Source organism: Nicotiana tomentosiformis, chromosome 8 (genome assembly GCF_000390325.3).
Source record: "Nicotiana tomentosiformis chromosome 8, ASM39032v3, whole genome shotgun sequence".
Classification (NCBI taxonomy): Eukaryota; Viridiplantae; Streptophyta; class Magnoliopsida; order Solanales; family Solanaceae; genus Nicotiana; species Nicotiana tomentosiformis.
The window spans coordinates 111,767,539-111,839,627 of NC_090819.1; the positions used below are offsets into that span (position 1 = coordinate 111,767,539).

The 72,089-nt window shown below is 37.5% G+C and overlaps 4 protein-coding genes across 6 annotated transcripts; 3 read left to right on the top strand and 1 right to left on the bottom strand.

The window, feature by feature from the left end:
* Positions 1 to 26,772: 26,772 nt before the first annotated feature.
* On the top strand, positions 26,773 to 37,416 carry LOC138897996 (uncharacterized). The gene is made up of 2 exons (XM_070184028.1): positions 26,773 to 27,055; positions 37,058 to 37,416. The coding sequence occupies exons 1-2, from the start codon at positions 26,773 to 26,775 to the stop codon at positions 37,414 to 37,416; spliced, it is 642 nt and encodes a 213-aa protein (XP_070040129.1).
* Positions 37,417 to 51,079: 13,663 nt separating this feature from the next.
* Positions 51,080 to 54,585, top strand: LOC104097612 (uncharacterized). The gene is made up of 2 exons (XM_009604203.4): positions 51,080 to 51,824; positions 53,532 to 54,585. The coding sequence occupies exons 1-2, from the start codon at positions 51,226 to 51,228 to the stop codon at positions 54,187 to 54,189; spliced, it is 1,257 nt and encodes a 418-aa protein (XP_009602498.1). The 5' UTR covers positions 51,080 to 51,225; the 3' UTR covers positions 54,190 to 54,585.
* A 1,045-nt stretch (positions 54,586 to 55,630) lies between these two features.
* Positions 55,631 to 61,739, top strand: LOC104097610 (acid phosphatase 1-like). 3 transcript variants are annotated; one of them, XM_033656489.2, is made up of 5 exons: positions 55,631 to 56,132; positions 60,210 to 60,419; positions 60,549 to 60,686; positions 61,056 to 61,134; positions 61,218 to 61,739. In XM_033656489.2, exons 1-4 carry the CDS (start codon positions 55,717 to 55,719, stop codon positions 61,117 to 61,119), a joined length of 828 nt encoding a protein of 275 aa, XP_033512380.1. In that variant the 5' UTR covers positions 55,631 to 55,716; the 3' UTR covers positions 61,120 to 61,134; positions 61,218 to 61,739. The 3 variants fall into 3 exon arrangements, with proteins under 3 accessions (XP_033512380.1, XP_009602493.1, XP_009602496.1); XM_009604198.4 differs by lacking the exon at positions 61,218 to 61,739 and having other exon boundaries at positions 61,056 to 61,147; XM_009604201.4 differs by lacking the exon at positions 61,218 to 61,739 and having other exon boundaries at positions 55,632 to 56,132; positions 61,064 to 61,082.
* Positions 61,740 to 62,056: 317 nt separating this feature from the next.
* LOC104097611 (leucine-rich repeat extensin-like protein 6) lies at positions 62,057 to 63,670 on the bottom strand. Its single transcript, XM_009604202.4, has one exon. It carries the CDS (start codon positions 63,479 to 63,481, stop codon positions 62,255 to 62,257), a length of 1,227 nt encoding a protein of 408 aa, XP_009602497.1. The 5' UTR covers positions 63,482 to 63,670; the 3' UTR covers positions 62,057 to 62,254.
* Between the last annotated feature and the right edge of the window lie 8,419 nt (positions 63,671 to 72,089).

Here is a 72,089-nt window from a genome sequence, read left to right on the forward strand (position 1 = left end):
TTCTGAACGATGAATAAACTTTGTCATTTGAATGTTAAACAAGTAATTCAAATGTTATTACCATAATAAACAAGAGACGTCCTCTTTAAGAGTACCGTAAATATAAGAGGGCCATTTCTTATTAAAACCCTCACATTAAAGGGTTGGTTCCGGAAGAATTTATGCCCGGAATCAAAAATGCCTTCGGGGGAAAATACACCTGAAGCCACATATGAAAATACGCAAAAGGTAAACTTGTGAAAATACTTATTAAAACCCTCACATTAAAGGGTTGGTTCCGAAAGAATCTATGCCCGGAATCAAAAATGTCTTCGGGGGAAAATACACCCGAAGCCACGTATGAAAAGGACGCAAAAGTAAACTTGCGCAAATACTTATAGAAACCTTCACATAAAAGGGATAATGCTCGGAACCAAAGTGTGTTGAGGAAAACACATTCGAGATTACACATAGTAAAGCATGAATAGGAAAATGTGCGTTGAACCCTTGAGCAAATGCAAAGATTAAAAACTTGCATGGATATTTAAACGAAAGTAAGACTCAAACGATACTTGAGTAAAAATATGTCTTTATTTACAAGAACATTCCAAAACGGTAAAAGTTCAAAATGGGAAAAGGAAAAGAAAAGCTAAACTACAGCACCTCCGGAACCAGGAAGAAGCGCAGTGTCCGCATTCCCGGGAGAAGTAGGTGAGTCCACCGATGGCTCGATGTTTTCCCCAGTTTGGTCTTCAACATCGTCACCTTTCGATCCCTTTTCAGTTTCCAAAAACTCTGAACCGGAACCAGAATAACCAGGAGCATAAGACTGCACCGAGAGTCCATTTTTAGCAACTAACTCAAGCTTTCGGAACTTAGCAATTTCGGCAACAAAGTCGATGATACCAGCTTTGGCCTCCTCCAAGATTTTTCTACTCATGTTGTATATGGTGTAAGTTTTTTCAACAACGAGGGAAGCCGCTCGGTGCTTAAGTTCTTCTTTAAGTCGGGTAACCTCGGCAGAAAGGCTTTCCCAGGCGGACCTAGCAGATTTGAGGCTGACATCAAGGTCGTAGACAGTTGAACTAAAGATCCTATTATGCTCGATATTTTTCTTGTACTTCTCTTCTAGCTGGGCGTGTTTCATCCCCCACAGCAGCAAGCTCTTCGATTTTGTAGTTCAAGGATGCTTCTAAGTTAATTACTTTTTCGGCAGTAGCAGCCTCGCGCTCGGTTGCATCAAGAACGACGTCATAGACTTCAGCCCATTTGGCCTTAGCCTCATCAAATCTAACCCTCAGTGGGCCAATTTCTTGGCTATGGATTACCACTTCTTACTCGCTTTGCTGCAAGCGAGCCTCCAAAACAACAGCCTCAATAGCTTTGCTTTCCAGTTCAAAGAGGCGAAGAACAATTTAGTCTCGTTCACCCAATAGCTGATTCCGTTCGGAAGTAAGTTCTTCCTTTTCATGAATCAAACCTTTGAAGGCCCTCAAAAGAAAGAAAGTTGTCCTAGAAAACAATAAGAAGTAAAACTTAGAATACATTCATATAAAAGTAGAAGAAGTAATAAAGGAAAAAAAGAACGTACCGTTGCGACGTTGCGCATGGCATTGTTCAACAAGCACTCTCCCGAGAGTGCTTGAATCTTTTTCCAGTCTTTTTCTGAAGCTAAAGGCTTCAGATAATTAGCAAGCTCCACCGGTCGGGATAGCAAGTTGCATCCGGTAGAGACCAAAAAATTAGCGTTCCTCCTCATTTGTGGATCCTCAGAAGGGGCAGCATAATTTTGCCCCAAATTTCCATGAATTGGGGACTGTGGAAAAGGAACACGTTCTTCATGGTCAGACATGGCCGATGGGGGTGATGTAGCAACCGTTGGTGGAAGAGTGAATAAAGATGGAAGTGATGTAGCAGTTGCTGGTATTGGTGAAGGTGGAGATGAAGCTGATGGAGTTGAAGAGTGAGAAGCAGCTGCATCAAATGCAGTGCTGGTTGTTGGATGCTCACCAAACAAAGATGGCAAGGACCCGGTACTCAACTCCGCAGCACCGGTTACAGCAATTTGGGTTCGAAAATGGGAGTTGGCATTTTCTACCAAATCAGATTCTCCCCAAAGTGCCGAGACATCGTCTTCAGTTGGTGTAACTATCTCAACAGGTCGAGCATCTTGTTGAGATGATGAAGATCGTCGCCTTATATGTAAAGAATCTCCCTCATCACTAGCTTATTCATCATCATCATTTATCACGGTGTCTATGAACGGCCCGGAAGGAGGACTAGTTGGCATCGCCACCGGAGATGACTCGGGGGCATCAGTCTTTGCCCTCTTATTCTTTTCCCCAGCCGCGGAGGAACGTCTTCTTATTGGTTGCTTATCCTCCGGCCGGGGACTCCATAAAGAAGTGTTTGCGCCCAAAACAGGCCCGGAAATACCTGTTCGAGTAAGTGCTTCCTGAAGCACCCTCGCTGCATCAGCAGGATCAACCAAAACGTCCTCCTCAGGGACAGCAACAGAGCCCGCAGGTAGACCTAATTTCATGAACAAGTCAGAAGGATTCAACCAAGTTCTCCATATACAAAAAATAATGGAAGCAAGGTAAATTAAAATTATCATGATTTTTGCCCTTCCACCTGTATTTAAAGGCCAGTTCTTTCCACAAACGAGTTTCTGGCATCGTGACGTCCAAGATCTTCTGAATCCATCGGTCTAAACCTTCCACTACCGGTGGGATCCATCGAGTTGCTTAAACATGCGAAGGGTGAAGAGTTGATACGGCCATAAAGGAATATCTAGTAAAAAGAAATACTAAACAAAGAGCTTACGAGTGCAGTTCCAAGCGGCCAGAAACGATGAAGCCATTGTCGGAATGATGTCGTTGGTGGCGACTGCAACGAACCGTTCCATCAACCCACGGACGTTGTCATTATCCATTATGGACAACAAAGCATGGTGGCCACGCTTGCAGAGGTTTATCATTCCCCAGCGGAAGATTTTGGGAGAATAAAGACTCATCATATGAGCTAAGGTTAGCTCTTCTCCAGTCTCCTAGAACAAGCGTCGAAGACAGGTGGCCGTCTTCCACATTGAAGGACTTACCTATGCTAAACACACTTGGTAGCGAAGGCAAAACTCCACAATCATGGAATTAATCTCTCCGCTCAAAGAAAGCGCACCCAAAGTAAAGAGATACGTGTAAAAGTATGTAAAACATTCCTTGGGTAGGATCACTCACTCCGATAGATGAGGAGCAATGATATCCAACTCATTACAACGGCCGTCTTTTTTCACAGCAGGAATACTAGAAGGACGAATAGAATAAGGGTACCTGCTAACAGTCCATGTACGAGGGTTAACAGTAGGAAATTTATCTTCAAGGTCCTTTGTGATACTAAGTTTTCTTGGATGATGGAACCCACCGTTGGAGGAGCAAAGTTCTCGGCTTTGTTCTTGTTCTTTGAAGAACTGACACGCTTGGAGGAATAAGCCATTGAAAAGGAAGAAGGAAAAGGTTTTGTATTTGAAGAGAATTGGAGAAAAGATGGAAAACAAAGATGCAAATCGGAAGCTCGTGAAATTATGAACGCAAAGGAAAAGAATGTTGCGTATAAGTAAAGTTTTGGCGGCTAAATTCATGGACATGATTACCTCGATAATCGGCAAAAGATGTGCTGAATCATGGGATGACACGTGTTTGGGGCATTAAATGCGGAGAGACATGCATTTAATCAACTGTCAGGAACCTTCAGAGGGAGTTATAGTAATTCCCGCCAAAAAGGTATTTCTACCAATTTTTCGGTAATACAAATTTATGTCACCGAAAAGCAAGGAGACTATCTCTGTAGGGTGAAATATGATATGACATGTGGCCTTCTAAAGGGAGGACACATGGAACCCAAGACGGGGATGGCCGAAGACCGAACGCATCCATTTTGCTTGCCTTCGGAAAGGATAACATTCATAAAGGTGTGTTAAATGCTCTGCGCCCGGTAGCATTTAATAAGGAATATTCTGCAGCATTAAGAGCGACGGTCCATTAAAGAGAATTTGGCATTTATACTCACCATTACGTCTTCATCAATGACCCTCATAATTGACATTAAAGGAGGGAACGATCCTAGGACCTTCTTCCCTAGACATAGCTATAAATAGTGAGCTCAGTGATTATTATAAATTAGGCGAATTTTCTAGGTAAACATATACTACATTCTATATAAAGTTTAATACAATCTTACTTTCTTGCTTTTTGATCTCATCATTGTGTGCCCGAAAACCTTGTTCCTGAAACTGTCATCTATGTTGTTTCGTTTATATTTCAAGGCTAGAAACCACGTATACACTCAGGATCAAATTAGTTCACTTATCTAGAAATCACGTATAAGTTCAACTGTACCGTTTTACGAGTAAACAGAATTCTCATAGTAGGGGGTATTAGTTCCATCCGAAACAAAAATAAGGGGGTAAAAAATTATCCGCAAAGTTAGAATGCGAAACTCGATTTTCGAGACAAGTTTAGGGGGTAACTTATGTATTTTTTCAAATGCCAACGTAGTGTGGACAATGGCGGCTCAATCCATATTGTTGCCTAAAGCCAAAGGGTATTATCACTTTTAACCCGCGCTAGAAACTATTTACATCTGGTAGCCGAAAAAGTATATAAAATTTGTATAATTTTTGTATATAGCATACATAATGTATGTATGTATATATATATATATTTTTTTTTCTTCTATTATTTTTACAGCAGCTATACAATGTCATTTTTCTAAAGCCAAGCTTTACTAAAAGGCCTTAAGCCATTAAATCTAATAACAATATATATATATATATATATATATATATATATATATATATATATATATATATATATATATATATATATATATATAAAGGATTACATTCAAGTTCGAGAAAACCAATATGGAATTTCACTATTATACTACAAACTCTTCTAGCGTTTGAATTCATTAAGATTACAATAATAAGTATTCTAATTCCATACATAATCTAAAAGATTTATGAATAAATCAAACATGATAAGAGAAATAGTTGATTCACAAAGATTGAATTGAAATTGAAACGCCAACTCATCATAAACAGAAAAATGAACAGATATACGTGAAGGAGAAAAACGAAACGGGGTGATTGGGAAAGTTGATGCACTAATTAATATAAGATTAAAACTTATTGTAATTCCCTCACTCATTTGAACAATTTTCACCAGATCCAAAAAAAGTACCCTAATTAATAAATTTATATAATATATATATACTACTACTATATATATATATATAATACTAATATTTGCAAATTTTGGGGCCTAAATCCACCTTCACCAACCTTACCTCCAGCCGGTGTGGAATTGCCAAACATCTAGCTTCTTTTGAAGAATTAAGAATAGTTCTAGAGCTGACAAATTCGACAGTTGAACGAAAATAATTATTAATATTGTTATAGCATGTCTCTCGCTATTACTAAGGGTATACGTGGATGGTGTTACTTCGTTTTTTATTAAATCCAAACCAAATCAACGATATCGATTTGGATTGGTTCGGATTTTTGATTTTTTTGATTTTTTTATTATATGAATATTATTTTAATTTTACTTTATTAAAGTTATGGATAAAATATTGATAAGTAAATAAATGTTTAGTAAAAATTAAAAAAAGTGAAAAACATATGATCGCTAAAATATTCTATGGTAGAATTTTCTTAATAACGCATGATAGTTATTTTCTTAGTCGTCTAATAATAATTTTTCGTTGATATATGCTTTTAAGCTTAACCGAATTTAATAATTAAACATGAAAATTAATATAATACCTAAATAATGATATATTCTATTTAATTTTAAATTATCGAAATACCATTTCAAATTCGAAAAAGATATAATAATTTAATAAATCTTGACATATGAATATGTAAGAACAAGGACATTGACACATTTCAGTAACACTTGATAAGAAAGTGACGATACAACCTATTATTTAAAGTAAATAAAAATGAATGCACTTCATAGTTCTATCAAATATTATATCCTACTATAAGAGGATCCCAAAAATCTCTAGATATATATATTTTTTTAAAATTTATATAAAAATTTTCTATTTATATGTCGGTTTGGTTTAAATTTTTTTACTCAATACCAAACCAAACCTAAACGAGTTTTTTAATAGGTTGACAATGCAAACTGTAGTTTGTGTGATGAGGCAGTTTTGGAACCAAAAGATCACCTATTTGTGGACTGTGGCTGGATCAAAGCAGTGAAGCAAGATATCAACCAGTGGCTAGGTATGACAGTGCAGCAAGGCAAAACTGTACATAGGACAAAATCAGAAATTTGCATATGTAACACGTAAGAGTGTATTTTTTAAATATTACTCCTTTGTTTTTGGGTAGACATCAAAACAAAATCATTTCTTAGTAAGCAGTTATCGACATGAGATGAGAATATCATCTATGATGGCCATACATTGCACCAACATATAGCATGCTGAGTCAAAGGCGGAATCTGAATTTTTAGTTTATGGTATCTAAATAACGATTTTTTTCTTATAGAGATCTGAATAAATTATTTATAAATAATAAATAAATTTTGTAATACAAATAATATTTGAGCCAAAATTAACGGGTTTTATCGAACATGTAACTATAACGGTGCCTCCACCAGAGGTGGATCAACCCAATTCGGGGCCTAAAGCCAAAGTGCAATGTGAGGTTTTAGGTTTTTTTTTAGAAAAAAAAAACCCTTGTGTTATTATTTTTATTTAAAGTCGAAATGCACCTAAGATCAAATATTTCGAGCCTGCTTCCGTAAAAAATTCAGACTACACGCAAACTTCCATTGTGTCCCAAATCACATTCCGTGAATCGAAAAGGGAAGCCTACTCATCTATCAGCTCCTCTCGCAGGTCGGTGCGGTTTTACGGTAAAGTAAAAAATTCTACCGAAGCAGGGAAGCTCTAGAGTTTTGCTAACCAGTGTGTCTAGGATGTAGGCTCGGTGGTAACTAAATATAGAGAGAAGAAAATCCTTAGGTTGACCAAGCCTTCGGACCTGGAGAATGTGTGACGCTGGGTCGAGTCAGTCAGTAGCGATAGAATAGTCCGATTCTGAACTTGCTTGACTCGTCCGAAAAAAGCGGAAAAGTGCTAGAAAGCTATCCAGGTAACAACAAACGTGCGTTGATTCTGGGCTTCCCTTTCATTACTTTTCTTTTAGACCCGGCTCAGGGCGAGCTTTATTTATGTCTATTTTCCTTGCTTTATGAGTAGCAAAGTTATTAATAATTTTCTATAATCTATTTCTTCTAACAATTCTTTTTCAATTGATAAAATAGCGAATCCATTGAATATCTCTTGAGATATTGTCGAAATATAAAAAATAAGGAATTTTAAATAAAAAATAATAATAAAAGATTAGGACAGTAGAGCCTGATTGGCTAATTCAATTGATAAGTTGATACCAAAATAATTTTTCCCTGCTTCTGTGCTTAAAAATTGAAGAAAAACAAAAAAAATATCACAAATTTTTACATTCAGTATATGTAGAAAAAATTGAAAAAACTTATATCCTTACCACCTTCGGATTTTGTTCCACAAAGAAGAATGACAGGAGTTTTGTGTGTGCTTTTGACAGAAGAGAGTAATATTTTTTATTGTGAGAGAGTAGTTATAGTACTAAGAATATAAATACGAAAAAAAGTCAATCCCAAAAAAGTTCACCTTTACCTATACAACGTCTCGTACTCTCGAGGTGAAAAAGGATTTATTTCCCTTAAATATGCCAGTGGTTAACTTCGGTAATAGAGTAAGGTTCTTTTTCCTTTTTCATAAAAATATTATACTTTTATATTAAAACTCAATAATCTATATACTAAAATATTATTAAAATATTAATCAATTTTTATACCCATAACTATTTATATTAATTTTGACAGGAACTTATAATGGAAGAACACAATTGAAAATAGACACGTTAGGATGAAGAGTTGTAGTAAAATAGAGACCTAATAGTGGAGGAAGTAAAGTTATGAAAGAATAAGAAAAAGTAAATCCTAAAACTAAATATTCTAAATTTTCCTCTAGCTAAACGTGGAACAAATACGTTAGAATTGAAGGAAGTTAGTTCAATTGTAGATAGTCAGATATTTTCAAAGTATTAAAATTAAAATAATTAGTTTAAAAATTTGAAGAAAACTTTTTAGTTTTCGTTTGAATTCCAAGACGTGAAAAACAAAGGTTCGACTAATTTTATTTTCATAAAATATTTTGAATTTGTTAACCGAAACTAATAACGCATTGTTATTCAGAAGAATTTTTGTATATTTTATATTGTATATTATTACAAACCCAACGTACTTAAACAGTTTTGTCTTTGATTTTATAGTTTTAGAAATCTGATTTTGACCAACCTTTTCAAGTTTCGGACATTAATACTTTTTTTTTATTAATAAGATAGCTATATTAATAATTATAAGCTAGTATAACTATAGATCAAAGGAACGACTATAGGATCACATTTATAATGTACGATCAAGACTAAATCATATTGGACTGAAAGAAATTGAAATTTATTGGGATTAGGCTTAGTTCATTATATTACTCTAAAAATGATACTACTAGAATATATATATATATATATATATATATGTGTGTGTGTGTGTGTGTGTGTGTGTGTGTGTGTGTGTGTGTGTATGTATGATACTTGACTTAAGATATTCGTGCAACGCACGAGCATAGAGACTAGTATTATATTAAAAGGACGAAAGCCCTTAGCGAAATATCGTTCACATTTTTTGCACTTTAAAAATAGATTTTACATTGGATAAAATTGTAATTTACTTATTTTCCTAACATTTATGACTTAAAAATCAACTCCAATTTTGGTTATTAGGTTTTTTCTTATTTGAACTATATAAAAAAATCCTAATATATAAGACACTAAAATCAATTAGAATTTAACTCTTATAAACAATTTCTTAGTTAAACTAGTTTTATTATTTTTGTCCTTTGCCATAGGGTTTTTTTGCCTCACGAAGGTCCTACTTTATGAGTTTCGATGGATTCTTGGTCAACAGCATCATGTAAACTATTACATGGTTAGCTTCTAGATGTTGGTGAGTTAGAAAATTAATGTTATTGCGAATAGTGCTAAAGCCTTTAATTTGCTCATGTGAAGCGTGTATTCTAAGACGGATAATAGTATTGGTTTATAATTGAAGGCCTTACATTCTATTATTTTTTAAAGATTCTAAGGTACGTTCAACTATTTTTATTTCAATTGTAGTACGCATTAAATTGTTTTATTTTCTATATATCATGCATATTAATATAAACACAAGATTTTTATTTAGTTGAGTGACATTTGTATAGTTTGTATTTTTTTTTTTAATTCAATATTTGAGATTAGGTTATTTGATATATTTATTCAAAATGAATTATATCTTTATGAAATTTAGTGCGACAGGTGTCAAATTAGTAAAATTCGTCTAATGAGTGAAGTTATTAATAGATTTAATTTGACTGCAGTCACTTATATTATAATTGAATTGAACTTTGGAGGGATAAAGCGGGTTGCACAGAGCATACTGTCAAGGAGATATTTAGCAAGTTAAAGATGAAGCCCAAAACAACAATATGAATTAATGTATGTAGTTCTATTGTTATTCTATGTATTAAATTATTTCTAGTTAAGTATCTCCTCTTTCTCTCACATTACATCTTGTATTTATTTTGTCAAGCATAGAATTATTTTGACTCTATTGCCTACTGGTAGTACATACCTACCAAGGACCGAAAATAAAAAAGTAGTCTTTGTAAGTTAATATTATTCGAGAGCATTTTCATAGTTAAGCTTGAAAGCAATTATCACATTGAGTACAAAGAATTTATCAGAGTTAAATTTCCCAACAAGATTGGGATTTTATGCGTGAAGAGCATAGTAGAATGACTTCCTTTTAGCTACAAATTGATGTTTTGTGTTGGTTATGAGCTTATTATTCAAATGTCCAATCTTGCTTAAGAAAATAAAACCTTCACAATAGTAGTTAGGGCTATAGGTCCTAATATGACCTATCCGCATGTCCCTCGCTAAATTTTAGATGTCTTTATAAGTGTTATATTTTTTAATTGTTAAAAGTTTAACAATTTTAACCAATACAGAATTAACTCCTGGAATTTGTTTATTACATAAATACAAACTAGAACTCTATATTGAAATTCTGACCAAATTTTCACTACTATTCCCAATTATAAAGAAACAAGACTCTAATTTTGTTTAAAAAAACACATCAGTTCTTTCAAAATAGTTTCGAATATGTTTATGATTTGCAATATAATCACAGAGTCAATCTCAAAAGTTGAACATAATTTTTTGCTGAAATATAATTTCTCACATGAACAATTAGATACTGTACTTATTAGAAAAATATTAATATTGACAACAAAATATTTAATCATGACAAAGCTGTCAAAAAGACAGAAGGAAATCGGCACCAAAAATATTATTTATAAAGAGGTGTTAGACGAGATACAACACAACATACTTGTATCTCATATAATAAAATTTACATTTACACTATATAAGTAACATATTTGGTGCGGTACACACGTGCAACGCACGTACACTAAAACTAGTTATTTAAAATAAGAAAATTTTACCTCTTATAGCAAAACTTTACACCTTATTTATTATAAATAAACATCCTTTTAAAATAATATTTTCTATAACTACCTTTTAGGTTTTATAGCAAAATATGTATTTATGGTCACTTCCTACTATTTAGCCATTAAATAAGCTGGGTAATATTTTTATCTCTCCTACTTTTTGTATACAACTTAACCACGATCTCTCTCCACCCCTCTCTCTCTCTCAATGCCAGTCTCTTCTCCATGAATACAATCACGATTCTCCACTAATTCATCTCCATTGTCTCGCGAAAGTTTTAATTTTTTTTGCTCCAAAAAGTTGTGGTAAGTGTTAAAGTTGATAGATTTTCGCTGGTATCGGAATTGAATGGAAAAGACAAGACAAAATGAAACAGAAAAGGATAAAGGAGAAACAAAGATCTAGAGAAATACAAGTGCAGATCTCAAAATTTTCAAAGTAGAAATGAGAGATTCACTACCTGGACGACCCAGAGGGCGCCGGTACCGGCGGCGACGCATCACATGGCGGCGACCTGGATATCGGTGGATTGGAGACGGAGTTTGGGGCTGAGGAACTTGAAGAGTCCGTTATCTTTATTTTTATTGTATTCAATGCATCTCGCTGTATTCCATGTATTTCATTCTATTCACGAATTTAATTTTTTCTACTTTTTCAATATATTCATTGTATTTAACTGTATTCAAGTTAATTATATAATTTCAAAGCTTCACTTTGTTTCACTGTTTTGTCCAGCAGTATATATTCAACAGTATGTATTCAATGTATTGTAGAATATATTCATATATTTTTTTAATTAATATAATTTATGTATTCAGATGTATATATGTATTCAAATGTATTTGCAGTATGTATTCATGTGTTTTTGCACTATAGATAACCTGCTATACTTCATGTATTCAATTTATTGTACGTATTTAACTGTATTTAATGTAATTATATAATTTCAATATATAAATCTATTTTAAAAAGATACCACTAAAAAATATTTTAATAAAGATACCACTAAAAAAAGAAAGGATGGATTGAATCTCTGAAGATTGCTCTGTTTTTGGGGTATTTTTCGACTGAGAATCTTTTCTATAACTGAAAATACAAATTTTGCGTGTTATAATTGAGTTTGTTGAGTTATATTAGGAGTCTATCGCGTTAATTGATTCACTTACCATTTTTAAACAGCTGAAAACCTTTTTTCGCATATTTTTATTACTGTATTCACGAATACAACTCGCGAATACATATGAATACAGCCTATGTTTAGTTGGACTTTCTTGTTTTTCGCCGAATTTTGCTACTGTATTCATGAATACAATAGCTTGAATATATAGAATACACTCTATTACAAGTAAAAACATAACTATAGGAAGTAATTAAGTAAATGGTAGCTATAGCAAGTTAATAGCCACTAAAAAATAGTCATTTCTGAAAATTTCTCAAAATAATTACATTAACCTAAATTACTAAAAAATGGGGCCTCCAAACTTACGGTGCCTAAAGCCCATGCTTCACCTGCTTGGGCCTTTGGGCCTCCGCCCAACAAAGTGTTGGAGGTTAGGAGGAAAGTAAATTTTCATATGCTAGCGCTTATTTTGTCATTCGCATGACCCAAAAAAGCAGCTAACCCGTCGGTCTATATCGAATGTAAAGCAAAAAATTTAGATTTTTGATGTAAAGATAAGCAAACGGCAAAATTGGATAGGAGTGCGTGCAACACCAGGTGTAGGACCGTAGTAAGGTGACGGTTATCTAAAATCATATAAAGAGACTTTATCATCCATAATGAATCGATGTGGGATTCACTTTAATACCGTGATAACAAATAAACATTGAGCCTAACTCATCCTACAAAAACTAGCTCATAAGGTGAGAATTGTCCAAGATCATATAAAGAGACCTCTCAATCCCTAATGAACCGATGGGAGACTCAACATTGGAGAACCTACAAATTGACACAATCAATATCCAGACCTTGTATATTGACACTAAAGTAATATAAACTTTAAGACTTGAAATTGGACACAAAATTGAGAAGCGGAACAAGAAAGGGAAAATTGGATGGACTATGGAGTATGGAAGAGGCCCAATTTGAAAAAATCCAAATATATGACCGACCCAAATAATCAAATTAAAATTATAAAGAATTTTTGGTTTGCAATCTTTCAAAGTCAAAAAAAAAAAGGGGAACTGGAATTTTCATTAATCGGACTAAAACAGCAAACGACGCCACCAAAAGTTTAACACCAAGCATACTTAAGTCTGCTTTGTTTTAGAGAAGAAGCACTTCAAACTTTGATTTTTCTTGAAGAGTTGGAAAAATACAAGTTCAGTTCACAGGACGTAATAAATTAACAAAGTTTAGTGTTGGAGATCAACAAATGGAAGAAAAAGATGGAATTTCTACTTATTTAGTGTCACGACCCAAATTCCCTCCGTATAACGTCGTGACGACACCTAATCTCTACGACTAGGTAAGCCTAACAAATTACGAAAAATAACAAAATGAGTAAAACTTGGCAACTAACAGCAGTGGGTAACTGAATAACTAGTAACAATGCTGCTCGGCATGTACAATAACCAATACTCTATAAATACACAGTCTTCCCAAAAACCGGAACATCATAAGCCACAAGCTATAGAAAGAAACTAGTATCTCTATACACCAGAGTCTAATAAAAGAAGTACGGAAGGTAAATCATATAGAGGAGAATAGAAGGGGACTCCGAGGTCTGCGGACGCGGCAGATGTACCTTGAACTCTCCGTACAGCAGCAATCACTCTCAGCTGATAGCGGGGCTGATAAGAAGTACCTGAATCTGCACACAAAAAACATATGCAGAAGAGTAGCATAAGTACACCACAACTGTACCCAATAAGTGTCAAGCCTAACCTCGGTCGAGTAGTGATGAGGTCAGGTCAGGCCCACTGGTATATAATAAATAAAGCAGGGGAATATAACCGTATATTAAGAGACTGGAATTTAACAAAAGGAAAATACAGCAAAAATAACAGTACAACATAAGGGTAAACAACAGGGGATCTCCCGAGATGCCGTCTCGTAGTCCCAAAATAAATAAGCAAAGAGATCTCCCGAGGTACCGCCTCGTAGTCTCAAAAGTAAATGTACAGGGAGAACTCCCGAGGTACCGCCTCGTAGTCTCAAAAGTTAATATGTAGGGAGAACTCCCGAGGTACCGCCTCGTAGTCTCAAAAGTAAATGTGCACGGAGAACTCCCGAGGTACCGCCTCGTAGTCTCAAAAGTAAATGTGCAGGGAGAACTCCCGAGGAACCACCTCGTAGTCTGAAAAGTAAACACACAACTCAAACCGATAAATATAACAGTTAATAGCAAGATTTCAACAGTTATACTGATAAGGAACAAGGAAAAAGCAGAAAATCAACTAGGCATGCTTCACAAAGTTCAAATAAGCAGTTAAAGCACGTAGACATGCGATATTAGACTAAACAGGATAACTACACATATTGGAATAGCTCAATTAAGAATAAAAATAGACTAATACCCATTTAAACAGTATAACTCAAAGTAAAGGAAAAACAGGTTGCTACTCAGTAAAATAAATCGGGTTTTACAACAAATAGCCCATGTACGTACTCGTCACCTCACGTACACGTTGCTCACATATCTCAACAGTACCAAATGCTAAGGGGATTTTTCCCACGCAAGGTTAGGCAAGCCACTTACCTCGAACCAAGCTCAATCAATTGGTAACAATGCCTTTTTACGAATATCCGACTCTAAATGGCCCAAAGCTAGCCAAAAATAATTATATACCATAAATACAACTATAAAAAATTAATGTAGTTAATGAAATCAAAGCTAAAGCAAGAAATTAAAAAATCACCCCAAAAGTCGACCCAGACCCACGTCTCTGAATCGGGTAAGTCACAAAATATGAACATTCATTCACTCACGAGCCCGGTTATGTAATTTGTTTTGGAATCCAACCTCAATTTGAGGGCTAAATCTCCATTTTACAAAAATCCCTAATTCTACCCAAAACCCCCAATTTCCACCATGAAAACACAAGATTTTTGGTTTAAATCTTAGAAAATGTAGTGAAAGATTGAAAGAAACTAGTTTAGAATCACTTACCAATGATTTGGGGAAGAAAGGTTCTTTGAAAAATCGCCTCTAGGGTTTTTTGTTTAGAAAATTTGAAAGAATGAACCAAAATCCCGTCTAAGTCCCATTTTGATCAGTTGCAGATGTTGCATTTGCGACCTAGGATCCACAATTGCGAACCCCCGCAAATGCGAAGAATCAATCGCAAATGCGAAGACATTCACATCTCTTCTTTTACTGCAGTTGCGATAAATTATTTGCAATTGCGAACATTGATCTTCCGCATTTGCGACCAAATTGATCGCAAATTCGACCAAGCCTGCCCCAGTCCTACTTCGCAAATGCGAAGTATTGTTCACAAATACGAACTCTGGCCTCCCCGTAATTACGACTTCTTGATCGCAAATGCGAACTCATGCTGACCCACGCACTCTTCGCAAATGGAAAGAATTTGCTCGCAAATGCGAGCCTGTCAGGATTAGGGAATGTTTGCAAATGCGAACACTGATCTCGCAATTGCGAGATCAGACACCAGTCACCAGAAATTGCAGAACCAATTGAGTTTTCTAAGTCCAAACCACTCAGTAGCCTATCCGAAACTCACCCGAGCCCTCGGGGCTCCAAATCAAATATGCACACAAGTCTAAAATCATCATACGAACTTGTTCGCGCGATCAAATCGCCAAATAACACTTAGAACTACGAATTAAACACCAAATCAAATGAATCTTTCAAGAAAACTTTGAAACTTCTATTTTCACAATCGGACGTCCTAATCATGTCAAACCAACTCCGTTTCGCACCAAATTTGACAGACAAGTCATAAATATAGTATTAGACCTATACCGGGTTACGAAACCAAACTACGGACCTGATATCCAAAAATTCAAACATTGGTCAAACATTTCAAAGTCATTAAGCTTTTAACTTTCAAATTCCAACAAATTGCGATAAATCGGGCTAGGGACTTCCGAATTCGATTCCGGGAATATGTCCAAATCTCAAATCACGATATGGGCTCACCGTGACTGTCAAAATAGGAATCCGGGTCCGTTTTCTCAAAACGTTGACCGAGGTCGTGGCGGCACCTAATCTCTACGAGTAGATAAGCCTAACAAATTACGGAAAATAACAAAACGAGAGTAAAACTTGGCAACTAACAACAGTGGGTAACTGAATAACTAGTAACAATATTGCTCGACATGTACAATAACCAATACTCTATAAATACACAGTCTTTCCAAAACCCGAAACATCATAAGTCACAAGCTACAGAAGGAAACTAGTATCTCTATACATCAGAGTCTAATAAAAAAAGAACGGAAGGTAAATGACATAGGGGAGAATAGAAGGGGACTCTGAGGTCTGCGGACGCGGCAGATGTACCTTGAAGTCTCCGTACAACAGCAATCACTTTGAGGTAATAGCGCGGCTGATAAGAAGTACCTGGATCTGCACACACAAAATATGTGCAGAAGAGTAACATAAGTACACCACAACGGTAACCAGTAAGTGCCAAGCCTAACTTCGGTCGAGTAGTGACGAGGTCAGGTCAGGCCCACTGGTATATAATAAATAAAGCAGGGGAATATAACAGTATATTAAGAGACTGAAATTTAACTAAAGGAAAACACAGCAAAAATAGCAGTACAACACAGGGGTAAACAGCAGGGGATCTCTCGAGATACAATCTCGTTGTCCCAACATAAATAAGCAAAGAGTTCTACCGAGGTACCGCCTCATAGTCTCAAAAGAAAATATGCATGGAGAACTCCTGAGGTACCGCCTCGTAGTATCAAAAGTAAATATGCAGGGAGAACTCCCGAGGTACCGCCTCGTAGTCTCAAAAGTAAATGTGTAGGGAGAACTCCCGAGGAACCGGCTCGTAGTCTCAAAAGTAAACACACAGCTCAAACCGATAAATACAACAGTTAACAGCAAGATTTCGACAGTTCAAATAAGCAGTTAAAGCACGTAGACATGCGATATTAGACTAAATAGGATAACTACATGATGTGTGGCTATAATTCCATAGTTTTGTACATTATTTTCCTTGCATTTTATATGCTTTAATGATAAATTATACTTTATTTGTGCGTAATGGAGTTTATTTTATGTGTAGGTAAATTGGAGATGAAAGTAGAGCAAAAGGGATACTTAAACGTTAAAAGCGTGCTCGAGAACAGTGAAAAGGAGAAAGCTGTCGAAGCCAGGCCTATAGCAGGCTTTATACCTGGCGACGCCAGGCCTTTAGCTCGCGTAGGAGCTGGCGAGGCGAGGCAGAGGCGAGCTCAAGCAGGCTGTATACTTGGCGACGCCAGGTCTGGGGCGAGGTCCACCAAGCATTATGCCTCGCGAGGCCAGGTCTGGGCGTGCACATTCCGAGTTTTGAAGACTTATTTCGTCTCCCGGTTTGACTAGGACTTGGCCTACACGTTTAGGTCTTTTCCTACACATATAAATAGACCTAAAAATGCCACTTTTAAAGGAGATTAGACCGAGATTGGACCGACATTAGACCGGAGATTCGACCTAAGGAGGCAAGAACACACTAGGAGCAAGGCAGAGAATTCTTCTACAAGTTTTTCACTTCCTTCTTCCTATTTCCATTATTGGTTATGAATTCTAGTATTGTAGTTATGCATACTATTATGAATAGCTAATTTGTTATCTAGAGTTTTGATAGAACCTTTTGTAGGATAAATTCTTGTTATGGTTTTATATATTGAGCCGTTGGATTTCTTTATTTGTTCAACTACGTTTATATTGTAGTTGGTTGAAGAGCTCTCAATCGACTGTGCCTATTTAGTGTGTATTACTCGGGAGAGAGTGCATATTTAGGTAGTTGTTGAACAACATCACTCCTGGCATATATGAGGGATCAATACGAAGGGTTTAAAGGTGGGATTAAGGATAACGAAATTTTGGTGCGATCCGAATGAGCCGTACTTAATGCCTGCCAGCGTGATTCGGGAGAATATGTCTAGTAAATTGTGGTAATTACTCGGGAGAGAGTTACGACACTCAGAGTGCTCATGATCGATAGAGAAAACTTAGGCGAAATTATAGAAGGCATAGCGGGAAGGATTCCGACAATTGGGGAAATCATAACTCTAGACCTCCTTAGTCTTGTCTAAAATTTCGTCCTTGTTAGTTGATAATTTTACTGCTTTATAATAGTTGTTAGTTAATTAGTTAGAAATAAATATTATAATCTCTATAATTAGGAAATTGTTTGGACTTGTGTTTCTTAGCAATATTGAACAGTTGTAGCTAAGCCTTAGTTCTCTATGAGATTTGACTCCGGACTTGTAAACCGGATTATATTTGCAACGACCGCTTAGTTCTTTTTATAAGGCACAGTTGGGCGTGATCACTACACATATTGGAATAGCTCAATTAAGAATGAAAACAGACTAATACTCATATAAACGGTATAACTCAAATTAAAGGAAAAACAGTTTGCTACTTAGTAAAATAAATCGGGTTTTATAATAAATAGCCCGTGTACGTACTAGTCACCTCACGTACACGGTGCTCACAAATCTCAACAGTACCAAATCCTAAGGGGATTTCCTTCATGCAAGGATAGGCAAGGCACTTACCTCGAACCAAGCTCAATCAATCGGTAACAATATCTTTTCCACGAATATCCAACTCCGAATGGCCCAAAGCTAGCCAAAATCAATTACATACCATAAATACATCTATAAGAAATTAATCTAGTTAATGAAATCAAAGCTAAAGCAAGAAATTAGAAAATCGCCCCAAAAGTCGACCCGGGCCCACGTCTCAGAATTGGGTAAAAGTCATAAAATGTGAATACCCATTCACTCACGAGCCCGATTATGTAATTTCTTTTGGAATTCGACCTCAATTTGAGGTTTAAATCTCCATTTTACAAAAATCCCTAATTCTACCATAAACCCCCAATTTCCACCATGAAAACACGGGATTTTTGGTTGAAAACTTAGGAAATGTAGTGAAAGATTAAAAGAAACTAGTTTAGAATCACTTACCAATGATTTGGGGAAGAAATATTCTTTGAAAAATCGCCTCTAGGGTTTCTTGTTTTGAAAATTTGAGAGAATGAACCAAAATCCCGTCTAAGTCCCATTTTGATCAGTTGTAGATGTCGCATTTGCGACTTGGGGTTCGCAATTGCGAACCCCCGCAAATGCGAAGAATCAATCGCAAATGTGAAGACCTTCACATCTCTGCTTTTATCCCAATTGCGATGACTTGTTCGTTATTGCGAACATAGATCTTCCGCATTTGCGACCAAGTCTGCCCCAGCCCTACTTCGCAAATGCGAAGTATTGTTCGCAAATACGAACTCTGGCCTCCCCGCAATTGCGACCTCTTGATCGCAAATGCGAACTCATGTTGAGCGAGGCACTCTTTGCAAATGCGAAGAATTTGCTCGCAAATGCGAGCCTGTCAGGATTGGGGAATGTTCGCAAATGCGAACACTGATCTCGCAATTGCGAGATCAGACACTAGTCACCAGAAATTGCAGAACCAACTGAGTTTTCTAAGTCCAAACCACTCTGTAGCCTATCTGAAACTCATTCGAGCCCTCGGGACTCCAAACCAAATATGCACACAAGTCTAAAATCATCATACGAACTTGCTCGCGCGATCAAATCGCCAAAATAACACTTAGAACTGCGAATTGAACACCAAATCAAATTGAAATTTTCAAGAAATCTTTGAAACTTTTATTTTCACAATCGGACGTCCGAATCACGTTAAACCAACTCTGTTTCTCACCAAATTTGACAAACAAGTCATAAATATAGTATTGAACCTATACCGGGTTTCGAAACCAAAGTACGGACCCGATATCCAAAAAGTCAAACATTGGTCAAACATTTCAAAGTCATTAACCTTTTAACTTTCAAATTCCAACAAAGTACGATAACTCGGGTTAGGGACTTCCGAATTTGATTCCGGGCATACGTCCAAGTCCCAAATCACGATATGGACCCACCGGGACCGTCAAAATACGAATCTGGGTCCGTTTGCTCAAAATATTGACCGAAGTCAACTCAAGTGTATTTTAAGGCAAAAATTTCATATTTTTCAGCTTTTAACATAAAAGCTTTCCGGCAAAAATATCCGGACTGTGCACGCAAATCGAGAAAACTAAAAATGAGGTATTTAAGGTTTCAAAGCGCAAAATTAGGTTTTAAAACATAAGATGACCTATCGGGTTATCACAATTTGAGACCAATTACTATTGCATTCTCATTGGATTAAAAGTCAAAAGCCAAATCTTGCTTAATAACTAATTGAGCTAACTGAGGAGAACTCAGTACTTGCTATATTCTATGGCTTTCCTAATTAATCATTCAATGGCATGCTTCCAAGGTTGTTAACCACAATTATAGACCCTTTGCATTAATTATTCTGTTTTTCTTTATATCAAAATCAGTGCCAATATATGGTCATTATTAGATAGTATTTCGTATTTTCATCATGTTGATGATCAATGTGGGAGCTGTACTGAGAAAGATTCATTCACAGCCAATTAGCCAACTAAATATCCATATTTGGTTTTGCTTTCTAACCAGGAGTAGTGCTATAATCAATACTATATTACATACTCAAGTATGAGAGACTGCTAAGGTTCGTTTGGTAGGATGTATTAAAAAAAATAATACATATATTAGCTTTGATATGATTAATTCTTTGTTTGATAGTGTTTTGCAACCTATTATGTATTAGTAATATACCTTATTCAGTACTATTTTTATGCATTAGCAATACATGAATAAACATGTATAAAGACATAATTGCCCTTTAAAAAAAAATTCAAATCCTTTCCAAAGACTGTAAAGGTATTTTTGTAAACAAATAATTTCTTAAAATTTTTTACAATGCATATAATTTTTAATATACCAAATCAAACAATCGATAAGAAATAATCTTATCATGTTCTGCATTATTCTTATATACTGACCCTAAGATTGATTGAGAAAAGTGGTTTTTTTTTATGGACCCCTTTGTAGCCCCAGACAAACACAACCTGCAATAGAAACATGTTCGTATGATAGCAAAAGAACAATATTAGTACATAAAATGTCACGAGGTTTTTCGGTGGTTTTAATGGTTGAGAGCTTTATGCCTGGAATTTTTGTCTTGGATAGACACAGTATGATCAATGATGTGCCTTGTAAAAGTTTAGGTATTGGCTTACTCGTACCAAAGCTGAATTTAACAGTGCCCTTTTTGAAAATTATGCGCAGGATTTACGGTTATGTATAATGCCTTTCATGACGTTAAGTGACATCACTCTCTTACATTTTCTGAATGTTCAAAAATGAATAACGTATTTCTCTATTTAAAATATATTTTAAATTATAATAGTATTAGTTTATCATTAATGACATGACTTGTTTGGGTAAACGTAATGTAAAATATTTTTAGGAAGAAACGACACAACTTTAAATCCTTGGCAGATATATACTCCCTCCGTCTGTCTATCGTGTTTCTCTTTTACACGCCCCTTAAAAAATATTAATTAGGAAATGGATTGGACTATTCTACCCTTATTTATGTCATAAGATATAATATGTATCCATTGAATATTTATTCTATTTATGTGTTATCTCCATCTTCAAGAACAATTATTAGTAAGGGTAAAAAAAAAAATATAATCAATTTTGTCTTGACCTTTTAAAATGACAAATAATTTGAGACTAACTATTTTTAATAACCACGATTGTTAATATGAAATGGATGAAATAATTAATACATGAGCAGATCAATAGTGTGAAATATTAACTTTTTTGCATTGACACTGGCAATTAATCTCTCTATTATGACCTTTTATCAATGTAGTTTGTTAGTAATTCATCATTATATTACCTTTGCACTCATTCTCTTTTAGGCAAGGGATAATCGCCGATTGTAGTTAATAGAAGCTCAGATATGTAAACATGAGGTAAGTGGGGTGAGCTCATACGTACAATTATATCTATAAAATATGTAAGGTAAATTTCACATTTTGCTGGGAGTTTTACTCCTCGTTAGAAAAGTGAAATGCCCGAGTGGTCCAAATCAAAAGAAAAATTAATTGCATGTTTGCAACCAAATTTAGTCCATTGCCAAATCCCATGAATGACAGATAAATGCCAGCAGGCTTGTACGACACAATTTTTTTAAATTTTCACTTAATTAATTCATAACACAAGAAAATGTTATAAAATAAACAAATACGTATATGCTGTGTGCCAATTTTCATGACAAATAATTGAATGCTTAACAGTTAGGCAACGTATCAATGCAACAACCTATAATGTTTGGATGGTGATAACAAGACATATAAAATGGTCTGCCTCCAAAAATCTGATCTCAAACCGAGATGGGACCCGCTTCTCACAGAGGTCCCACATAGGTCATTTCTTCAAGGACAATTGTTTGGTTCGAAAAGGACAAAGGATAATGTTGATACGAGAAAAATAAAAATTTAAAAACAGAAAAAAATAGAAAGTGCATTAAGAATTAATAGTAAGTTAGGAAAGTGAAGATCTTGAAAACAATTAACAAGTAACAACTATGAATGGCCAACAAAGAGGATGATGTATGGAGTTCGTAAGTACTTTTTTATTTTTAAGTTTGAATTTTAAGTATGAAGTTTTCTTTGTTAGAAAATAATTTTTTCTTAATTTATTGACGAAAATTTGAATTTAATCCAAACTCAATATAAATATCGAACACTAAGCAAAAAAATATAAAATATAAACAACGGTGAAGGAATAGGATAAAGCTAACATAGTACATAGTAAAGGGTATCATTTAGCATTGATCCTATAAATAATTGGACAACACAAGACAAAGAAAAAAGTCCTATAATCCCTTGTCATGACAAGGCAAATCTTGATGACCATACTTTTTCCTTTAATTACTATACATGGAGTAAAGTGCCAAAAAAAATAATATTCATGATCTTCAAGTTTTCTACAAATATATTATATTTTTTAAATGCTAGAATAACTTTTCTTCCTTAATGTTTTGCATTAATCGAAAATGTATATTCACAAAAGAGGTTATGCAGTGAGCTATGATAGTAGCTAACTTGCTTTCCCCGGGCAAAATTGAAATAATAAGATAGAATCATTACACGTAAGCCATGTCTAGAAAATAACATAGTTTGATTATGACAGTCGTGTTGTAAACATTTGAATTCTTCATTACATCGCCAAATCGCATAAAATTCATAAATCTTTTTAAATCAAAACTTCCCTTTGATCTTTAAATTAGCTCGATGAACAACTTGTTATTTTGTTCTTGTAAAATAATACATACACCTGAAATGAAACGAGGTACAGACTGAACGAAGCAAATAATAATGAATATTCATACAATTAACATCGACTAATTTAACATTAACCATAGTCATAATAGTTATTTTAAATGATAGTTCACTTTGGGGGATGAAAATCTCCACCAGAAGGTACGAATTATTGAAAAGGGAACATTAACATTTTTGAGTTGGATCTTAAATCTAGATTTTTTATTTTTTTTTTGAGTATTCTCGTGCATGAATATCAAATCCATACAAGGCACTAGGCAATCTGTTTATCTTTAAAAACGGATAACAATTGAATTTATTTGTGGTTTTAAGGATATGTGGATTAATTCAATACAAGTGATTAATGACGTTAGATTAAGCAAATGAAAGACGTAATAAAGGACCAAACCAACGATAAGGGTGATTCCGAGCTAGGTTGGTGGCTTAATGAGGAACCAACCCTCGATTCCAAGCTTGCACTTACGAAGAACTTAAGAACAAAAAAAAAAGAACTTTGAACAACTAAAAGGATTGAAACAAATTGTCTAGACATGCGTATTACAATGTGTCTCATGAATAATAATCTTTCCCCTTTATATAGTAGGAGAATTTTACCCTAAGTACAATTCTAAGAAAGGTAAAAAATTTATGTTTCGCTAATCACTGATTTTCTGCCGATACGCGCCGAGATTTACGCCGTGATATCCGGTCGGGCACAGACATCGCTGCCCTTTGTTAGTCGTATTTAGATGTTTGGTAATGCTCTTGGAAGTCTCAATCCTCAAGCCGGACTCAGAGGATATGGCCCCGATATCCCCGAGAGCATGTGTTTTGCCCGAACCCCAATACGAGGGGCTCATCGCTCTGACTCCGATTCATTACGGTGACGTTCCTGCTCCATTTGATTCACCGGAAAATTGAGTCATTCAGTGGGCTCTGTTTTACCCGTATACAGATAGTCCTCTTGTTTCTCAGAGAGTAGGCTTGCCGAAATGATGGAAAATGACGGATGACTCTGGTTCCTTCCTTCGTACATTACGATGAGAGAGCCGAAACGTCACATCAATCGCGTTGTTCTGACTTCGGACACGTGTCGCTCACCGGCAGGTTGCCTCCGAATGCGAAGCGTCGGTTGTTTCCCTATAAAAGCCTCCTTCCTTTGTCCTTTTTCTACTTTCTGACCAAACCGCTATCTTCGAGCTTTCCCGCCATTATCAAAACCTTCTTCGAACCTTTATATCTTCATCCTTATTCTTAAATCTCCATAGCAATCTCTAGATTTCTGCCCAAAGTTTCTTCAAATCTTCATACTCTGTTCTTCATCTTCAAAACCCATTTTTTCAAAAAACTTTGCGTTTTTTCCTCAATTTTTCAAACACTCCCGAGATGACAATGGCCAAAACATCGAAAATCGTTCCTCAATAATTTGCCTCTTCATCTTCTCAACCGGCCGTTGGTACTGAAGCGGTCGCCCCTGAGGTGGTTTCCCTCGAAACGGCCTCCCCCATTGTGGCTGCTAACGAACCGGCCTCTGAGCCTCCCTTATCGGCGTTCATTCCCAGGGGATGCCCAATTGCAGATGACTTTAAAGTCGAGAATCCCTCGCGCAAACAGGATCGGGGTGAAGGAGTATCGATGTACATATATTTCGTGACTGAGATGTTCTTCCCATAGTTCGTAAGGACTGCAATTAGGAAGGCAAGAACGTAGTAGTCCCCGGGCCCGAGGACGCTGTCACTACCCTACCTACATGGAGGGGTACTTAAGTATTTACACTTACCCCTTAATACTGGGCCCAATAGACCTGATCATCCTAGACTTTTGCAAGAGGTACGAGGTGTGCCTCGGGCAAATCCACCCTTCATTGTGGAGGATCGTGACCCTCCTCCGCTACTTCGTGAACAAGACCGAATCTCGTCGGTTCACGATCGATCACCTGCTTCGATTATATTGTACTCGGATGTTTCGAGAGGGACTGATCAAGCTTACTTGTCGGGACAACAAAGCCCTCTTTTCCAGTATCGACGAAGACCGATACCGGGGCTGGCAGGGCACTTTGTCTGAGTGAAAATCAGAGATTTGAGTAATGCGTCTCGGAAGTGCAACTCCCTCTTTCAACATAAAAAATTTTTCTTTTATTTCTATCTTCTCATTCATGCTTGTGGTTGTGCGGCTGTTGCCCAGATTTCGAATTCGGTCCCCCAGTTAAAGGAGTGGATCGAAGGCATCTGTACTCAGATGTCGTACTTCGAGTGCACATGGCGCGAACTTTCGAAGGGCCGGTGGGAGGCCCGTTCTCATGGTAAGGCATCTTTCCGAGTAGCCAACACTATGTCTCACCTTTTATTTTACTCATTCCTCTTCCCTCTTTGTTGTTATAGGTTTGCCTAAGATCAGTGAACTTAGGCCTTTGGAAGGGGATGAAGATGTGCCCCTCGACCGTTGATCCCTCTGTTGCTGCCACAGAGGGAAAATGAAGAGGAAAAGAAAACCCTCGGGTTCCGAGGTGAAGAAACCGAAGAAGCGGGTGCTCCGCAGGCCCAAGAGGGGCTCCAGTTCTCGGGTGCCTGACTACGACTCCCTTCTCCAGCTTAGGGACGAGCCTGAGTATGAATCTATTTTTATAACCCATGGACAACCTATCCCAGATACGGGGATGCATCCAAGGGGGAGACTCGCGAGATCGACCCCCCTTCAAACTCAAAAGACCAACGCAAATATCTGGGGTGAAACTTCCCAGGATGCTGACTCTGCTCCAAAGGAAGCGCCCAACATAATCGAGATCTCAGGGACGCCCTCCTATACTAAGTCTATGCTCGAGGAGGGCCAAGCGGGAAAGGAGAAATCCAACTAGCGGGGCTAGGGTGAGGAAGATCCCTTCACTCCTTTTTCGACGGGGTGGACTCGTCCACTTTGGAAGACTTCTCTGGTATGGGTGACCTAGAAGTTCCGAAGAAAGGCACTTCCTCGAAAGCTGGAAGGACGAGTTTGAGCCCGAAATTAGTCAATTAGTTCCCCGCTCCGAGCGTGGACCCTAGCCGCAAAATACTGACCGTCCCGGAGGATGCCCGAGTTTTGTCCGCTCCTGCGGGGGTAGCTAGCTACCTCCGATGCCTGGTGACCGAGCAGGTTCAGGAAAAAGTGAATGCGGTGAGCGTGCCATGCCTTTTCAATAAGGTGCACTAGGCACTGAACCGGGTAAGGCATTGTTTCCTTCCATCTATATATAGTTATTTGTGTTTGATGTTTATTATATTTGCTTTGTCTCTTTGCAGGCCTCGGTGCTTCATCACGAGAGTTTCCTCCGGTATCAGTTTGAAGTCAATCAACTCGAGCTCGAGAACAAGGAGCTTGCCCAAAAAGGGACATGTACAAGCTTCTTAGCTAGAAGCAAACCTCTTAGCCGAGCTGGACGCGGCTCAGAAAGAGGCATCGGCCTTAAGGCAGGAGCATGAAGACTTGATAGAAAAGGTAAAGGTTTTCAAAGTTAGAAACGAAGGTCTGGTCACAGAGGATAACAACAATACTTTGCAGGTCTAGCAGAAGATCGACCAGAATGACCAACTCCGCAAGGAGATGGATAAGATCCAGGTGATGGCCGATGGGTGAAAAAACAAGATTGACCTGTTGGCCTCGGAGAAGGAGACTGCCAGGCCAAACTGTCTTCGATGGAAGTTCAGCTTCGGGTGGCAAAGGAGAAGGCCGATGCATGGGCTCGACAAAATGAGGACCTCTAAGCTCAAATGGGCTCAGCCATCGCTGAACGGGATACCCTTGGCAAGAAGCTCGAAATAATGAGGTCCAAGCTGGAAGCAACCTCGGCTGATGCTGACGAGATGGTGGCCCAATATAAGGCCGATGTAAAAGCAGCCGAAGCCCGCCAAAAGACTATTGCTGAGTATGTGAGGTGGCTTTCCCGGAAGGAGACCCTCGAAGAAATACATGCCCGAGGCTTCAACCTATCTGTCGTGATCGAAGAGGCAAAAAGGCTCAAGGTCAAGGACAAGAGGCTAGCTGAACCCCGAGGTGAAGAGGGCTCCGATGGTTCTGAATAATCCGAAGGCCCCGATGATTCTGGTGACGAGTCGGGTTCCAGTGAAGACTAGACGGAGATGCCTTAGGATTTATTTTTTGTTTTTGTATCTTGTATATATATTTTGTTGAGGCTGTTTTTATTGGCCTTTGTAAAGATATTCCAGAATATATAAAGTTTTTTCCCTTTTGGGAATTTTTAAGTCTATTATCTTCAGCGTATTTTTACAATTGCAAACATTTCTAATGCCTTAGCACAGAATCAAACGTAGTAATAAGTCATTTTTCGGAGGTCCGAACAAGACTTGTCCTCGGTGTAATTTTTGTTGGAACTTATGGATGCTCGGAGTGATCGAAAATTTCCCCAAGATGCTAGTTTAAATATTTTTAGACTATGTCATTGCCGAGGGTAACCTTTGAATAGGTTTAGAATTTTGTTGAAGGCCTTAAGTTTTGATTACGGGCTTCGGACGTCACCAAACCATTTTTAGGGTGGCCGTAGCCTTTTAGGTTTAGAAAATGCCTAATAGGTTTTGTGCTCCTGGGTTTCGATAACCTGAGCCACCCGAAGTTGTCTCGGACGGTAGTCACCAAGTGATGGTAGCCCTTTGGGTTCGGATAAGGGTGGCTCTTGGGATCGACAGTTCTCGGGTAGGAATAGACCTTAGGCTCGATACTTTGAAGAAGCAAAAAATGTTTGCTAGCAAGGTAGAAACTTTCTTTCATTTCTGTGCGTAACGTACAAGATTGTAAGCGTGTAAAAGCTCATATTAAGGATGAGGTGGCCTACGGAGGCACAGTTCACTTGACCGTTTGGCCCTTAAAATAAATCGTAACCACATATCCTAGACTCTTTGAGCCCAAAATTTCCTTCCATTCTAAGAATCTTGACCCGAGGGTGATGGGGCCCAGTATTCGAGGTAGATCTTCAAGAGCGCTCGAATACTATTGTGGCGACCATTGACTCCGATTTAATACCGGTATTTGACTCTAAGTTAGCACGGTTTAATGTTCCCTCGTTAAAAACCTTGCTGGAAAACCCATTTAGGACAAAACTGGTTCAAGGAAAAAAGAGTGCAACGTGTTCTTTCAGACCTAACAACTACATTCTCCTTTGGTTGTTGCCTGAAAGTGTTAGTCCAATTTGTAATATAAAAAAGTGAATGAGGTCGTACCTTAGCAGTAGTATCTTTTTAAGTGGGTCACGTTCCAGTTGTTCGGTAGCTGTGCACCATTTCCTGCTTCGAACTTGTACGAACCTTTACCGGTAATCCCAATGACTCGATATGGACCTTCCCAATTCAGTCCTAGCTTCCCTTCGTTCGGGTTCCGGGTGTTCAGTGTTACTCTTCTTAACACCAAGTCCCCGATATTGAAGTGTTGGAGGTTGACTCTTCTATTATAATATCTTTCTATCCGCTGCTTTTGGGCGGCCAGCCGAACTACGTCGGCCTCGTGCCTCTCATCTAGTAGTTCCAGGATAGTGCTCATGGCCTCACTATTTGATTCTTCGGTTGCATAGTTCTCCCACCTCAACCGGTATTAGTGCTTCGGCTATGTAGACCAACAAAAACGGAGTGGCCCTGGTACTGGATTTTGAGGTCGTGCAGTATGCCCACAAGACTTCGGGCAGGATTTCCTTCCATTTTCCTTTGGCATCGGTCAATATTTTCTTAAGGTTTTGAAGGATGGTTTTGTTCGTCGACTCCACATGTCCATTACCACTAGGGTGATAGGTTGTTGGCAAGATCTTTTTGATCTTATGGTCTTCGAAAAGTTTGCTTACCTTGTTGTCGATGAACTACTTCCCATTATCACACACTATCACGGCCAGTATACCGAACCAGCATACTACGTGGTCCCAAATGAAGTCGATGACTTCTTTTTCCTGGACCTTCTCGAACGCTTGAGATTCGACCCATTTAGAGAAATAGTCAGTCATAAATAATATAAATTGAGTCTTACCGGGTGCCCATGGTAGGGGATCGATGATGTCCATTCCTCATTTCATGAACGACCAAGGAGATATGACCGAATGTAGTAACTCCCCGGGTTGATGGATCATTGGTGCGTGCCTTTGACAGCCGTCGCATTTTCGCACAAAGTCCTTCGCAACTTTCTTCATGTCGATCCAGTAATAACCGGCTCTGATTATCTTACGAACCAACGATTCTGCCCCCGAATGTGTTCTGCAGGTCCATTCATGAATTTCCCTCAAAACATATTCGGTGTCTCCCGGCCCCAAGCATATGGCGAGTGGGCCATCGAGAGTTCTTCTGAACAGAGTATCTTCGGACTGACTAAACCTGGCTGCCTTCGTGCGCAGGGCTCTTGATTATTTTGGATCCGAGGGCAACTTCCCAGTCTTGAAGTAGTCTATATACTTGTTTCTCCAGTCCCAAGTTAAACTCATTGAGTTTGTCTCGGCATGTCCTTCTTCCACTACTGACTTCATGAGTTGTACGACCATGCCCGAGTTTAATTCATCATCATCAATCGATGACCCCAAGTTAGCCAAAGTATCATCCTCGCTATTTTGATCCCGGGGCATGTGTTGTAGGATCCATTCCTTGAATCGATGCAGCGTTACCTGTAGTTTATCCAAATATCTTCGCATTTGTTCCTCTTTCACTTCGAATGTCCCATGGACTTGATTTACCACAAGGAGGGAATCACACTTAGCTTTGATCACTTCGGCTCCCAAGCTTTTAGCCAATTCGAGACCTACAATCATGGCCTCATACTTGGCCACAATGTTAGTCAATTTCATTGTTCTAATAGATTGCCTAACTACGTTACCCATAGGCTGCTTCAACACAATGCCGAGTCCAGACCCCTTTGCTTCGAGGCACCATCCGTAAAGAGGCTCCAGATTCCCGAGGAGACCCGAGGTTAACAACAATTCCCTTTCGACTTCGGGTATTTAGGTCGGCGTGAAGTCGGCCACAAAGTCTGCCAAAATTTGAGATTTAATGGTGATTCGGGGTCGATATTCGACATCGTACCTGCTAATTTCCACGACCCACTTGGCCAATCGTCCCGATAGCTCGGTTTTGTGCATTATGTTCCTCAATAGGTTAGAAGTTACGACACATATAGGATGGCATTGTTTTAACTTCTTGGAGGCGCTTAGCAAAGCGAGCGCTAATTTCTCTAGGTGAGGATACCTTGTTTCGGCCTCGCCTAGAGTCTTGCTGACATAATTGATATAAAATTACGTACCTTCCTTTTTCCGAACTAAGACTCCACTTACCGTTATCAGATACAGCCAAGTACATGTATAACTGCTCGTCTGCCTTCGGAGTATGAAGCAAAGGTGGACTCGAAAGGTACCGTTTGAGTTCTTCCAAAGCTTGCTGGCACTCCGGGGTCCACAAAAAACTATTCTTCTTCTTAAATAATGAGAAGAACCGATGGCTCTTATCGAAAGACCTTGATATGAACTGACCCAGGGCGGCTATGTGCCCGGTTAATCTCTGAACGACTTTGACATTGTCCACCACGGTGATATTTTCTATAGCTTTGATTTTGTTGGGATTGATATCGATCCCTCGGTTGGACACCATGAATCTAAGAAACTTCCCGGTCCCGACCCCGAATGCACATTTCTCCGGTTTCAGTTTCATATTGTATTTTTTCAGTATGATGAAGGTTTCCTGCAAATGTTTCAAATGGTTCTCTTCTCACAGGGACTTAACTAACATGTCGTCACTGTAAACCTCTATTGATTTTCCTATTTGTTCTTCGAACATCAGGTTTACTAGGCGTTGGTAAGTGGCACCGGTATTTTTTTTAGTCCAAATGGCATTATGTTATAGCAATAGGTGCCAAATTTAGTGATAAAAGAAGTTTTTTCTTGATCGTCGGGGTCCATGGATTTGGTTGTACCCGGAATAGGCGTCGAGAAAACTGAGTATCTCGTGGCTAGCCATCGTGTCGATCATGCAATCGATGTTAGGCAAAGGAAAAGAGTCTTTAAGGCATGCCATATTCAAGTCTTTGTAATCTACGCACATTCTTAATTTATTTCCCATTTTAGGCACTACCACTACGTTAGCTAACAAATCTGGATACTTAACTTCCTGAATAAAACCTATTTTAAGGAGTTTGGATACCTCGTCTTTGATGAATGCATGCTTGACTTCATATTGAAGCCTCCTCTTCTACTTAATTGGGTGGAAATTTGGATCCAAGATCAGCTTGTGAGTAGTTATTTCTGGTGGGATCCTTGTCATATCAAGATGGGACCAAGCGAAACAATTTATGTTAGCTATAAGGAATGCAATGAGTGTTTTCCTGAGCTCGGGAGTTAACCCCGTACCCAGGTATACCTTCCGATCAGGCAAGTGTTCGATCAATATGACTTGCTCCAGCTCCTTGACCGTTGACTTAGTGACATCAAAATCGCGAGGGACGATTAATGACTTGGGAACTCCGTAATCATCATCCTCGCCTGCCTTTTGCTTCTCCGGTTCGGTCGTGGCCGGTGTCAGTGATTGCTATTTAGTTTCTTCCTTCCTAACCAACTCCGGGTTCTTTGATGTCAAGAGGGAGGACATCAGGATCACCTCATCGACGGCGAACATTTCTTTTGTGGCCGGCAGTTCTCCGTAAATTATTTTGATTCCAATCGGTGTGGGAAACTTCAATGTTTGGTGTAGTGTCGAGGGTATTTCCCTCATGTTATGAATCCATGGCCTTCCGAATAGAGCATTATACCTCATATCCCCCTCGATGACGTAAAACATCATTTCCTGAATGGTTCCGGCGGTGTTCACTCGCAGGGTTATCTCCCCTTTAGTAATTTCACATGCCCTGTTGAATCCGTTTAAGACCCGGACCGCATGCACTATCTGGTTTTGTAGACCCAGCTGCTCTACGAACCTCGATCTGATGATATTGGCCGAGCTACCTGGATCAATCAACACACATTTAACTCGAGATTTATTTATGAGTATAGAAATTACTAGGGCATCGTTATGCGGTTGCACGATGCCTTCAGCGTCTTCATCGTTGAAAGAGATGGTCCCCTCCGACATGTAATCCCGGGTTCGCTTTTCCTTTGTAATGGACACCTTAGTGCATTTCAACATTGGCCCTGGGGAATGTCGATTCCACCGATGATCATATTGATGACGTGCTGAGGTTCTTCTTGCTCGGTCTGCTTGTTGGAGTCCCTATTCCTGAAGTGATTTTTGGCTTGGTCACTCAGAAACTCCCAGAGGTGTCCGTTATTAAAGAACCGGGCCACTTCTTCTCTTAGCTGTCGGCAGCCTTCGGTCTTATGGTCGTGGGTGCCATGATACTTACACATAAGGTTGGGGTCTCTTTGGGTAGGATCAGACTACAATGGCTGAGGCCTCTTGGTATCTTTGATGCATCCGATAGCTAACACGATACCGATAACATAGACGCTGAAGTTGTACTCTAATAGCCTCGATGCCTCCCAAGTCCCGACTAGCCCGTCGAAACCGTTTTTGCTCATGAGTCACCAGCTATTATGACCTCGATCACTTCTTTTTTCATTCCTCTCACGGTTACATCCGGATCCGTTGACCCAGAGGAGCCCCGAGATGATCATCCTCGACTCTAATTTTCGATTGGTACCTGTTATGGACGTCAGCCCAAGTTACAGCCGGGTACTCTATCAAATTATGTTTCAACTGTTGTGAAGCCAAGGAGCTTTTGGGGTTGAGTCCTTGAGTGAATGCTTGAACGACCCAATCGTCCGCAACCGGGGGCAGGTCTATCCTTTCCATTTGAAACCTCGATACGAATACCCTGAGCATGTCGTTATCTCTTTGTTTCACTTTAAAGAGGTCTGATTTTCTGGTCTCGACTTTGATGGCCCCGACATGAGCTTTCACGAAGGCATTTGCAAGCATAACATATAAATCAATGGAATTAGGGGTCAGGTTGTGATACCATTTCATTTGTCCTTTAGACAGGGTTTCTCCAAACTTTTTCAGCAGAACTGACTTGATTTTGTCATCTTCTAAGTTGTTCCCCTAGATGGAACACGTGTAGGAGGTCACGTGTTCATTTGGATCTGTGGTCCCATTATACTTTGGAATTTTAGGCATACAGAACTTCTTCGGGATCAGTTTCGGAGCTGCGCTAGGAGGGAAAGGTTTTTGAACAAATTTCTTGGAATCCATGCCATTCAATATCGGGGGCGCTCCGGGAATTTGATCAACCCTCGAGTTATAGGTGTCCATTTTTTTGTCGTTGGCTTCGATTTTCTTTTCTTCTGATTCCACCCGCTTTGTCAGTTCCTCTAGCATGTTTATTATCTCACGGTTGGTCCCGAGTTTAACTTTGCCCGGCCTTTCTATGGCTGGTTCATTTCTACGGGTATTTTCCCTGGATGGTTTGGGCTCAACTCTGCTGGGGCGCAGCTTTAGTTCTGCAACTAGGCTATTGCTGCCTGTTGAGCTTGTAATATTTTGAAGATCACCCGCAAATTGATCCCATCAACTTCGTCGTCGTCGTGTGTACTCCGAGCTATCGATCGGCCTCCCTCGCGGATGTTATTTTCGGGGTCGGTAGGTAAGTTTGCATCGATATCCATGTGAGTTAGCATCGATCAGGTCTGCGACAGGGGGAACCTCGTTGCTGGGCACCACATTGTTGTTCCCGCCATGGTGGCCAGACTCAGCATCAACGTTCAAATAAGCAGATTGAGAGTTTGACATTTTTAATTTGATCTGAAATTAAAAATCTCAAAGAACAAGTGTAAAATAGAGTGCGTTATGGATATTTGTATCAAATCACCACTATTATCCTCAGCCTCACGGTGGGCGCCAAATTGTTTACCCTTAAAATGGATAACAATTGAATTTATTTGTGGTTTTAAGGATATATGGATTAATTCAATACAAGTGATTAATGACGTTAAAATAATCAAATGAAAGACGTAATAAAGGACCAAACCAATGATAAGGATGATTTCGAGCTCGATTGGTGGCTTTATGAGGAACCTGCCCTCGATTCCAAGCTTGCACTTAAGAAGAACTTAAGAACAAAAATAAGAACTTTGAACAACTAAAAGGTTTGAAACAAATGGCCTTGATATTTGTGTTACAATGTGTCCTATAAATAATAAGCTTTTCCCTTTATATAGTAGGAGAGTTTTACCCTAAGTACAATTCTAAGAAAGGTAAAAATCTTCTCTTTCACTAATCACTGATTTTTTGCCGATACGGGCCGAGATTCACGCCGTGATATCCGGTCGGGCACGGACATCGCAGCCATTTGTTAGTCGTGTGTAGCTATTTGGTAATGATCTCCGAAGTTTTAATCCTCGAACCGAACTTGGAGGATATGATCCTGATATCCCCGAGGGCGGGTGTTTTGCCCGAGCCCCGATACGAGAGGCTCCTCGCTCTGACTCTGATTCATTACGGTCACGTTCCTACTCCGTTTGATTCACCGGGAACTTTAGTCATTCAATGGGATATGTTTTACCCGTATACAAATAGTCCCCTTGTTTCTCAGAGAGGAGGCTTGCCAAAACGATGGGAAACGACGGATGACTCTGGTTCCTTCCTTCGTACGTTACGATGAGGGAGCCGAAACGTCACATCAATCGGGAAATTAAGTCATTCAGAGGGCTCGGTTTTGCCCGTACACAAAGTCAATATCCTAGGTTAGAATTTCTTTCCTACCTTAGTTTAAAAAATAATAATGATACACCGATAGTTCTACTAGTCGGTGATTAATTTCAGAGCTATCATTTAAGAGAAGGCTACAAATTGGATAATCCAAGAGCAACAACAAAATGATAGGTCATAAAACGTCTATTTAATAGCCTATTTGACCAAGATTCTTTTAAGTCAAAAGTGCTTTTTTAGCAAAAATAAATTTTCTAGAGTTAAAGTGTTTGGCCAAATTATTAGAAGGAAAATAGTATTTTTGAATAGAAGTAAAAACAGTTTTTAAAAAGCAGAAAAACTAGTTTATCCCCAAAAATACATTTGTTTACCCTCAAAATCGGATAACAATTAATTTGTAAGTAGTTTTAAGGATACATGGATTTATTTGACACAAAGTAGTCAATAAATACAAATTAAATAAATAACGATGAAGTAAGCTCAAACCACACGAGGAAGACCATTTAAGCCTTTATGAAATATTTTCCAACTATCCCGGCTCGTAACAACAAGCACTGACAAACGAAATCCAAAGAACTAATAAAAATAATAATGATATATTGCTTTGAAATACGTGTCACAATGCCTTTTATGAATTATCAGATCACATTTATATAATAGGGGAGTCCTACTTTAGGCACAATTTTATAAAAAGTAAAAGATCTCTTGATTCACTGATTACCGGTTCCTTATTGATACGTGCCGAGATCCCCGCCGTAATATCCGGCCGGTCACTGATACTTCAGTCTTCTATTGACTATGCTGACAATGCTTCTTCGAAGTCGTTCGAGGCTAGGGCCCATTCCGGGACCATGGCTTTGATATTCTCGAAGATAGGCGTTCTGCCCCCGGGTTCTAACTCGGTGAGACTTGGGGTCAATCTTCAGTCCTTTATTGCCATGTCTCAAGCTTGGATCACCATGCCGGAGGCTAGGATGAACCACGAGCTCGATTTCACCCGCATATAGATAGTCCCCTCATTTTTCGGAGAGTAGACGACTAGACATGACATGAGCTTCGGATTCTTACTTCAATACACCATGACAGAAATGACAAAACAGCCGAAATATCTTGTCAGTCAAGTCCTAATGGCATTAAATGCATGTCAGCCGCCGGTCGGACATTCCTGGACGCGAACCGCCGCTGAAATACTATAAATACCCCTTTCTCTGTTCATTTTAACTTTACATCCAAACCTTCTACCCTCATACCTTAAAGATTTCAATACTTTCTAGCACTTTTACTCTGGTTATTTGAGATCCTTTGCAAGAACTCTTGTCCATCTTCATCTCAAGCCAACAAGTACAATCCTTCAACTTCTTTTCCTTCCCCATTTTCCCTCCATTTTCTAAAGAAATGGCAAAAACTTCTAAAACTGTCCCCTAGAAAGAAGCCCCTTCTACTTCGCGGCCGGCTACTAAAGCCGAGGAGACCATTTCGCGTGTTTCCGTCGATGAACCAATACCTAAACCCCTTTTAAAATGTTCATCCCCTGGGGATGCTCGGTAAATGTCGATTTCAAGGTTGAAAAACCTTCCTCCGTACAAGGCCGGTGTGAGGAGGTCTCAAGATACATCTGCTTGATCACTGAAGAAGTCCTCCCTATGGTCCGAAAAGACTGCAATTGAGCCGACAAGGGCATAGTGATCCCTGACCTTGATGAAGCCATTACCACCCATGTCGAGGGATATTAAAATGTTTACACTTAACCCTTTACATTGGGCCCGATGGACCCAATCATCATAGATTTCTGTAAGAGGTGCGAGGTATGCCTCGGTTAGATTCATCCTTCGCTCTAGAGGATCATGATCCTCCTCCATTTCTTCGTGAGCAGAATTGATGGGTGCTCATTCACCATTAACCATGTTCTACACTTGTACACTCCCCGTATCTTCCAATAGGGACTGATAAAGCTCGTGCGCTGGGCTATCAAAGCCCCATTCTCAAGTATTGATGAAGACCAGGATCGGGGCTGGCATGGCCATTTTGTACGAGTGAGGGCTTCAGACTTGATCCCAGCTGAGCGCATGCCATTCCCCGAGAAGTGGAATACGTCACGTAAGTACAATTTTACTTTCGAAAGTCGATTTTATACTTATTTCCTTCTTTCTTATTAGTGTTTTGTGGTGGTTCAGTTGTCGCTCGGGTCTCGAATGTTGTCCCTCAACTCAAGGAGTGGGTTGAGGGTATCGTATCACATATGCCCTACTTCGAGCGCTCATGGCGCAAGCTCTCGAAATTCCGTTGGGAGGCCCGTTCCCATGGTGAGACTCCTTTCTTGAGTAGGTAATATTTGGATTCATCTTTTATCATCAGTTATCACTCCCTTTACTTATTTTTGCAGGTTTATCCAAGGATGCCGAACTGAGGCCTCCATATGGTGGCGAGAACTTACCTGCTGAGTACCCTGTTCTGAGGCAGGCCAAAGAGAAGAAAAGAAAAAGGGCTCCGAGTTCCCCGAGCTCAGAGAAAAAGAAAACAAGAAGAAAGCCGGTGCGCAGGCCAAAAGAAGGTACCAGTGCCCGAGCACCACCTCCAGATTCACTCTACCGGCTGAGAGATAAATCCGAAGAAGAAGAAGAATCCTTTGTCCTGATGGCCCGCGTGTCGTCACAGCTCGAAGGGCAAGCGGCCTCCGAACCAGAGAAACTTGAGGCCGATCTGCCTCAAGCTAAGGAGGTTGTTGAGGAGACTGGGGCCTAGGCTGCTAGGGACGCGGGCAATGCCCCGAAGGAAGCACTCGGTGTGATAGACATGACCTAATCACCCACATTTACTGAGTCCATGTATAACAAGGCCCAAACGGAGAAAGAGCATCCCAACGAGGGGGTCCATGGAGCGGACGGCCCATTCCGCGAAATTTTTGATGGCACGGATTCCACCGCCACGGAGGGTGTCACCGGAATGGGTGACTTAGAGGTACCAAAGAAGAGTCCATCTTCGGGAGCAAACGGGTCTTCCTCGAGCCCGAAACTAATCAATCAGTTCCCAGCTCCGAGTGTGGATCCTGACCGAAAGCGATCCATCATCATCTCTGTTCCGGAGAATGCCCAAGTCCTCTCTGCCCTCATAGGGGTAGCCAGTTACCTTCGGTGCCTGGTGACCGTGGAAGACCAAGCCAAGATGAATGAGGTAGACGCGCCCTGCCTATTCAACAAAGCACAACAGTCACTGAACCGGGTAACTTCAGATATCTCTCGATGACTTCAATTTCTCCTTTTATACTCAGACTAATCCATAGATAATCCTAACATTTTTCTTTGTATTTGTAGGCCTCAGTAATTCACCATGAAACTTTACTTCGGTATCGGGACGAGCTGAACTAGCTTGAATCCGAAGTCCGAGGGCTCACTAAGAAGAGAGATACCTACAAACTCCTCAGCGAGCAACGTGAAGGAGATGTTAAGAGCCTCCAAGCTAGGTTGGAGGTGGCTCGGAAGGAACACGCCGACCTGGTTAAATATGTAAAAATATTTGAAGTTAGTGACGATGAGCTAGACATGGTGACTAATGGTCGGAACTCGCAAGTCCAACAGAAGATCGATCGGATCGACCAATTCCGAGTCGAGATGGATGCAGTCAAGGTCGAGGCTGAAGAATGGAGAGGCAAGATGGACCACCTGGCCTTAAAAAAAAGACTGCTCGAGCACAGTTGACCTCAACAGAGGTCCAGCTTCGGGCGACAAAGGAAAAGGAAGTCGGTGGTTGAAGTGACCAAAGCCTATGTCGACGAGATGGTGGCCCAGTATAAGGCCGATGCCGGGGCAGCCCAGGACCGCTTAAGGGACATGGTCGAATACACGAAGTGGCAGTCTCGAAGGGAGGCCCTCGTGAGGTTCATGCACGGGTTTTGATGTGTCAGCCAAGGTCGTGACCGCTAAGGGGTTCGAGGCCGAGGCCAGGAAGTTAGCGTACCCCGAGTACGAAGAAGACTCCGAGGGATCGGGTGGATCTGAGGATGGAGGAGACTCCGATGGTCTTGGTGATGAGGCGGGCTCCTGTGGAGACCAAGCCGTTTAAGTACTTTGTATATTTTTCTTTGTTTCTATATTTTGCACCTTTGTACCTTTTTTGTCAAGGCCGTTTGTCCTTTGTAAAGATCTTTTCATATATATGTATATAAGGCTCTTTTTTCCCTTCGACAGTTTTTAAGCCCGTTTCTTTTTTGCTTTATTCTTTATGACTGCAAAGATATCGAAATGCCTTAGCAGGTAATAATCAGGTCTTGTTCGGATGTTCGAACAGGCCTTTCTTTCGGTATTATTTTGTTTACGATTTGTGGGGGCTCGGTAAGACCGGAAGCTTTCCCCAAAATACTTAGAAATTTTTAGATGATAATTTTTCTGAGGGTTGTCTTTTGAACCAGTTTAAAAATTTTGAAGCTCATATTTTTCGTTATGGGTCTCGGACGTTTTCGAGCCGTTTTAGTATGGTCGTAGCCTTTTTAGTTCAGGTGTCTCCCAGTGGGCTTGTTGCCCCGAGTTATCCGGGCTTTCCCAAGATAACAGTCCCTGAATGGGGATGGTCGTAGCCTTTAAGGTTCGGGCGTTGCCTAATTGGTCTTATGCCCCCGGGCTCTGGTAGCCCGGGCAGTCCGAGTTTGTCTTTGGATGGTAGTCCCAAGTGAGAGCGATCCTTTGAACCCGGATAAAGGCATCCCTTGGGCTCGATATCTTTAGGGGATCGAATGTAGGAAATTCCTTAAGAGTAAAGTTTTTTTAAGGGACAAGATAATTATCCGCAAGGTAGAAACTTCTTTTGATTTCTGTGAGTAATATATACGATTACACATGTGTACAAGCTTTATGTCAGGGCTCGAGCAGTCTATGTGGGCATGGTTCATTTGACAGTTTGGCCCTTACAGTAAATCCTATCGATCGAGCTAAGACTATTCGATCACAAACTTTCTTTCCTTGCTAAAGTAATTTTTCGAGGATGATGCCCCCTAGTGTTCGAGGTCGATCATAGAGAAGCCTCGAGTACTGTTGTCATGTTCTTCGACACTGGTTCGTAGCCGGACTTCAATTCTAAGTTAGCACGATTTATTGTTGCCTTGTTAAAAATCTTGTCGGAAACCTATTTGGGACAAAAATGGTTCAAGGGAAAAAGAGTGCAACGCATGCTTTCGGGCCTAAATATTGTGTCATTCTTTGACGGTCGCCTGCAAGTGTTAGTTCAAAATACAAATAAGTAAAAGGAATGAATGAGGTCGTACCTTAGCAGTAATATCGCTTCAAGTGAGTTATGTTCCAGTTGTTCGATAGTTGCTCACCGTTCATTGTTCTGAGTTTGTATGATCCCTTTCCGGTGATCTCGATAATTTTATAAGGACCTTCTTAGTTCGGCCCCAACTTCCCTTCGTTCGGATTCCGGGTGCTTAGCATGACATTCCTTAACACTAAGTCCCTGAGATTGAAATATCGAAGGTTGGCTCTTCGATTGCAATACCTCTCAATCCGTTGTTTTTGGGCGGCCAACCGAACAAGGGAGGCTTCACGCCTTTCATCTATCAGGTCCAGGCTTGTATTTATGGCTTTGTCGTTTGATTCTTGGGTTGTATATTGGAACCTGAGACTCGATTCTCTTAATTCGACCGGTATTAGAGCTTTGGCGTCGTAATATAATGAGAACGGTGTGGCCCCGATACTGGACTTTGAGGTCGTACGGTATGCCCACAGAACTTCGGGAAAGATTTCTTTCCATTTTCCTTTGGCGTCGGTCAACCTCATTTTGAGGTTTTGTAGTATGGTTTTGTTAGTGGAATCTGCTTGTCCATTCTCACTAGGGTGGTAGGGTATTGATAGGATCCTTTTGATCTTATGGTCCTCGAGAAACTTGCTTACTTTGATGCCGATTAAATGTTTCCCATCGTCGCACACTATCTCGGCCGGTATTCCGAACCGGCATATGATGTGGTCCCAAATGAAATCGATGACTTCCTTCTCTTTGACCTTCTCAAATGCCTGGTCTTCCACCCACTTAGAAAAATAGTCAGTCATAAATAATATAAATTAAGCCTTACCGGGTGACCATAGAAGGGGGCCAACGATGTCTATCCCCCATTTCATGAATGGCCAGGGTGACAAGACCGAATGCAGCAGCTCCCCGGGTTGATGAATCATAGGAGCATGACTTTGAAATTCATCATATTTTCGTACGAACTCCTTCGCGTCCTTTTCCATGCCGGTCCAGTAGTAGCCAACTCTATTTATTTTTTGAACCAATGATTCGGTGCCTGAATTTTCGCAGGTAACTTCATGAATTTCCCTCATAACGTAATCGGTATCTCTCGGTCCTCGACATATTGCGAGCGGGCCATCGAATATTCTCTTGAATAGGGTTCTGTATTTAGACAAGCTAAACCAGGTTGCCTTCGTACGCAGGGCCTTCGATTTTTTTGGATCTGAGAGAAGTTTCCGGTCTTCAGATATTCTATATATTTATTTCTCCAGTCCCATGTCAGTCTCATTGAGTTTATCTCGGCGTGGCCTTCTTCCACTACCGATCTCATGAGTTGTATGACTGCCCCCGAGTCGAACTCATCATCCTCGACCGATGACCCCAAGTTAGCAAGGGCATCGACCTCAGTATTTTTATCCCGAGGTACGTGTTGTAGAGTTCACTCCTTGAACCGATGTAATGTTACCTGCAACTTATCAGGTACCTTTGCATTCGTTCATCTCTGACCTCGATCGTCCCATTAAACTGGTTCACCACAAGGAGGGAGTCGCACTTAGTTTCGATCACCTCCGCCCCCAAGATTTTGGCTAGTTCGAGACCTGGAATCATGGTCTCATATTCAGCTTCATTGTTAGTCAATTTTACAGTTCTAATAGATTGTCTAACTACATTGCCTGTTGGTGGCTTCAATACAATGCCAAGTCCGGACCCTTTTGCGTTCGAGGCGCCATCCGTAAAGAGGGTCCAGATCCCCGAAGAAGTCCCTTTATTCAACAATAACTCTCTTTCGACCTCAGGTATTAGGGCTGGCATAAAGTTGGCAACAAAGTCTGTCAAAATTTGAGATTTAATGGAAATCTAGGGCCGATACTCAATATCGTACACGCTGATCTCCACGGCCCATTTGGCCAACCGTCCCGAGAGCTCGAGTTTATGCATTACATTACTCAATGGGTAAGTAGTCACAACATATATGGGGTGACATTGAAAATACGGTTTCAGCTTCCTAGAGGCGCTTTGCAAAGCGAGCGCTAATTTCTCTAGATGAGGGTACCTAGTTTCGGCCTCGCCTAAAGTCCGGATAACATAGTAAATAGGAAATTGCATACCTTTCTCTGCCCGGACTAGGACTCCACTTATCGCTATCTCTGATACTACCAGGTACAGGTATAGCTGTTTGTCTGTCTTCGGCGTGTGGAGCAGCAGTAGGCTTGATAGATATCGCTTGAGCTCCTCCAAGGACCGTTGGCACTCTGGGGTCCATGAAAAGTTATTCTTCTTTTTCAACAGTGAGAAGAACCGGTGACTTTTGTCGGAAGACCTCGAGATGAATCGTCCAGGGCGGCTATGCATCCGGTTAATCTTTGTATGACCTTAACGTTTTCCACAATAGTGGTATCTTCGATGGCTTTGATCTTATCAATGTTGATCTCGATTCCCTGGTTGGATACCATAAATCAGAGGAATTTATCGGATCCGACTATAAATGCACACTTCTCCGGATTTAACTTTATATTGTATTTCTTCAATATGCTGAAGGTTTCCTGCAAATGTTTCAAATGGTCCTCTGCTCGCAGGGACTTAACTAACGTATCGTCAATGTAAACCTCCATTGTTTTCCTATTTGTTCTCGAACATCCGGTTTACTAGGCGTTGGTAAGTGGCACCGACATGTTTTAGACCAAATGGCATCACGTTATAGCAGTAGGTACCGTCCTTAGTGATGAAGAAGGTTTTTTCGGTTGTACCCAAAATAGACGTCGATAAAACTAAAGATCTCGTGGCTGGCCGTTGCATTGATCATGCGATCGATGTTGGGCAGAGGGAAGGAGTCCTTGGGACATGCCTTATTCATGTCTTTATAGTCTACACACATTCTTAATTTATTCCCTTTTTTAGGGACTACCATTATATTTTCTAACCAATCCGGGTATTTAACCTCCTGAATATACCCTATTTTAAGGATTTTAGATACCTCATCCTTGATGAAAACATGTTTGACCTCGGACTCGGGTCTCCTCTTCTTCTTGGCCGGGTGGAACTTCAGGTCTAGGCTTAGCTTGTGAGTGATTATTTCCGGCGGGATCCCTGTCATATCAAGGTGGGACCATGCGAAACAATTTTCGTTAGCTATAAGAAATCGAATGTGTTTTTTCCTGAGCTCGGGGCTTAACTCCGTGGCCAGCTATACCTTTCGATCGGGCAAGTGTTCGATTAGTATGACTTGCTCCAGTTCCTCGACCGTTGATTTGGCGGCGTCGGAATCGTCGGGGGCTATGAAAGATCTGGAAACTCCGTAGTAGTCGTCCTCGTCTACCCCTTGTTTCTTCGGTTCTGTCGAGGCTGGTATCGGTAATTACTATTTGGCCACGTCTTTGGCCATCAGATTCGGAGCCTTTGATGTCGAGAGTGTGGATGCCGAGATCACCTCATCAACCACGAACATTTCCTTGGCAGCCGGTTAATCCCTATAAATTGTTTTGATTCCTCCGGGTCTTCGAAATTTCAGCACCTAGTGCAGTGTTGAGGGTATTGCTCTCATGTTGTGAATCCATAGCCTCCCGAACAAAGCGTTGTATATCATATCTCCTTCGATTACGTAAAACTTGGCTACCTGAATGGTTCCGGCAATGTTCACCGGTAATATTATCTCCCCTTTAGTGGTCTCACATGCCATGTTGAACCCGTTCAGGACTCGGACCGCAGGTACGATCTGATCTTGTAGGCCGAGTTGTTCCATGACCCTCGATCTGATGATGTTGGTTGAGATACCTGGATCAATTAATACACGCTTAACTCGAGATTTATTTATGGGTACTGATATTACCAGTGCATTATTGTGTGGCTGCACGATCCCCTCAGCGTCTCCGGTACGTAATCCCGAGTCCATTTTTCCTTGTGATGGATACTTTGGTGCGCTTTATTATCGGCCCCTGGGGAATGTCGACCCCACCGATGATCATGTTAATGATGTGCTAAAGTTCCTCCTGCTCGGTCTGTTTATTAGAATCCCTGTTCCTAAAGTGGTTCTTGGCCCGATCACTCAAGAATTCTTGGAAATGTCCGTTGTTGAACAGGCGGGCCACCTTCTCTCTTAATTGTCGGTAGTCTTCTGTTCTGTGGCCATGAGTGTCGTGATATTTGCACATTAGGTTAGGATCCCTTTGGGCTGGATCGGAATATAGAGGTTAAGGCCATTTGGTATCTTTGATGCGTTCGATGGCAGATACGATAGCGGCAACATCGACGTTGAAGTTGTACTCCGATAATCTTGGCACTTCTTTAGGCCCGACAGGCCTGTCAAAGCTGGTTTTGCTGATGAGTCCCGGGTTATTTTGACCTAGGTCATTTCTTCTTTCATTTCTTATAGGGTTCCGCCTAGACCCACTACTTCTTCGGTCTCCATTGTACGGCTGATACCGATCCCTGTTTGATCTTGGTTCATGATCGATGTCTCTCTTGACTCGGTCGAAGGTTTTGATGGGATACCCGAACCCGAAAGGGGCCCCAAGATGATCATCTTCGACCCTGAATTTCGATTGATACCGGTTATGGACATCGGCCCAAGTGACAACCGAATATTCTACCAAGTTTTGTTTCAACTGTTGTGAAGCCAACGAGCTTCGAATGTTGAGTCCTTAGGTGAAAGCCTGAACGGACCAATCATCAGCGACCAGCGGCAGGTTCATCCGTTCCATTTGAAACCGGTACACGAACTCTCTGAGCATCTCATTATCCTTCTGTTTTACTTTGAAAAGGTCTGACTTCCTGGTCGCGACCTTTATAGCCCCGACGTGTGCGTTTACGAAGGAATCTGCAAGCATAGCAAACGAGTCAATAGAATTAGGAGGTAAGTTGTGATACCATATCATAGCTCCTTTTGACAGGATCTCATTATCCTCCAAGTTGTTCCCTTTGATGGCACATATATAGGAGGTCACATGCTCATTTGGGTCGGTCATTCCATTGTACTTTAGGAATATCGGGCATGCGAAACTTCTTAGGGATCGGCTTTGGAGCCGCGCTCGGAGGAAATGGTTTTTGAACGAACTTCTTGGAATCCAGGCCTTTTAATTTTGGTTGTGCTCCTGAAATTTGGTCGACCTTGGAATTGTAGGTTTCCACCTTTTTGTCATTAGCTTCGATTTTCTTCTCTCCTGGTTCTACATGTTTTATCAGTTCCTCGAGCATCTTTATGATCTCGGGGTTGGTCCCCAATTTAGTTTCATTCGGCCTCTCTGCGACTGGTTCGTTTCTGCGGGTGACTTCCCGGGGTGGATCAGGTTCAATTCTGCTCGGCGCGCGGCTTTGGTTATGTAACTGGGCTATCGCCGCCTATTGAGCCTGCAACATTTCGAAGATCACCCGTAAATTGATCCCGTCCCCTCCAATGTCTTGTATATTTCGGGTTGCTAATCGGGCTTCTCGACGGACGCTATTCTCGGGGTTGGTAGGCAGATTTGCGTTGATGGCCACATGCGAGTTGGCGTCAATCGGGTCAGCGACCGAAATTCCGATGGGATCAACAGGTGGTACCTCGCCACTAGGCACTATGTCGTTATTTTCGCCTTGATGACAGACTCATTGTCAACATGTAGAGGTGCTGAATGTGAATTTGACATTTTGAGTTTTAACCTGAAATTAGAGACACTCCAAAGAACAAGTGCAAAGTAGTGTGCGTTATAGAAATTTGTATCAAATAGCCACTATTATCCTCAGCCCCACGGTGGGTGCCAAACTGTTTACCCTCAAAATCGGATAACAATTAAATTTGTAAGTGGTTTTAAGGATACGCGAATTTATTTAACACAAAATAGTAAATAAAAACAAATTAAATCAATAAGGATGAAGTAAGCTCAAACCACACGAGGAAGACGATTTAAGCCTTAGTGAAATATTTACCCTCGATCCGGGCTCGTAACAACAAGCACTGACGAACAAAAGCAAAAGAACTAATAACAGAAAAAATAATGATATATTGCCTCAGAATGCATGTCACAATGCCTTTTATGAATTATCAGATCCCCTTTATATAGTAGGGGAGTCCTACTTTAGGTACCTTTCTATAAAAGGTAAAAGATCTCTTGATTCACTGATTGTCGGATCCTTATTGATACGTGCCGAGATCCCCGCCGTAATATCCGGCCGGTCACGGATACTTCGGTCTTCTGTTGACTATGCTGACAATATGTCTTCGAAATCGTTCGAGGCTAGGACCGATTCCGGGACCAAGGCTTCGATATTCTCGAAGAGAAGCGTTCTGCCCCGGGTTCTAACCCGATGAGATTTGGGGTCAATCTTTAGTCCTTTATTGCCATGTCTCGAGCCTGGCTCACTATGTCAGAGGTTAGGATGCACCACGAGCTCGATTTCACCTGCATACAATATCTTAAAATTGTTTTGAGAAAAATACAATTAAAAGTAATTTTTTTAAAGATCGGTCAAACACTAATTATTGCTTAAAAATACTTTTCAAATTAATTAGTGAAATACAAAATCACTTCTCATCAAAATATTTAGCGAAAAACTTTTTTAAAAAATTACTTTTCAAAATAAATAAATTTAAAAGCTAGAACAACTATACATAAATATCTGAAGAGAACTGAAAAGGAAGAACATAAATAAATTCTTCCAAATGATACAAATCCAGCTAGGATATACTGACAGCAGGTGACAGCTTTTTGCCAAGTTGTTATGGGTCCCACTTGAAATTACACCTTGTTTCCTTTTTTTTACTCCCAAACTTCTCAGCAAATTTTCGTCGTTTCCAGTTTTCTCGAAACATCCGTAATATCAGAAGAGCAAATCTAGAAACCAGGATTATTGTCAACTTATTGAAAGCTGATTGAATTAATATAGAAATTTATATTTTGTTAAGAATCTTTGGTATTATTTATATATGAATATAGGTCATGTTGGGCAATCATTTGAAGGAATTAATGTTAGTTATGTGTAATAAGCAGAGGCGGAGCCACGATTTGAAACTTATAAGTTCAGTATTTTAATTCTTTTAAGTCACTGAGTTCTAAATTAATAATTTATGCATAATTTAATAATTTTTAAGACAAATATATGATTTGGACTAAAATTACGGAGTTCAGCCGAACCCATATCTGAAGGGCTAGCTCCATCCATGGTAATAAGTTCTTCGTTTCAATGTTTTATTTTTTTGTTAGTCTGTTTCAAAAGAAGTCTTATATTTTATTATTATATTTAATAAATTTTTAATTGTTACATTTTTTAATTTATTAAGTGACACTATCTTTTAAAAGTGATATTACAAGTCTAAAATCATAAAAATTCAAACGTATTTTGAATATTTTATACAAGCATTTAATTTAAGATCATATCATCAAAATCCTTTATGCTACTATTTGTTATAGGTAATAAGTCCTTTGTCTCAAAGAAGTGTTTTCCTTTTCTTTTGTTAATCCATTTAAAATGAAATGTCATATATTTATGTTTAGCAAGTTTTTAATTCCAATATTTTTATTTCGCTCGCAGTGACACTTCATTAAAGGAATGACATGATATGTCTAAAATCATAAAATTTAAAGACTGTTTTGAATATTTTATACAAATATTTAATTTAAGATCATATGATCAAATTGTTTTTACATTATAGAGTTTTGTGCCTAGTTAAAACTCGTAAAATGAAATAGAAGAAGCATAAATATTTAATTGTTTTTCTTGATTTTTTTTTTGGGTGGGGAATACGAGTTGGGAAACTAGAACAAAAAGAGTCACTAATGAGAAAATGTATCATCGTGGTGTGGGAAAACAATTTTCAAATCTTAACTCAAAATCAATATGTTTTTTGCCTCAACGCTGATTGCGATTTTAAGGAGTATATGTCTAAAGTAGTTTAGTCTACTTAAAGTTTATACTCTCTCCGGTCCACAATAAGTGATTTTTTAGCTTTTTTTTTTTGTGATCCAAAATATCTGATTTTTTCAAATTTCAAGAATGAAGTAATTATTTTTTTCCTACATTGCCCTTGGAGTAAATAGTGTTGAGTATGTGTTAGGAGTATTTATGTGAAGAGATAGTAAATGTTAATATAGTCAATTTTATTGTTAATTAACGTTAAAAGGTGAATTTCTTAATCTGTGTGAAAACAACCAAAAAATACTTATTGTGGACCGAATAGAGTACTAATCTATATCTATATCTATCTATCTATCTATCTATCTATCTATGCTATATTAAAAGCACGAAGGCCCTTAGCGAAATGTCGTTCGTCTTTTTTACTCCCTAAAAATAAATTTCACATTAGACATAATTGTAATTTAAATTACTTTCCTAATATTTAGAGTATTTAACTCACCTAAAATTTTGGTTATTAAATATTTTTTTATTGAATTAAGTTAGAAGTCCTAATTTTTAGCCTTTGGCCATTATAACATATTAATTAATAAGAAAACGTGAGTTTTTTACACCCAATAGAATACTATTTAATAATGCTTAAGTGAGTCCTTTAATAATATTTACCTACAAAGGACTAAAATTTAAAATTAAAGCTTTTTTTTTCATTTCAAACTTGATATTTATCATGCAAAAAAATATATTCTCAAGTCCCTCAATTTTATGTTAAATATTATTAGAAACACTCCATTTAATAGTTATTTAATTTTGTAAATATTTAAGAGCTTAAAATTAATTAAAATTTATTTATTAATTTGTTTCTTATTTGAACCACGGAGAAAGTTAAAATTTGTTTCTTCTTTTCATTTAGAACTTTGTATAAGTTAAAATTTTTATTCATTGAGACAGGATTCTTTCTTTTATTTAATAAATTTATTTCTCCTTTTTTGCCTTTTAAAAAAAGATTTCACACTAGATAAAATTGTCATTTACCTTTGAAAATAAAACTGTATTTATTAAAACTTTCCATATTTGAATTATTATGTAGGAAACTCTAATATTTAGGACATTAAAGTCAACTAAATTTCTTCCATATATAAAGTAAAGTTCTAAGTTAGGACCAAATATATTAACTAACTTACGTTGAAATACATTTAGACACTCAAAATCTTTAATATCTCACCAGAAACCATTAGACTTAGGATTCAAAGCCATTAACGGAAAAAATTGAACAACTATTGCAACTTTTTTTATTTGAAGAAAAGAGGTACGAATTTTTATGTTATGAATTTTTGGAGTTGAAAACAATTTAATTCTATCTTGAAAAGGTATTTTTCTCTTTTAGTTACGTTATATTTTAAGAATTAAGTATAATTTAATATTTTTTGAAAAAAGCTTTTATTTATTTTACTTCTCGCCTAGATCAACGATATCAATATTCATCATTTCAAGAACTTATATATTTTAAATTTTTTTATTTTGTAGCTTAAATATGTTATTTAATAATATTTCTATGTTTTTAAATAATTATATAGTTGTGGATATAGGTATACACACAAAACGTGTACCTTAAGTATGAGGATCATTAGCGAAATGCCGTTCGTCTTTGTTATTCTTTAAAATTAGAGTTCATGCTGGACAAAATAGTCACTAATTATTTTTTAAATATTTAAAAATAATAATTTAATTATTTTTCTAATATTTAGGATTAGTGATTTAATTATTTTTCTTCTTTTTAGAACTTTGATTTTTGAATTGCTTTTAGTGAAGTCTGTATATTTACCTCCAATTAAATTGAGTAGTATTAAATTTCAAGCACTTTCAGTTTCGACCACTTTATACTGTTTTTAGATTTAAGATTTTATTAATAATTTTTGTCACTTTCATCTCATTTAATTTAATTTTAGATTTAGGATGCAAAAGGTAATGATATTAAAATAATGAAAGACTTCATGTCAACAAAGGGTTAAAACTCAAGGTATATAATTAGTTTGGTTTTGGTATTCTATTCAAATAATTCTTTCTAAGAAAATTTGAGAAAAACTTTTTGTCGAAACTTATATTTGATTATGTGGTATACAATAGTATGTCCATTACTATTTAATTAAATACTCCTTCTATGAAAATTATGTCAAAATGTAAATACACATTCAAAAAAGACTATAATTAGATATAAATTATCCCAATATTCATGATAATTTTTATATTCATTAACTCACATCAAATTCTAGAAATACTTTTGAAATAACACTTACAATTGCACGTCAACTTTACATAAATAAATATTATTTATATAATTTTTAAAATTTTATACTTATTGATATGAAGTTTGCGCGTACCTAAGACTAGTTATTTAAATTTGAGAATTATTGGAAGTACGTACAAAATAACCCACTAGTTAATAGAATGAATCATTGATTTTAACAAAAAATATGGATACTTGAATCGCTAATGGATTCTTAGAATATAAACAATTGGTGTTATCATGCGGATTTAATGTGACATGTTCATTAAACAATAAGACTGGAAAATTATGTAGTTAAAAAAAAAGTCTTAAAATACCACCATTTAAATTTCTATTCATGCTATACACAAATATGGATAAATTAGTATGTAAACCATTAACTGTAGAGTTTTATATATTTAATTAATAAATGGTACATTAACTTTGGAAGCGGCAAGGCTTTGTTATATTTTAAAGTACATGAATTCAATTATGGAAGCTATTATTAGCAAATTATTTGAATTGATGCAACTTGAAAACTGAAATTGTTGTTTTGCGTTGTGTTTTTCTTTATCATATGGAGAAGGGAAAATGGTTACATTTGATCGTGCACTGTTTGCAATTAGCAATGTTAATTTTGAGTCTAATGTTATCTCGTCATTAGAAAAAAGTCTTATTTTTATCCTCGATTCTTAATCAAGCTCAATTTGAAGAACCAGAACAAAAAATTGAATGGAATCAAAATAATTACGAATTACTTTTGAAATTTAAGACTAAAGTTATGAATTATTTCCAATAATACCTTTAGTATTAAATAAATAATAGGAATAATTTTTTAATACTATTCAATTCTTAAAAAATATTTAATAGGCGCAATTAATAAATTAAACTTTTAAAAAAAGAAAAAGAAAAGAAAGGGTGAATGGGACGGAGAAAGTAATGAATATGCCAAAAATACTGGCAGATACGACAAGATATCGTGACGACTAGTTGACGATAAATAAAAGGAAATTGCCGAATCAACAAAACAGAAGGAAAGAGAAATACTGATAATTACAGGAGACAGAGAGGTTCAAATAGTATGAGCCGACATGCATTCATTTACCAAAATATTGATAGATGCTTTCTTCGCACTCACCATCTCAGGCTCATCTCTTTTCTCCTCATCAAACTCTTAGCTAATTTTAGAAAAACCCAAAACCAAACAAAGAAAATTCAAGAAGAAGAAATCAGCAGTGCATGATATGGATCCTTGCCCGTTTGTTCGTTTGATAATTGAGTCATTAGCTCTTAAACTTCCAACAGCAACAAAACCTGCTGGTTCTGGTTCTGGAGTTCACCCTTGTTCAACTCCTTGCTATGCTAAACTCAAGCTCAAGAATTTCCCTTCTCAAACTGCCATTCTCCCCCTCTGTTCCACTTCTCAATACCCTTCTTCTCCGCCTGAGTCCTCCGCCTCAGCCGCCGGGTTCCATCTAGACGCCGTCACTCTCCGGCGTCTCTCTGGAAAGCCCGTTTCGTTAAAAGTGTCCGTTTTCACGGGGCGCATGGGTCGCACGTGCGGTGTTACCAGTGGGAAGCTGCTGGGATCGGTTCAGGTGAGCGTTAACTTGAATGGGACACATTCAAAGTCCAGCGTGTTTCAAAATGGGTGGATGAAATTGGGAGGCGAACCGGCGGTGGCTGTGTTGCACATGGCTGTCCGGGCTGAACCGGACCCGCGGTTCGTGTTCCAGTTCGGAGGTGAACCGGAGTGCAGCCCGGTGGTTTTCCAGATCCAGGGGAATATAAGGCAGCCGGTTTTCAGCTGCAAGTTCAGTGCTGATCGCAACAACCGGACACGGTGAGTCCCTCCCCATTGTTTTCCCGCGCATTTTACCTTTCCCTTCCCACTGAAAATTCTAACTTGCGCCGACGTGTTCTTTTTCATTTACTTTTTGCTATGGTTTTGTTTTATATTTGTTGTTAACAAAAATAATTGTGTCGCTTCTTTTTACTGTAGTTGTTAATTTGTTATGAGAGAAACTTGGTTACTGGTCAAACTAAATTGCTTTGTTGAAACGATTAATCAAGTGGGGTGGGGGCAGGAAATTTTGCATAATTTAGATTCTACAGCTCACCCTCTAACAATTGTCAATACTACTAAAAAAAAAATAATTTTGTCATTAAGTGCTTAGAAATAGATTTGCAAAGACAAAGCATTTAATTTTTACTTTAGAAAAGATTAGTTGAAAGGATTATATCCTCGCAAATTCGCTCATTACTAACAAAAGAGAAAAATAGAATAAAAAATTATTGGTTGGAACTCAAAGGGAAAACGTCTAGTGATGAGAATTGTAGTGGTAGCTTCATTTGGTGTTTTAGGGATTAGGTAGCCTCCTCACATGATTCGACTTATTGTCTATGTAAAAACTTGCTTCTCCAGAAGCTGAAGTATTTCTCACTCTCTGAAGAGTCACATGCATGTTGTGTGAACGGCTGCACATGCTTTGAGTACAATCTCTAAGCTATGGAACTTTCTTATTTGCAAACATGATCATCAACTTTCCGTAGGTTTAGAGTGCTTTACATTGTTTGAATTTTGTTTCTTTCTTCTGCAATTGGGAGAAGGGGAGCCTAGGCGTAACTGATAAAGTTGATGTCACGTGACCATGAAGAATTTTGTATCTTTCTTCTGCAATTGGGAGAAGGGGAGCCTTGACATAACTGGTAAAGTTGCCTTCATGTGATCAGGAGGTCACGGGTTTGAGTCGTGGAAACAGCCTCTTATAGATATGCAGGGTAAGACTGCGTACAATAGACCCTTGTGGTCCAGTCCTTCCCCGAACCCCGCGCATAGCGGGAGCTTAGTGTATCGGGGTGTCCCTTTTTTTTCCCTCTGCACTTGGGAATTCATACAATAATGTTCCCTTAGCGGATATGAAGATACAACATCTTTAGGATTCTTGTTTGCTAGATCTACTCATTGTGACTTCTAAGTGGTTAGCCCATAGTTCAGTGCTGTTTTGTACAATTGTAAGCTGCACAAATCATTTAATTCATTATTCTACTTGCTTATGTCCTTTTCAATTTTAAGTGATCTGATAATCTGAAGGCGGACAATTCATTAGTGCATTTTGTGTCCATTGCATGTGAAGAGAAAAAATGACAAAAATACAGCTTGTTTCAAAGGATCCTGTATCCTGACCTCCTTACAATTTGAATCCTCTTACGTTGTAGCATGTTGTATCCAACAAATTAACTTCTTATGAAGGTTTAGATTCGTCTAGTAATGAAAAAGATTAGAGAATAAGTTAGGTCAGAACAGACAGCATTAACTCCTAGGCGCAACTGTCATTAGCAACTACCATTGATTCCCTCCCCATGTGCAAAAATTTGGGCAAAACCTTCATAAACTGGTTAATATTCTTCTTTGACTTTTCGTTTCCTTCAAATCAACTACTATTACCAGTCAAAGTATGGAGTAGAGTATTGTTCAAGGTATTAATTTTGTTTATACGTGGTCCTGAAGCTGATATTTTCTTTCTTCTTTTCATTTTTGTAAAAACAGATCTCTTCCAACTGATTTTAACTTAGGCAATAGAGGATGGATGCGAACATTTTCTGCTGAAAGGGACAGACCGGGGAGGGAGCGAAAAGGGTGGATGATAATTATCTATGATCTATCAGGGTCAGCTGTTGCAGCTGCCTCAGTGATCACTCCATTTGTGCCCTCTCCAGGTTCTGACCGTGTTTCTCGGTCAAATCCTGGTGCGTGGCTTATCCTCCGGCCTAATGGATCCTGTGTTAGCAGCTGGAAACCATGGGGTCGTCTTGAGGCTTGGCGCGAAAGAGGGCCAGTTGATGGACTTGGTTACAAATTTGAGCTTGTTACTGACATTGGTCTTACTAGTGGTGTACCTATAGCTGAGGGCACAATGAGTATGAAAAGAGGTGGGCAATTTTGCATAGACAACACAGTAAAAGACTCTGCACTGAGTTCATTATCGCCTATTCGAGGATTTGTGATGGGATCAAGCGTTGAAGGCGAAGGCAAACCAAGTGCTCCAACAGTTCAAGTTGGGGTACGACATGTAACTTGCATGGCCGATGCTGCCCTATTTATCGCACTTTCAGCTGCCATTGATCTTAGCATGGACGCGTGTCGCCTCTTCTCTCAAAAACTTGGAAAGGAATTTTGCAATAATGCTCAAGAGTCATTCTCATAAATTGAAAAGCTTTTCGCCCTGCAGTTTTTGTTCACTCGCATGCAGTGATGACCAAAGAATGGCAGCTGGTTTGAGCATGGAAGAAACCCCTTTCCCTCCCATGGTTTTTACATTCGAATGATTTTCAACCTATATATATATTTTAATTAATTCTGGAAAACAAAACATGACTTTTTCTATACCCGATTAGGGTGTGACCCTGGAGTGGCCTGTGAGTTGTAGGTATATTTTCCCTATTTGGAAATCAACATTTTGTGCTGGCTCTAATTCCATTTTGTCCCATTTCTGCAGAGGTGAGCATTATATCTGTTTTTTCAAAGTACTTATTAACAATGTACAGACTAGGAATGAGTGATTTGTTCATTAAGATTATTCAATTTTTTTTCTTTCGATTCATTGTATTGCTCCAGACTCCAGAGCGGGTTGCGCTCCCTTCATATTTGTTTCTTCCCCATTCATTTTTGCTGTTTCAGAGCATGCTGTTTGTTCCTTAAATCCTAATGCAAGTATTCAATGTAAACAGAGATTAGACACAATATATATGCAGAAATACAATCTTGAGTTAGGGTTAAATAAATGTATCCTTTAACTTCATTGACACAGTAGCTATTGGCGGTTAAGCCTTACCAATTTCGACAATCCATTGGCTATCACGCTCAAATAGCACGGAGAACACAAACGATGAGACGTAAACCGTTGTCACTCTGCTTTCAAAGAACATAATACGCTAGGGTTATTTAGGGTTTGGCCTCTATTTATAGAGTGTCTACTCATCACAATCTAATAGTTAGTTATTAGGTACCGCATACAATAAACATTAATCATATCATTTATTTTACTCGCCTACATGCTTAACTTTGCGACTTTGATAATATGATTATAACTTTATGCACGAGAGCTTAATTGACAAATCATTTAAACCGTTCGAAATTAGACTTCAAGAATTACAATATTCATTTAGAAATCATGACCAAATTATTTGTAAATCAAGAGTGATACTCTGTTGAAGTTTGATCATGTGTTACCCGGTAGATACTATTGCTCCCAACCCAAATTCCCAAACATCTCTTTGCCTTAATTCGCATTATCTATGGCCATCTTTTTCCTTTAAGTTCCATTCCCAAATTGTCTCTAACTGACTAACTTCATTTTTTATGCCTCCAAATAGCTCCTTAGCTCTATTTTGGCCTCCAATGTACCTATATCAAATAACTAACAACTTAGGCAAAATTCTTGGAATAAAACCTCAAACAAGTCAATTAATCATAGAAAAAAAATCATAAAATATATAATATAAATCCAAGTCATCATTTTTGCACATATTATGAGTATCTATTGCACATACAAAATTAGTTTAGGGACTAATTTTATTAACTCTCCAAATACAAAATTATAAATCTTATTAGAAGGCGGAAAATCATACGTATATAATAATGACAGAATGTGACGGCTTCATTTTTGATTGGGCAAATCCGGTTCCGGTCTCTTCTTCCCTAGCTTGACGATTCCAGATTATGCTAGCCTATCATGGCGTACGCTCAAAACTTAATGTTAGCTCTTTTCATCTCCTTCACCTTCGTCTCCACCTCATTCTCTCAGTCTATTCTCGGAATCACCCCCGAAATCTTACAACTTTTAACCATCAATCGCCACCGTAAGATTCCCAAAGACAATAACAATGCTTTGTACTGTGAGAGCTGGCGGTTCACCGTTGAGACTAATGATGCTGGTTTCTGGGCTTTGATTCCCGAAAGGTGCGCTTCTTTCGTCCAGGACTACATGAACGGCGATCGTTACTCTTCAGATTGCGGTGCGGTGGCTGACCTGTCGCTGGCGTTTGCCAATACGGTTAAGGTTTCAAACGATGGAAAGGACGCTTGGGTCTTCGACATTGATGAAACTTTGCTCTCCAACTTGCCCTACTATGTCACCCATGGCTTCGGGTAACTTCTAATTTTCTCTATTTTTCATATGCATTTGTGGGTATCACTATAATGTTTGGACGTCCCTTTTGTTAATGATTTTGAACAGTTTCAGTTTCTGTGTAATTTGTGCTCTGGTATAGTGCTGTTGGTTTCATTTTGTTTGTTAAAAACTTGCTAATTCTGTGGATATATTTGTCTTGGGGAAAGATAGCATTTACTCTTAATTCACATCAACATCAGCTAAATATGAATAAATAAGAAATCCTAAAGCGATCATGCCATTAGATGTGATTGCAAAACTTAGGCAATATTATTGATAGGCTGCTGCATAAATACACAAAATCGGCCTCACTGAGATCTCATGTATGCTTTTGGACAAAGTTTTTGATAATTAACTAACTCAAAAGACTGAAGTTCCAATTTGTTGGTCTTGCTTCAAAGATCACCTGTAGCTTGTAAAGTTGTGAAAATTCCTTCTTCTGCCTTCATGTCCAACCGTCTTCTTTTGCTAGGAAAAGCTTATATACTTGTTGGTCTGCATGATTTTCATTATGCCATATTGAAGTAGATCATTAGACGTACCTAAATATACAAAATATTCATTTTATTGTGGTGATTATGATTCTAGTAACTCTTAGTTGAGCATCCGTTAGTACTTTACAAGTATCCTCTGCAAGATAAAGTATTACTGTGAAAGTAGTGCGAGCATGCACATCTGAATCTAACCATAACAAACAAGTGTGACAAAGCTTTAGGAACTCTCACTCCATCTTCATGCCATAACCTTTGTTTATTAAGCAATCATGCAACAACCACTTGCTACATACTCAGAAGTGCGCAGAAAGAACAGCCTAATGGTTCTATGCACTCTGTACCTAAAGACTCTCAAAATCTCCAATCCACAGATTTTTTGATGAGTAAAATCTCCGATCCGCAGTTCAGCCATTCAAACAGGCTGAGAGGTGTTATTTTGCAGCTTCATGCATTAGCTTGTTTACTTATCTATTTCTTTACTTACCCAAGCCTGATAGGACTTCGAGGTGAAAATTAGACTCCATTGATGCAATTAGAAGACTTAGTTGTAGTCCTTTGAAGCTAGCCTCGCAAATTTTCATCTTTTTAAAAGCAGTAGGAATGAACTTTTATCCAAATTATGTTCTCTCGTAGAAGCATGGTGATTTGATTTTCCATAGTTTTTATTTCTATTTGAATTTTCCTAAATCCTAGAATGCAAATTTAATTTAAGTAATATCAGTGTATTCTTTAACTGTGAACCTAAAACAGTAATGGTTTGAGATGTTGGTTGAGATGAATGCCTAAGCTTCTTTCTATGTGACAGTAGACTGGTGTTTATCAAGGATCAAGGTGTATATTGCATTTGGTTAGAGTGTAACATGCTTGAAGTTTCTAAGCAATATAATCTTCAACTCATTTTCTATAACTGGCAATTTTCCTAGTTTCTGCTTTATGGAAAAGCTTTAGGGATACTCCATTATGCCTCTTTTACCAATTAACCATAAGATGGACGAGTCGCTGTCAAAAGGTAAATATTTTAAAAACAATCCGCTGTTTAGCCTGGAAAACTTGGTATTCTACTTAAGAAAGAAGTATATACTACAATTTGTGTACTTTCTTGAGGATTACTCTGTTTTAATGCTACACATTCCGGTTTTGAACTATTTATTTAAGTACAAATGTTGAGCCAAAGTTATGTTGAAAATTTAACCCTTGGTTTCAATGTTCATAAGGTGGTTTTCCATTTAAAGTTGACTTCCACGTGATACTGCTAACCAAGAAGATTCTAATTATTTAGTGTAGTTTGGCTGACACAGGAGGGTCAGTTTAGATGTTCTGATTTAAAATCGATTGCACTTTGTAAACTTTTACTTGCTTGTGCATTCTGATCATACAACTCAATAGTTGTAGGGCAATGATTGTCTAATCTCGTGCTGGGCAGATATGAAATGGTTTAGTGATGGAAAGAATTTATTACCTGCTAAAGTAGTTATCATTTTGTTTTTCTTTAAGATTTAGCATTTAAGCCATTATGCTTTGGAAGCAATATTTCATAAGGTCTGGTGTGGTTAATGACTATTAAAAAAAAGGATTTCATTTGGTTTTGTCAATCTCGAAAGTAAATTTAAGAAGTTATATGGTATTACCAGTTTAAAGTTCTATAATTCTAGAACCTACAACAAGAGAAAGTCATGTCGTTTTTGCGAGTTTAAGTTCAAGCAGACATTTATGGTAAAACTGGGAGGGGATTACCAGTTACTAGAATGTAGCTTTATTTGGATGCTCCTCGAGTTCTCGTTCTGTAGTTCTACCTATCCGCATTCTTGATTTACTGGATACTCTATGCTTTACCAAAAAGTCTTGGATAAACAGGGGTAAGAATATTGTCAAAATTAAACAGTCGGCTAAGTATTCCCCTTGTTTGTCAAGAAAATAATAGAAGAAAGTGTGCCTCTTGTTGACTTTTGATACTTAAGTATTTGAAGTCCAGTTGAAGACGGTGTAGATCGTTTAAAGTGTACCTAAGACCTTGAAATTTGGTGCAACATGGGCTTGGTGTCTCGCCTCACATGGATTGCTTTCCACAAGGTACTAAGGTGTGTGCCTCATCACGCATGAGCTCTGCCTTGAGGAGGGAAGTACTAAACAATAAACATATCTAAAAAATTATATGTTATTTGTGTAAAAAGCATTATAAATGAATATTCAGTGATTAAGAATAGGAAATTAAGAAATTTTAATAGAAACTAGCCATAAATTTTGAATTAGAAACTTAAAATTGCATCTTTGCATCAATTAGGATTCTTAAAATGATTTTTGAACTTGATTCATATGATTTTTAATTCGTATATTTCACTTAATCTCATCTGTGCACGATAGAAACTGTAACCTTACTTGTAGAATTAGGTTGGTAGAAGAAAATGATGTCATGAAAAATATAAGGATTAGAAAAGTCTATGGTCCAAATGGTATCCCAATAGAGGTTTGAATGTGTTTTGGAGAGGTTGGAGTAGGACGGCTCACAAGCTATGTAATGCTATCCGAAGGATAGAAAGAAGCACTAGTGGAATGAAATCATGCTTAGAAAGAAAGGTAGGAGAAATAGCCCTTTAATGACTAAAGGAAAGATGTTATACAAGGTGTTATATCTACAAGATAAGTGGCAAAGATGCGGAGGGCCAAGATGGTTGTGTGGTCATAGGGGATTAGGTAAGATTAAAAATGATCATATTTGGCAAAAAGTGCAAGTAGCACACATTGAGGATAAATGAGAGAAGGTTGCTTGAGATGGTTTGGCCATGTTCGAACTCCTATGTCAACGTCAAAATACACCGGTTAGTAGGTGTAAAAGCATGGTGAGAGGAGGTGTTAAGAAACGACAAGGTAGACCTAAAATCACATGAGGAAAGTAGCCTGGACCTATAACCTCTTGGAATCTATGTAGGCCTATTGAAAAATATGGCTAAATGGAAGAAAAAGATCTATATGGATGATACTAATTAGTTGGGATTAAACTTTCATGTTGATACATATACTTTAGGTCCTATATTTTTTGGAGTCTTTTAGTCATATCAAAAATTTAGTTATCAATGGATAATATTGAGAACTTTTACTACTTGTTTTTTTCCGTTTTGTTATATAATATAATATTAGATTGTTTTGAGCTTAAATGGATCGACATGGTTAATGAGGATTCATATAGCTGATCCCAACTTGTTTGGGGTTGAGGTGTTATGTTGTTCTTATTGTAGTATATTTCACTTAATATTTTTTCTTTCAATTTCTTTGTCCATGTAATAGTTGTTGTTTGCGTTTTTATCTTTTGGCATTATATATATATTTTTTATTTCTTTCTTGATTTGTGCTTTTCTTCGTTAAAACCCTCACTTTAATTGCGCTTTTCGCCTAAAGCCTCTGTTGACATTACTTTTCTAGGCTTTCGCTTTGACAACACTAGTTGAAGATCCACTTTGCCGTCAAATGTTCATTTCTCTGTAATTCTTTTGATTCTTTGTTGTTGTTGTTGTTGTTGTGTTGTCATGTGGTTGATCACATTTTGCTGTTGTAACTTGTATGTAGATCAGAGATCTTTGATGAAATCGCCTTTGACAAATGGGTAAATGAAGCAGAAGCTCCTGCTATACCTGCAAGTTTAAAACTGTACAAGGAGCTACAACAGCGAGGATTTAAGATATTCTTGTTGACTGGTCGGAGTGAATTTCAAAGGAATTATACAGAAAAGAATCTGGTGTATGCTGGATACAGCAATTGGGAAAAGCTTATTTTGAGGTATTCAAAAAAACTCTCATATTTTCATATTGTGTTCCTTTATTTGCAATTGGTGCACAGATGGTTGTATAAGTAAATGTTGGGCCAAATAACTTTAAAAACTGTGGCTGAACCTTTGCAATGGAACAGGGGACCTTCTGATAAAAGTAAACTGGCAACCCAATACAAATCTGAGAAAAGAAAGGAATTAGAAGATGAAGGTTACAGGATTCATGGGAGCTCTGGAGATCAGTGGAGTGACTTGAACGGTTTCGCTGTTGCCAAAAGGTCCTTTAAACTTCCAAATCCCATGTACTATATTGCGTGATGATAGAGGACTTGTCTAAAGTATGTTCTTTGACATTGCCATTAGCTGCTACTATTGAACTTGTGTATAACATTTTTTCACAAGATGTGAAAGACGCCTTGATCGATCTAAATTGATCTCTTACTTTTTTAATGATTGTAAGCTTCCATGGATTTTAAGATTTTAACTTGGTGCGTCAACTTGATTTTCTTCGGACAAATAAATGAAAATGTTACTAAAATTAGCTTTGCTATTTTCTGGGAGGTATTAATGCAGCTAGAGAAATACTATTTTGGGAAAATCTTAGTCACGGGTTACAGGCGTTAAAATAACCTCTAACATCTTTGCAGAAATGCAGGTGAAAGTTGCATATGGGATAAGCCCGCTTTCCCCATCCTCGTGTTAACAGGGTAACAAGACGTGCACAGGGTAAATCCTTTACTATTTTTCATAGCCATACTTTAGTCCAATTGTTCTTGCGATATAATCTGAGGTGATTTCTTTGAAAACAGCTGCCATTTGAGCGATACCTGATCTCAATCAGCCCTCTTAAAAAGATGGGTGCATACCAAGCAACACCATTTTGAAAATGAACCCACCATATCCATATATACGTAAGACTTGATTTTGATGGAACAAAATGCTAGTGTCATGTTGTTAACAGCCTTAGCAAAAACATCACATGAAGGACCTGTAACTTTACTGGCTTTAGGAAATTAAAAAGGACCTGTGGAATAAATAGGGATTTTGGGCCTCTTACCATGAATCGCAATGCTTGGTATTTTGGGGTCTGGAATTCTGGGTTTTGGGCAGTAGCAAATCGTCCATCTTCCTAAATCAGGTACTCACAAATTAGGGAAAATGCCATTCAGCAATCAATTCAACTGTTCCTCACGTGAAACTTTTTTCTGTAGGTCATTATGTTTTTCTTTTGTATCCTTTCTAGTTATATTTTTCTCATACTTGAGCATATAACTACTCCATGTTCTTGAAGGCACAACCATAGTAAATGCTCTTATAGTCCACACCACATACAATACCACAGCATGTGGATGTTTGTTGAGTAATGTGACATCCAACCATTTTATTTGTCGTTGTTAGTTGTGGTACTTAGTACTGCAACCATTTAACATATGATACAACAATAATTACGCCTTAGTCGCAAACAAAGTTGAAGTCCGGTATTATGAGAATTTATCATGAATTGACAAATCTTATGCTGGTTGCGAGCCTATCGCAATTCTCCTTTATTCGAGCGTGGGATAGACAATGTGAGTAAGCCCACACAGTCAAGATATGATAAAGCATGAAAACATCACTCAGCAAGCTATTAAAATAATGAACAGAACTATATCCAAACTATTAATTACTTGACTTGGAGAAATAAATTTGTAGCTACAAGTCATAACTTCTCTATGTTATAATGAAAACAGCCAGCCCATACTAGCCTGTTATCCAACAAACATAAAGAATATTGGTCAGAGTGCCCTGATTTCACTCCCAAAATCTCAAATTAAGAAAAAAAAATTAAATTTTATAAAAATCAAAATCAATGAGAAGGAGGTGTTGACACAATTTCTTCTTCACTAATTATTGACCCACAAACAAGAGGCTTAGCTGAAGGTATTCTAAGACAACTAAGACTACCACCAGGAATGAGAGAACACTCTGGTTGAGGCCTTTGCATTTGCTTACCTGGAATACAATTCAATGAGAAATCAAACCCCACATTCCTATAGGGAAGTTTGTCACAATCTTGGCTCAAACCAGAGAAGAAATTGTAAGTAAGAGTCAAATTGATAAGGCTTCTCAATGAACAAACCAAGTCTGGTAAATCCCCAGAAAGTTTGTTGTGTGCTAAGTTGAGTACCTCAATCCCACTCAAGCAAGAAAGAGTATCAGGCAAATGCCCCATTAATGAATTGAAACTCACATCCAAAACTTGCAAATCTGTCCACATACCAACCCCTTCTGGAATACAACCAGTTAACTGGTTATTTAGGAACAAAATCTCCTTAATTCTTGGACCCATGTACCCCAAACTAAATGGAATGTTCCCAGTCAACTTGTTATTAGCCAGATTGATAACTGAAGATGGAGAATTCCCTAAATTCTGAGGAAGTTCACCATCAAACTGGTTGTTATTAAGAAAAATAGCATCAAGTTTTTTGTTGAAAAGGTCTTCTGGAATTGGCCCTGAGAAGCTGTTAAATCTGAGGTCTAAATAAAGAAGATTTGGGATGAGTAAAACAGCAGTAGGAAATGTACCAGAAAAATGGTTATTACTGAGGTCTAACTCAGTAAGAGAAGTAAGGTCTCTGAAAGTTTGCGGAATTGGCCCTGAAAATCTGTTACTGTTGAGATGAAAAATGGACATTTCTGCTAAAAAGGACAGTTCCTTAACAAGAATGCCTTGTAAATTTGCATGGTTTAGATCAATACCTGCAACAACTAAAGTTGGGTTGCCCATATAATCTTGAGATTCTGAACAAAAGACTCCTTTGTAAGCACAAACATTTGTACCAACCCAACTATTCAAGATTCCCAAAGGGTCATCTGTAATTGCTGATTTCCATGTTTGAAGAGCAGTGTAAGCTTTGTTAATATCAGAAGAAGTAGGACTTGGGCTGTTAATTCCTCCACCAATCCAAACACCCCCACCCCCCACCCCACCACCAACACCTACTCCCATACCAACACCACCACCTACACTCATTGCAGCTTCAGTGGCAATAATTTTGTGAAGGAGAAAAACCAAAAACCAAATGTTGCCCATTTTTCAAAGAACTTTTTGATGGGGTTTTCTTGCTAGGTTGTGCAAAATATGGTTAAGTATAGCATTGAATAAAAGATGATGTGAGATTTATTGTTAGCTTTTGAGTGAAGCTTTTATTGTAGTATTTGGTATTGGTATATGAACAGTATTACACAATAAATGTCTTCTCTTACACTATACATCAAGTTGTCTTCTCTTACACTATACATTGACAAAAATGCCTTTTTGTCAATGTACAAAAATTGACTAGTCATTAAGCAACTGTTCATGATAATGAAATTCCGGACTTCCGGTTAAGTAACATTAAATTTTCTTTAAAAATGGGATTTTTGCAGCCTTTCACGGCCACGTTTCTTGTGAGATAGATTTATTTAACAAAAAAATGGAGGTAATGCAGGTAATATCATTACGGTTCCTAATGATTTTTAGGCAATGGCCTTATTCTAAAGAGCATGGAAAGGAGTTTTGGACAGTGGAGGACTAATGTTACCGCACAAATTAAAATAAAAGAAACTTGTTTTCTCTCTTTTTTCTGTAGGAGTGGGACAAATGGTCTACGGACTAAGCAATATTAATGATGAACTACTCCCCGTTCACTTTTATTTGTTCACTATTGACTTTGCACATCCTATAAGAAATAATAAATAAAGTGCATAATTTATCATGATATTCATATTAATTGGTGTATAGTCTTAATGAATTTGAAAAAGGGTGAAAATCATTTACATCCCCCAAGTTTGCTTTAAAAATCAAACTCATCCTCCAACTTTAAACAATTATCATTATGCTCCTCATATCAAAGGTGACTTCTTAAAATGCCTATTTTACCCTCTAAAATTTGTATCTCTTAATTATTTTTATTTTTTAATATAATAATATTTTTATATTTTAATTTATGTTATCAACTTACCTATAAACAAATTAAAAAAACTTTTTCGAAACCAAAAAAAAAGTAGTAGTAATCAAGCATATAAGTTAATGATGTTCAATAGTCAAATAAATGAGAAAAATAAAAAATAAAAAAAAATAATTTACTCGTATCAATAATTTTATTAATAGCAATCAAAATTCAGTCTATTTACAAAATTGAGAATAAAAGAGAGTGAAACTTTTTATAAATTATACAATACAGATAATAAGAATTTAATGGACGAAAAATAGAGGTAAATTTTATAATAAATTTGCAAAAATTATCTATTTATACGTTACATGAACTTTAATTATAATTTAGAAAAGATCTAGTAATTACAATCAAACTTCAAAAATTTATATACACGTAGAGAATAATAAAAATATCGGATCTTAAAATCACACACACACCGCATACATTATATGCATTTTAATATACATAATATTAAAATAATAATAATAATAATAAAGTAGGAATACATTTTGTAATAAATTCATAATATGATTATTTTATTTATAATGTTAGTGAACTTAGATTAAATTATATAATGAGTTATAATATTTTTAATATATGAATAAGTACATGCATTAAAAAATATCTAAATAATATAAAAAATATATTACATATATGTGGAGTAGGGGTGTTCATGGTTCGGTTTGGATCGGTTTTTCCCTAAAAAGAAACCAAACCAAGTAAGTCAGTTCTTAAAATGTTGGAGCCAAACCAAACCAATTAAGTCGGTTTTTTAGGGATTCGATTTTTGTCGGTTTTTATCGATTTTTCGGTTATTTATCAGTTTTTTCTTAAATATGAGACATACACTACCAAAAACATATTCCGGTGACTTCATTTTCAACGTAACATTATCAAATCAATTGCTTTTTGAGAAATCTATCATTTACCATGATATATTGATGATAATTGAATCAAATAGTGATGAATAATTTAAGTACTCAATTAAAAATCGATTATTTTTAACATGAAATAATTCTTGTACTTAACAAAAGTAAACTACCAATCAAACTAGAATGTAAAGGCAAAGAATTAGATTATTGTTATAGCAAAGAACTAGACTTAAAATACAAATGATTAATATGTACCATAACATTTTAGAAACTTTATATAAAAATATGCACATATATATATATATATATATATATATATATATATATATATATATATATATATATATATATATATATATATATATATATATATATATAGAGAGAGAGAGAGAGAGAGAGAGAGATACTTCTATAGTCGGTTTGGTTTGGTTTTTTTCGGTTATTTTTTTTATTAAAACCAAAACCAAACCAAATTTGATCGATTTTTTAAATTGAAAACCAAAACCAAACCAAACCTAAAAAGTATCCGGTTTTTTGGTCGGTTTGGTTCGGTTACGATTTGGTTCGGTTTTTCAGGTTTTTTTGAACACCCCTAATGGGGAGTCGAAAATGTCAACATTGCATAGGATAAAAAGGATGAAAATGATAATTGTTTAAAGTTGGAGGATGAGTTTGATTTTTAAAGTAAACTTGGGGATGTAAATGGTTTTCACCCATTTGAAAAATAATTTGGAATGAACAATTAATGTTAAGGGCAAAACTGGAAGAAGCAAATTATTTTTCTCTTGATATGCAAAAGTAGACAAGTAAAAATTGAAAATATATTTTTAGAATAGTGAACAAGTAAAAGTGGATCTGTACTATTAGGGTTTTTGTGGTACATGTCCCCTTATAAATAGAAAGAGACATTGTTATGGGGGACATTGAGCACTCATTTGTAAGACAACACATTGACATTATCTGAAGATTCTTGCTTTATTATACACATACAAAATATACATTTTTCTTGAGATTCCTGTCTAACTTTTCTCCCACGATCCAAGGAGAATCCGAATAATCAAAGGCTCATCAATCATTCATCATTGTTAGAAAGAATACTAAAGAATCTAATCCTTTTTAGGCGACTCACATCCTTTTATTTACTTAAATATCATTCATTGTTATTTATTGTTATTTAATTCTATCCCCCTTCATTTTCGGATCATTGAATATACCAATGTTATCACCATTTATTTCTACTTAGATTATACCCCTACTATCTTCCCCCAAAATCGATTAATACATCTTTTGGATATTAATATTGGCTATGATTAACTCTATTTTACTAGAAAATCTAATTGTTTAAACCCATATCTAAATTTTGAATCAAAAGTAACTAGTATTGCATTTTGTCCACTATATTATACTCATGCATGTCAAAAAGAAATATAAATAAACTACAAACTAGAGATCATATTATATTGAAATACTACAAAAGGAAAAAATTATACCTTTTGAAGAAAGTGCTTGAATCTAGTAACTAACATTGTTATTTCAATAAGAAATAGGAGACGAAGAAAAGAAGAAACGGTGGAAGAGAAAAGAAGAGATCTATTTATAGTATAGAGATTATTTCAAAGAGGAAATAGAGAAGAAGAATAAAAATACGGTTAAAAAAAAGAGAAGAAAGAGATGGTAGAGATTAAAAAAAAGGTTAAATTAATGAGGAGTAACTTAAGAAATATAAATTTATAATAACGATATTTTTGTCTTGAAAAAATTAATTTTCTGCTCCTACTTCTTGAAAGAAGCTAGAATTTGTTGCTTCTTTCCAAAAGCAAAAACGTTACTTCTACTGATTTTGCTCAAAAGCACTTAATTGTTTTAGCCAAACATCTCAAATTTCTAAGTGTCGTTTCCGAAAAAAAATAAAAAATAAAATTTGACCTCTCAGAATTTTAGCTAAACTAGCGGCCAAACTTTTAACTTTTGCCATGTTAATATCCGGAAAATTGAGACTAGCGGGGACAGACGTAACTTGAGGATATAATATGTTCATTAGCTCATCCTTGTCTTGCACACCGTAAGTTGAAAATGAAGGGAACCTATGATTAATAAATAAAATTCATCCTCACTTTGGCAGAGTTGATATAACGTTCTTACTACTCCATCGGTTTCAATTTATGTGACTTATGATTTGCTATATAATTAAAAAAAAAATTTAAAACTTGTGTTATGATAAAAGTTTTGAAGAACCATAATATTTGTGTGATTATAAAAAAATTTCATTAAAAATAAATTAAGTAAAATAAAAAATTTAAAATTAAATTATTTTTAAATACGAAAATATGTCTTTCTTTTTGAAACATACTAATTAAAAAATTATGTCATATAAATTAAAACGGAGGAAACATATATACTTTACTGTCATAGAAATATTATATTATTCTTTTTAAAATTCCGTGTTTAATCATTCATTGACGTCTAAAATAACATTGGTTTTCATACTCTTTAGGCAAAGTGGCAAACTATGAGTAGCTGCGATAGTGCCCCATTGGATATTTGGTCCTGGTCGGTGTACTGTAGTAATAACATGCAATACATGCGTGCAATTATAGTAAAGACCAATGCCATTACTACTGGTATAAATGTACTGTGTGCCCAATTGCCTTACTGATTCTCAATAAAAGCAATGCATCTGCCCTATTAAAGTGTATGGCAGCTCAGCTCATTTTCACTCTCACTCGTCAAAATGGAAACTTCTTTGAGCTACTGTTCTTCGTTTCCTTACAAGTTATTATTGACATATTGTACTTTGACCCCTCGAAAAAAAGTTTTATTATTCTTTGACCTATTAAGTTAAGCATGGGAGTGTGTGGCACTTTTTTTGTTTTTGTGTGTTAGGTGACGATTTTTTAGCAAACTATTTAATCTTAACATTACTACCATTTTACTCTTATTGATATGACTTAGAATTCACTTGATAAAAAAATTTATTCTTTTATAAGAAAAAAATTTATTTTGCATATTATTGACATATATGTGACATATATGTCAATAGTTTTCTTAAATTTCTGATCAATTAATTAAATACCTCCACATGAAATGGAACAGAGTAATAAGTGAAACTACGCATGCTTTAATTTTCATCCATGTATTTTGCTCTCTGAGTAGATTGGTTAATTATAGCTTGGCCTTGATGGTGTCTCCCACTCCTTCCTAATTTCCTTTGGCCTCCATTCAAACAGAACTCAAGTATTCTAATACTTAATAAAAAGAAATGCGCCACTCCTTTGTCTTGAACCAGGTTCATGTGAAAAGGAGGGGTGAAATTCAAAAATAGTCAAATTTATAAGTGGTCGTTCAAAAATAATCACAGTTTCTAAAGTAATTAAATTTAGCCACTTTTCATGTAAAGATTAATTTGAACGAAAATACTGTTCAAAATTCGAAAAATACTCCAGCATATTATACTGGAGTTCCAACATAAGTATACTAGAACTCCAGTATCCGGCATAAGTAAACTGGAGTTCCAGTATAATATACCGATCCAGCATAATATGCTGGAAGTTCATACACAATGCACCGATCTCCAGTATATTATGCTGGAACTTTCCGTGTTGCAGTAAAATAATGGTTATTTTTCAATGAATTTGCAAACGCTAGCTATTTTTGAATGATCGATCCGAAAACTGACTAGCCCGTGCTATTTTTCCGAAAAAGGAGGCCACTGAAAATGCTCTCTTTATTTTTTGGAGCGTAGAACATGAGTGCAGGCCCTGGCTAGGCCCAGCTGTTATCCGCCCGGCTAAACTTGATTAATTCCTTACTTAAAGCAAAAAAGTATTATGAGGTTATGTAACAAATCAGCTGCACACATCTGATGGCCTGAGGCGCAGTACCAGGGATAAGAATATGCCAAGACACCTGGACCAATACGTGATCCCAAACTCCAAGACAAATACCATCTGCCAAGTTGTTAGAGAAAACGACACCAGCCCAGCTACGCAAAATGTATAAATAGACAGAAGGCTCACTTAGAAGAGCAGGAATGAACTTCTTATTTTTCTTTCATTAGCTATTTCAATAGCAATCTGGAACCTCCCTCTTCTTGTTTTCCATTTTTTTGCTTTGGTTTCCTTGTTTTTTTGCCAAGGTTGAGAACTATGAGTTGTAAATTTGGAGCTTACTTGAATATCATAACTATCATCTTACATTTGGTGCTTTCATTGACCCTCCTTCAACAAATGGGTGGTGGTGCACATAACACTCGGTCGAAATCCTTGGAGGAAGCTGTGAAACAGCTCCAAGAATAATCAGTTGTTCACACCAAAGCTTTGGACTCCATTAACAGTACCCTTCAGGAGATTGTTGCGCACATTGCTTCTCAGAGAGCTCCCTCTCCGACGCCGGCACCGACCGCCGCTAGCCCTTCTTCCTCTGTGTTGGGTCAGTCAACAATGCTGCAACAACAAACTGGATATCACCAACGAACCACACCGCAAACCCCAGCTCTTAACTTCCCTCAACCACAGCAACAACAACCCTTTAATCACTTATACACAGAGATAGAGCGATTGATTTATCGAAGTGTGACGGTAACGCTGCGGAGAGTTGGTGTCACGATCCAAACCGATGGGCCGCGACGGGCACCCTGTACCTTATTCAACCGAGTACCAACATAACGTATCTTTTCGTATCATACTATCATAAATAACTGAGCCAGAGAGGCTGCCGTGAGATAGATAGAATACAACATGTAATACCAACTTATATATAAGACATATGGGCCTCTAAGACCAAAATAATCACTCGTACATTGAATATAGGCCGACAAGGCCATACAATCTTTTACGTACATGACATCTGTCTACAAGCCTCTAAGAATACATAATTATCATAAAAGTCGGGACAGAGCAACGCCATACCAAACAATACACATCTAAATCATACTGACCAAACAAGCAACTCTAGAGCAAATGAAATGCACCAACATCTTCCGCTGAGCTGATCGCCTACTTGGAGGACTCTCGACCTGGCTATCGAGACCTGCGGACATGAAACGCAGTGTCCCTAGGCAAAAGGGACGTCAGTACAAATAATGCACCGAGTATATAAGGAATGAAAATCTGTAAATAATAGACATGAAAGAAACATGGAATAAAAGACTCGACATGTATGTCTGAATAACTCTGTGAATCATTTCATATTTATAATGTCATGCATATGCGTATAAATGTCATACCATGCATAGGTATATGCGTTCATAACATCATCAAGCCTCTAAGGGCATCCCATTATATCATCTCGGCCACTGTGGGCTAATCATCAACGTATACCAGCTGATCAGGTGGTGGTGCGAATATAACGCCATAACCTTTCCCCATATCCCATATATATATATATATATATATATATATATATATATATATATGCGTATATAACGACATCTGGTCATGAGTCAATGTACATGTATAAATGCATGAAATGCATAAGAAATACGTTAATAAAATTTTCTCGGAATGTCATAAAAATAATATGTCTGTCGGATAAAACTTTATCAAATACGTATTTTTCTGAGACCCATGAACAGAAGATATAATCATAATTCATACGGGGAATCAAGAATATAGACACCCATAATATTTCTATGAATAGTCATTTGTGGAAATTGTGCATTTGCTCGTTTCGTTCGTGTCGTATAGATCATGCCAAAAAGAAAGAAGAGATAGCCTTAACATACATGAGTCGATTCTCTTGAGAAAGATTACACTGTATAGTTAATTAATGTACTCTGAAATCTCGGGTTTTTGAAGTGTTGAAGACGCTATGGAATATCATACTTTGAATTCGTGAAGAGCCTTGAAATCTCACGTTTTGAAGGAAATATTGAAGCAACCCACATTGCTAAGATGATAAAGAATTATTTTGGTTGAATTCTTGGAGTCTCGTCCGTAAGCTTTAGTATCAAAAAATGAAGCTTAGCACTGTAAAATAAATTCTTCAAAAAAGTTAGTTGGTAGGTCCCACTAATTTTGATGACTTAGCCCCTTTAGTCTTCCAAATGTGCCATGTTGCTTCTTAATTCAAGAGCCATTCTTTTAGCTCTTATTGGCTGCCACGTTAGGGGCTTCAACCTTATCCAAAGATTTTTTTAATTAATCTCCCGCTAAAATTTATTAATCGGCAAATGGCCAAATATACCTTTCTACTTTCGAAAATGGTCTAAGAATACCCATCGTTATACTATTGGGTTATCTATCCCCCAACATTCATACTTTGGGTTCAAATATACCCCTAATTTAAACGGAGGGACTCGTGTCATCGTCCTGTTGGTCAATTTTAAATATCTCCTAATTAATTAAAAAGACTCATTATCCATACACGAAAAATATTTTTTTTTTGTTTGTAAAAACTGGAAAAAAATAAAAAATAAATTTACTAAAAACTGAAGGAAAAAAAACGAAAATATTTTTTTTCCAGTTTTTACAAAAAAACTGCTTTAAAAAAACTGAAAAATATTTTCTAAAACAATGTTTTTGTAAAAACTGAAAAATAATTTTCTAAAGCAATTAAAAACTGGAAAAAACTGAAATACTTTTAACTAAAAACTGAAAAAAAAAATATATTTGTTTTTTCAGTTTTTACAAAAAATTGCTTTAGAAAATTGCTTTTTAGTTTTTTTTTTATTTTTTAGTTTTTACAAAAATATTGTTTTAGAAAATATTTTTCAGCTTTTTTTAAAGCAGCTTTTTTGTAAAAACTGGTTTTTTTTTCATTTTTTATAAAAAACATCAGTTTTTTTTCCAGTTTTTACAAAAAAAATTGCTTTAGAAAATTAATTTTCAGCTTTTGTTTCCAGTTTTTACAAAAA

Coding starts and splice junctions, on each gene's coding strand:
- LOC138897996 (XM_070184028.1), top strand. CDS start 26,773: ATGGGCTCAGCCATCGCTGAACGGGATACCCTTGGCAAGAAGCTCGAA. Junction 27,056..37,057: donor GAGGCTAGCTGAACCCCGAG/GTGAAGAGGGCT, acceptor TTATTTTTGCAG/GTTTATCCAAGGATGCCGAA.
- LOC104097612 (XM_009604203.4), top strand. CDS start 51,226: ATGGATCCTTGCCCGTTTGTTCGTTTGATAATTGAGTCATTAGCTCTT. Junction 51,825..53,531: donor GATCGCAACAACCGGACACG/GTGAGTCCCTCC, acceptor TTGTAAAAACAG/ATCTCTTCCAACTGATTTTA.
- LOC104097611 (XM_009604202.4), bottom strand. CDS start 63,481: ATGGGCAACATTTGGTTTTTGGTTTTTCTCCTTCACAAAATTATTGCC.
- LOC104097610 (XM_033656489.2), top strand. CDS start 55,717: ATGGCGTACGCTCAAAACTTAATGTTAGCTCTTTTCATCTCCTTCACC. Junction 60,420..60,548: donor TGGGAAAAGCTTATTTTGAG/GTATTCAAAAAA, acceptor GCAATGGAACAG/GGGACCTTCTGATAAAAGTA. Junction 60,687..61,055: donor GGTTTCGCTGTTGCCAAAAG/GTCCTTTAAACT, acceptor ACATCTTTGCAG/AAATGCAGGTGAAAGTTGCA.